General features: G+C 39.5%; 4 protein-coding genes across 6 annotated transcripts; all 4 read right to left on the bottom strand.

Annotated features, from left to right (window-relative positions):
* Positions 1-23,968: 23,968 nt before the first annotated feature.
* On the bottom strand, positions 23,969-25,721 carry LOC121747084. The gene is made up of 3 exons (XM_042141069.1): positions 25,487-25,721; positions 24,363-24,539; positions 23,969-24,256 (listed from the first exon to the last, which is right to left on the bottom strand). Exons 2-3 carry the CDS (start codon positions 24,531-24,533, stop codon positions 24,185-24,187), a joined length of 243 nt encoding a protein of 80 aa, XP_041997003.1. The 5' UTR covers positions 24,534-24,539; positions 25,487-25,721; the 3' UTR covers positions 23,969-24,184.
* Positions 25,722-32,386: 6,665 nt separating this feature from the next.
* Positions 32,387-38,292, bottom strand: LOC121747067 (RNA polymerase II C-terminal domain phosphatase-like 2). 2 transcript variants are annotated; one of them, XM_042141050.1, is made up of 16 exons: positions 37,844-38,292; positions 37,105-37,575; positions 36,593-36,803; positions 36,118-36,275; positions 35,960-36,030; positions 35,753-35,858; positions 35,593-35,682; positions 35,297-35,432; positions 34,877-35,151; positions 34,731-34,788; positions 34,529-34,659; positions 34,390-34,443; positions 33,887-33,983; positions 33,401-33,774; positions 33,053-33,105; positions 32,387-32,814 (listed from the first exon to the last, which is right to left on the bottom strand). In XM_042141050.1, exons 1-14 carry the CDS (start codon positions 38,126-38,128, stop codon positions 33,584-33,586), a joined length of 2,334 nt encoding a protein of 777 aa, XP_041996984.1. In that variant the 5' UTR covers positions 38,129-38,292; the 3' UTR covers positions 32,387-32,814; positions 33,053-33,105; positions 33,401-33,583. The 2 variants fall into 2 exon arrangements, with proteins under 2 accessions (XP_041996984.1, XP_041996992.1); XM_042141058.1 differs by having other exon boundaries at positions 37,105-37,655; positions 37,844-37,963.
* Positions 38,293-50,860: 12,568 nt separating this feature from the next.
* On the bottom strand, positions 50,861-53,082 carry LOC121798157 (putative serine/threonine-protein kinase). The gene is made up of 5 exons (XM_042197022.1): positions 52,859-53,082; positions 52,677-52,789; positions 52,126-52,574; positions 51,826-51,976; positions 50,861-51,729 (listed from the first exon to the last, which is right to left on the bottom strand). Exons 1-5 carry the CDS (start codon positions 52,923-52,925, stop codon positions 51,379-51,381), a joined length of 1,131 nt encoding a protein of 376 aa, XP_042052956.1. The 5' UTR covers positions 52,926-53,082; the 3' UTR covers positions 50,861-51,378.
* An 11,088-nt stretch (positions 53,083-64,170) lies between these two features.
* On the bottom strand, positions 64,171-66,935 carry LOC121798142 (cell wall protein DAN4-like). Of its 2 annotated transcripts, none has more exons than XM_042197003.1 (6): positions 66,681-66,935; positions 66,249-66,342; positions 65,935-66,052; positions 65,778-65,853; positions 64,742-65,659; positions 64,171-64,643 (listed from the first exon to the last, which is right to left on the bottom strand). In XM_042197003.1, exons 1-6 carry the CDS (start codon positions 66,684-66,686, stop codon positions 64,452-64,454), a joined length of 1,404 nt encoding a protein of 467 aa, XP_042052937.1. In that variant the 5' UTR covers positions 66,687-66,935; the 3' UTR covers positions 64,171-64,451. The 2 variants fall into 2 exon arrangements, with proteins under 2 accessions (XP_042052937.1, XP_042052946.1); XM_042197012.1 differs by having other exon boundaries at positions 64,742-65,656; positions 66,681-66,934.
* Positions 66,936-71,875: the final 4,940 nt, after the last annotated feature.

The raw sequence follows: 71,875 nt of genomic DNA, 5'->3' as shown, positions 1-71,875 counted from the left end.
GAAAATGTAATAAAAGCCGTTAATTAGAGTGCATGCATCCTAAATATCTTCGTTACCAAGATTGATGGGTACTTTATGTATTTTCCGAAAAGGTGGTTCGCATAGCCGCTAAGGTCGAAACGAGAAGCTACTAAGGAAAACTCTAAGCTTTTGAGGTGGGCTATATTACTTAAACTCTTTTAATTGCAATGATATGTATATGGTGATATAAGGGTGGTTTGAATGTTATGTCATTCCGTATTTTTCTGTTTTGAATTGCCTATCTGATTATCTACTAGAATAATATTCTACTAGTCTTTGATGGTTAACGAATTCGAGTCTAACTAGGTCTAAGCCCTACTTAGGCTAGTGCACTGATGGGGATCGTGAGCCGTCCTCTAGGTCGGCCGGTCCAGTGATCGAGTTTGTGGCCACATTCTCGTGTCACATGATGGTTCAGATATGGTATATGATGGAGGATGATGATTGTCTACGCAGACACTATTTTAAGGAATGATTTTAGTGGTTCTCGGCTCTTTTAAAGTAAAACCCGAGTTTCACTCAATGATGGCTTGACATAATTCTGTCGATAAATGTATTTCGGGCATGAGTTCACTGAGTGCATCAAGTACTCAGCCCCTGCATATGTTTTCCCTATGTGCAGGTTGAGCGTGGACGGGAGGCGGAGGATGTTGAGCATTGGACCGAGACCATATTCAATAAATGTTCTGGTTGCTATTGTGTCTTCATACAAAGTAGTAGCTAACTCTCAATTGCTTCCGCTATGCCAAGTTTAAAGAACTCTTATGTTTTTTTTAATCTGTTGGACTATCTTCTTTGTATTCAAACTATGTAGCTTCGTGATCTTAGACTATAATTTGGAAATGAAGTTTTGTCTTCTGATCTATATGTCGTACTCCCTTTGATTGTTTTTCCCCCTTCTTCCCCGCTTCTTAATTCCCCCATTAGTCGCGACCCACCGTGCTTTTTATCCCTAGGAAGTGCGGTCGTGACAGGTGGTCTATCTCGGACCTCAAGGGAATCAGCCCTACTGTCTGCATGCGCAGGATTCTATTAGACGAAGGATCCAAACCCAAAGCTCAGAATCAAAGAAGGCTCAACCCGATAATGCAAAATGTGGTGAAAATGAGGTATTGAAGTGGTAGAAAGCCGGGATTATATATGTCATTTCTGACAGTGATTGGGTGAGCCCCACCCAAGTCGTAGCCAAGAAGGGTGGAATGATTGTGATTCAAGGTGGCAATGATGAGATGATAGCCACAAGGTTGGTGACAGGATGGCGAGTTTACATTGACTACCGAATTCTCAATGCAGCCACGAGGAAGGACCATTTCCCTCTCCCGTTTATTGATCAGATGCTTGACAGATTAGGTGGATATGAGTACTACTGCTTCCTCGAAGGCTATTCTGGATACAATCAAATCTTGATCGCCCCAAAGGACCAATATAAATCGGCCTTTATTTGCCCCTATGGTGTATATGCCTTTCGGAGGATGTCTTTTGGACTGTGCAACGCACCTGCCACGTTCCAGAGATGTATGATGTCCATCTTCCACGACATGGTGGAAGATATCATAGAAGTCTTCATGGATGACTTCTCGGTTTTTGGGTCTTCCTATGATCATTGCTTGGATAACCTGACGAGAGTATTGCAGAGGTGCGAGGAGACCAACTTAGTGCTGAACTGGGAGAAGTGCCACTTCATGGTGTGGGATGGTATTGTGCTTGGGCACAAAATATCTGCTGCAGGACTCGAAGTTGATAGAGCCAAGATCGTGGCGATTGAGCAGATGCCACCACCGTCTAGTGAGAAAGTCGTGAGGAGTTTCTTGGGGCACGCGGGGTTTTATCGGCGATTCATTAAGGATTTCTCTCAGATAGACCGCCCCCTTTCCAATCTGCTAGCCAAGGATGTCAAGTTCAACTTCTTTGCAGAATGTCTGCAAGCCTTTGAAATTCTGAAGAAGACATTCCCTGAAGTAGCCGATCACTTATCTAGATTGGAGCACTGTTTTGAAGGGGAGAACTTGAAGAAGCCTATCAATGAGGAGTTCCCTGATGAGCATCTCTTCTATGCTCAGAGCTTCTTGCCATGGTTTGCAGATATTGTGAACTTCCTAGTAGCCAAGGTGGTTCCAGAGGGCCTCAACAAGCATCAAAAGAGGAAGTTATTTCATGATGTCAAGTTCTATTTTTGGGATGAGTCGTTCCTATTTAGAAGATGCGCGGATATGGCGATTAGGAGATGCACTCCTAATGAGCAATGGGAAGTGGTGATCAGAAATTGCCACTCAAGTCCTAGTGGAGGACATTTTGGAGCTAATCGGACGGCGATGAAAGTACTTCAATGCGGATTTTATTGGCCTAGCATCTATGGAGACTGTCAACAGTTCGTTCTTCATTGCAATAAATGCCAAAGAACTGGGGGTGTCTCCAAGAGGAAGGAAATGCCGATGACAACTATTGTGGAGATAGAGCTTTTCGATGTGTGGGGGATCGACTTCATGGGTCCCTTCCCACCATCCTCTGGCCATCAATACATCCTTTTGGCAATCGATTACGTTTCCCGTTGGGTGGAAGCAATCCCCACTCCGGTCAACTCTTCCAAGGTGGTTATCAACTTTGTCAAAAAGAACATTTTTAAGAGGTTTGGGGCTTGGGGCGCCGAGAGCCTTACTTAGTGATGGGGGTTCTCATTTCAAGAACAAGTGGTTGGAAGTCGTGTTGAGCAAATATGGTATCAAGTACCGAATCACTTCCCCATATCACCCTCAAGCCAATGGTCAAACTGAATTGGCCAATCGAGAGATCAAAGGCATCTTGGAGAAGACGGTGAATGCCAACAGAAAGGATTGGGCTTTGAAGCTCGATGATGCACTTTGGGCATATAGAACGGCTTATAAAACGCCAATCGGCATGTCACCTTACCAGTTGGTGTTTGGGAAATCTTGTCATCTTCCTGTGGAGCTTGAGCACAAGTCATATTGGGCAGTGAAGCAGTTAAATGCCAATTACTACAAGGCGGGAAAGGAGAGACAATCTAATCTGAACTTGCTCGATGAATTCTGGAACGAGGCGTTCGAAAATTCTGCCATCTACAAGGAGCGTCTCAAAACCTATCATGATAAGATGATTGAGAAGCGGGAGTTCTTCCAAGGAGATTTGGTGTTGTTATTCAATGCTCGGATGAAACTCTTCCCCAGAAAGCTTAAGTCAAGGTGGTCCGGCCCTTTCAAAGTTAGAACTGTGATGAAGAATGGAGCTTTAGAACTTGAAGCTGATGATGGGAGAGTGTTCACGGCCAATGGTCAGAATGTGAAGACGCTTCATACTATGGAGTAGAAGGAAGAAGTGTTCCGACTCTCCTTGGAGCCCCAGTAATCTGCTGTGGAGATGTCGAGCTAACGACTTTAACCAAAATCGCTTCAGGGGAGGCAACCCCTAGTAGGTAACTTTATCGCTTTTTGTTTGATTTTTCTTTTGATTCTCTTTGTTTTAATTTTCTTTGTTTAGTGTCTTAGTTTTTTTTCTTAAGTGTTCTATCAGAAGTGGAGTTGGTTGTGCTTGGGAGTTGTCATTGTACAGGATTATCTGTGGAAAACTGACATAAGGGGTGCAGTATTCGGATTCAGCAGGAAAAAATGCCCAGAGACTTTCACCCTGCCGGGTGGATTTACATGCCAAATATTACACCCGGTCAGGTCATCCAATTGACGAAGGGAGAGTCCAGAAACTTTCACCCGGTCGGGTGGTTTTTTGCACTGAAAAATTTCACTCGGCCGGGTCGCCAGTTTTGTTCGTGGACAGTCCAGAGAGTTTCACCCGGCCGGGTGAATATTCAGTTCATTAATTCCACCCGATCGGGTCGTCGTATTTGTTAAGGATGGGTCCGGTAAGTTTCACCCGGCCTGGCGGTTTTCAAGTACATTAATTTCACCCGGCCGGGTCCGAATCGGCGAACCCCTAGGTATAAATCAGGTACACTCGGGCCCTCTCCCTCTCTTCTCACCCCCCTCCTCATCTCTTCCTCTTCAATTTTTCTTCACAAAACACACACAAATTCACACTAATCTCACACACCCATCTCAAATTCACCACACCCATCTCAAATTATCTCTTGTTTGAGTGTTTTGGTCCGATTAATTTGTGCATCTGGTGGATTTCACTCAAGAGCTCAAAGAGAAAGCCCTAATTTTTTAATTCTCTCACTCTAAACAACAAAGGTATGTTCTTCACCTCTAATCTTCTCTATCCATGGATATGGAGTTGTATTTTGTGATGGGTAGGAAGGTTATAGCTTATGCAAGTTGAATTGATGATAGTTACGTGCTTGACTTGTAAGATTGTATGAGCTATAGTAGGAATTGTTGCTTGTGTGGTGAAGTGAAATCCTTGACTATGAAATGGTGAGTTGAGTGAATCCATTGTTCATTGCTTGAAATTGATGCTTGATGTTTGAGTTATGAAATTGCTATTGCTTGCGTGATTTATGTTGATGGAATTGTTGTTTGAGCAGTTATTCTGTAATGGGGGTTGATATTGGTGATTTTGTGAGTTTTAGGGATTGAGTCTATCTCCCTCATTGTGTGATTTGTTTTAGGGATTGAGCCTATCTCCTCGGTATTGTGTGTGATGAAAGTAATTGTAGGAATCGAGTCTATCTTCCTAATTGCTTTTGTCTTACTTGCTTGTTTATATGGTATGCATAGGGAGTCTATCTCCCTTTTTGATAGTGATTAGCCAATACAAGTACGTGAAGCATCTTAAGTTTGGGGGAATTTGAATGCTTTATTGTTCACTATGTTATGGAGTACAATCTTATTCTAACGGTCCTCATTCTAGGTACTCATCAAATGGCTCCAAACGCTCTAAAACCTCACAGAGTGGGTGTCACACTCCGGAAAGGTGAATCAAAGAAATGGGATGCATTGGCGGCATTGGATAGCGTGCCATCAGGATATCCAAGCTGGGGCACGCTCAATGGCCTCGGTATCAAGCAATCGTGGGACATCCTCGTCGAGGCCGGCCATCTCACACACTTGTTCGCGAGGAAGTTCGGGTCGTACAAGGCCCTGACGGTAGAATTCTTCACCACACTTAAGGTGGAGTCCTTCGGAAAGAGGATTGAGTCGATGTCTTTCCGACTTATGAATGAAGCACATGACCTTACCGTCGATGAGTTTAATGAGCTCTTCCAGTTGACGGAAGAAGGTGAAGAAGGCCTTCTTGAGGACCCTCGGCCTGCGGACTACAGGAGAGACGAGTTTTGGGGAATGATCAGCAATGAAGCGGCTTTCAATCCATCTAGAGCCAAAATCAACGCCATCAGAAACCCAGTGCTGAGATATATGGCAAAAGCCCTGGCCTACCTACCCTTTGGCCACAGAGATGTTATTCTTGCTGTGGGGAATGCTCAGCTAGAGAAAGATCAACATGGGTCACTACATGATTAAGCACTTGGAGAGGCAATCGAAGAAGACGACGGGAAAGCTTTGTTGTCGGGGAATCGTAGCGGCTTTGGCGTATAAATTCGGAGTCAGTTTTGACAATCGGATACAAGATCAAGAACCCTCGCTACTGGACTGGGAAACACTCAAGAAGGCGGGCATTATAATGGTTGATAGATGGGGTGTGGGGTATTTCAAGATAGAACCAGGGATGTGCATCAGATTCCCTGACCCGTAGCTCTTCGCAATCGGAGGATGGGGTTACAAAGAAAACTGGAAAATGAACTCCCCAGCTCATTTGGAGAAGATCGAAAATGACCCCCCTCAAGGAGAAGGTGCCCCAGACGCTAGGCCGGTCTTCATAGACCCAGACTATTTGCCGCAGCCTCATATCCTCGTGGAGCCTCTGCAAATCCAGGATGCGCCGGCGGCCATGGATGAGGAATGTGATGAGATCGGCTCTGAGTTTGAAGTGGGTCAAAGCAGTCGGCCCAAGAGGAGTAGACCGCGGGGGAGACCGTCCAGAGATAGCTATCTGGCGGAAATTGCTGCAGGGGTACAATCGCTTCAGGTGAGCCATGATCAGCAGCCGGCCCGTTGGAATCAGGCGAACGCGGAGGCAATGGCATGGAGAGCCCAGTGCAACACTCGGTTGGATGGTTTTGAGAACCGGCTTGACCACTATGGGGAACAACTGCAGCACCTGCACACTCAGCTCGACGCTAGTGATGCAGCACAATAGGCTTTCTACCAGGCATACTACGCGAGGTTCCCGCCGCCTTCGGAATAGAGGTACCTCAACCATCCAATGCTCTTCAAACTTATTATATCCTCTGTCTTGAATAAGTTTGGGTGGTTCTGACGTGGATCGGTTGCTCATTTTCCCCACTTGTTTAAAGAATATATTCTTGAGACTATTGTTTTTTTTTCTCTCTTCTTTTATTTAATTTTGCTTATTTGGTGTCATTTGGTATAAGTCCCGCCTGTGGGACTCGAATTCGAATATGGATGAATGTAAGATAATTTGTGCTAAGCAATGGGTTGATAGCTGATGATGATAATTGCTTTGTCTTGAAAATTTTGGTCAGAATGGTTAGGGACTTGCTTGATCAATTCATGATTTAATTGCGAGTGAAGTGCTTATTTGCTTGGTCAATGCTAAACCCGGTGAGATTTGAGCCATATGTTGTTCATGTGTGATTTGATTGGGTACGTACTTTTATTTCTAGAACTTGGTCCTCGTCATGTCAAGTCTATACAGTGGATGTGAACTTAAGAGATGAAGTTAGGCATTCTTTGATTATCCCCATAGACTCGTAAATCCTTAGTTAGCCCTTATAACCAAAAAAAATGGGTTTTATTTTTGAAAAGTAGTATCTTAAATCACTCTCTAAAGTGAATGCCCTTGAGAAAGAGAAGCACATGGGTAGGAAGAGTTAAGGAAGGGGTTCGTTTTGTTAAAAAAATAAATAAATAAATCGGAGGTATAAGCTAGACGAAGTCTAGAAAAATAAAAAATAAAAAATAAAAAAAAATGTGTTGACGGAGATAGTAATAAGTGGGTCTTGGAAACTAGGAGGAAGCATGATGAAATCGAGCTTATCTGAGTTTTGTTTTGGTAAATGGTTATTGTTGGATTGTGTGCTTCAGTTATATTCTTCAGTCACTATAGCCTAAATGTTCCCTACCGTCCAAAGAGCCTACATTACAACCCGAATAAAGACCTTTCTGATCTTAGGTTCACTTTCACATCCGAGTAGAGGAGACATTTGACGTTGAGCAAGCCTATGGTAAGCACTATATGTTACTTGATTTGAGTGTTTATATTATCTCTTATACACTTGAGTGAGAGGGAAATGAAAAAAAAATAAAAAAATCACACTCCCTAAACCTTGTGAGAGCATTGACACCAAGCGATATACGAGACAGTAGCTTCAATTAATATTTGGCTGATTTTTGTATGTTTACTACGTTCGACCTTGCTTTAAAAAATTGTCTGAAGTAATATATCAATCCCACCTCTATGCATGAGTTTGTTCTTCATGATTTCTTATGCTTATTTGAGGACAAACAAAAGTCTAAGTTTGGGGAGTTGACAAACTCGTATTTATAGTGTTGTGATTGGTATTTTGATGTGCATAATTGTTGAGTTTTTGTGCTCAAAATGGTTATTTCCAGCCAATTACTCTGTGTTTTGGAGTTCACATGTTTGTTGAGTGTTTTAGGTAAAAGTAGGCGAAAGTGGAGCAAAAATAGAGTCACCCGGTCGGGTGAATATCATGTTAAATGCCACCCGTCTGTGTGTCAACGCGATGCCTATCGGAGTCCAAAAGCTGCCAAGTGAGTGCGACCCGGCCGGGTGAATTTCCTTTGCAACAATTCCACCCAGTCGGGTGACTCTTTTATAACATGAGGACTCCAGAGACTTCTACCCGACCGGGTGGATTTTATGTTGAATAATTTCATCCGGCCGGGTCCGTCGAACTGACGATTTTTTAATCCCGACGCGATTTTAGAAGGGGAAAATAAGAGAGAAGAGCTAGGGCAACTCGAATTCATTCTCTCCCAGCCGCAAAAACACACACACTCTCTCTCTCTCTCTAGGAAGCACTCTTGGAAGAAGATTGGAGATTCAAGCTTCAATTCCTCTGCCAATTGTAATCTGTATCATGAATTCCGTTGTTTCCCTTAGTTTTTGTTTGTTTTCTACTTTGAACATGAGTAACTAAACCTTTCATGTGGAATTCTTGGTGAAGATGCATTGATTCATAGTTTTAATCCAATTGATTTCGTTTTATCTTGCTCTTGCAATTGTTTGAATTATTTTTGTGCTTTTTCCTATCAATTGCTTGATCACCAATTGGGAGTGTAGGGTTTCTTAGAGTAATCGGGAGATGAAATAATTAATCTTGAAAGAGGTATAATTCACATATTTATTCAATAAAACTCGGGAGAGTTGAGATTCTGAGTGAGATTCTGAGTTGGACTTGGACTTGGACTTGGACTTGGACTTGGACTTGGATCTTGGCAATTGGTCTTTGGGCTTGGTTCTTGGGCTTGTCCCTGGATCCAGACTTAATGTTTTGGACCAACTCAGTTTTGGGCAGCAACCTGATCAACTCGACATGTTGCGCCTTGATCAGCAGCCTGATCAACTCGGCCTGTTGCGCCTTGAGCGATGGCTTGACCAGTCACGAAGTCCCCATGTAACGGTTGAACTAGGGCGTGTACAGCGTCTAGATTCAACGTCGACCACTCCAGCTTTCAAACTCGTAACGGCCGCCAGTTACAGGCCCACCATGATGAGCCATGATGACAGCCATCAAGGCTGAGTTGACCCCCGCAGTGGACCAAGCCTATAAATAGGCTAGTCATTCATTGCATTAGTATATAGAACAACATACGAAAATACTCACAAGCATCATACTCTCTCTGCATTGTCTTTCTTCCCGAAGCTCTGCCATCTCCTCTTCCAGTTCGACGGAGCTCTGTTGATTGCGGTGCTTCTTCACCAGAGACGTAGCCGTTTTATCTTTGGGGACGACAGGCCAAACCGAGAGCACTACCGGAGCGTATCTCGTCTTGCGGAAAGAGGCCTCCTCGACTCAACTAAGTTTAATTTCCTTTGACAGTTTCGATTTTCGTGTAATTTTCAGTTTTCAGTTCTTCCTTCTTGGATTGTATTACGCCCGGTATTGTTTATCTCTTGTAATTCCAGTAAGAAGGATCCTAATATCATTTTGATATTCCACCTCAATTGTCCAGTGTTCAATTTCTTTAATTTTGGCATGTCAAAATCTTGAAACAAAAAAGCTGCCTTTTATCTTTAATCTCAAAACTTGAGCTAATCGTTTCTAACCGTGCATGTTTAGTTTTATACACTCTGAGTTCTAGCTCATTTTTGTGTGCCCTTCAAGGATTGAGCTAAAAATTGGGGCCGATTTGCTAATTTTGAATAAAAAATCTTTTTTTGTCTATGTTCTGCTTTTGCCACTATGCATTAATGAAGCTTTGCTGAATAAGTGTTCTAACTGAATCTGGTCTTGTTAATATGCTAATAATTGTGATATATGTATAATGGACTGTGATCAATGTAAAACCAGTATTAAACTTTAAATGCCGAACAACATCATTTTAAGACAACTTGAAGTTCATTATAATGAACTAATAACAAAGTTATAATTAACTTCATATTTTTAAATTATGCTAGATGATGTCATTGTTTTTAAATCTTTGAATTCCCTATAATGAACTATAAATAAAGTTATAATCAACTCCCTATTGTTTTATAATAATGTGTTTGGTGTTTAGCATTTAAAACTAGTTTGATATATAAAACAATCCTATGTATGATAATGGAAAATAATATGCCTACATTCCATTAAGTATATTTCAATTTATCCAAGAAAATTATTTTTTGACTGACAATTTTCAATAGAAGTACATTCCAATATTTGCTAAACTATCATTAGTAAGGAATTTAGATAAAGTTTTTTTAGTCAAAAAGGTGAACACGTTTAAACGTACATTAAGTAAGTTTTTAAGTCAAAAAGGTAAATGCGTTTATACATATAAGTTGGTTAATCTACGCATAAACAACTTATGCTTATTTAATTATAGAAGGAACATATTTTTTAGTTAAAACTTTTTGCTTAGTAACGTTGAAAAATATTATCTTAGGTCATTTAACTTCGATTTAATATATTTTCTTCGTCCTAAGATAAACGAAACATTTCTTTGAGCACGGAATTTAAGGAATTGATATTTAAAGAGTTAAAGTAGGGAGAATAAAGTATGAGAGAGGGAAAAGTAGAGAAATAAAGATAGAATAAAGTAAGAGAAAAGATTTTTTGCTAAAAAGGAAAATTGCTCACTTAGTCACTTATAGTGGGACATCCCAAAAAGGAATATGACTCGCTTATCTTAGGACGGAGGGAGTGGTTCGAACTACTTTTTTACTGTTTGAAACTTTTTTGGGTGAAAATACTCTCAGGTCCATCAAGTGCATTCAGCCTGTTTTACTCTCTATTTTTCATTAAAATGAGAATGAAGAAAGTGGGGGGGAAAGGAAATGAGAAGGAAGAAAGGGGAAGAAGAAATAGAGATAATTTGGTTAGATTATTGGATTGGATAAGCAAACTTAAAACCTCCATCCCTAATGTTTTACTCTTGACTCAAAAACACAACTTTTTTTTATGTTTAAATGAATCAATTAAAATAACGAAAACTACAAGCATTACTCGGGGATGCCCGAGGGATACAGCCAACTAGCCTAAGCTAGCGAGCCGGGGAAGGAAGAAAATACAACTGAATTTGGGCATACCCAAGGGCTTATATCAAGCCGGTGTACATCACAAACCAAACAAAGAAAATATCCTTAGAAAGCCTAGGGCTTAGACAAACAGCCTTGCCAAGTAGAGGTTTACAAGGAACATAGGCATACCTATGTGGGGGTAGTCCGGGTCTACCCCCGAAACCACAAACAGGAACCCTTCAGCGGTGGAGGGCGGGCCTCGTTAAAACCTCTTGGGGCAAAACCCATTAGGATAAAATCCCCAAGAGGAAAAAGAGTACCCTAAAGAGTGGGGGAGGGGACGACGTTGATAAATATTATGCACTTGAATCCTTATCCCCTGTCTTCAGTTTATCGTACAAAACAAGGTTATACTGATGGTTTCGGAAAACTAGAGCCATTTTTGTTTAGGGATCCACCGAAATGGTTCAATAAGTGTAATGGAAAAATTAAAGGCATGATTGGAGGCTACACCACGTATGCTCCTTTGGGCCGAGAGGGGGCAATTGAATCGGCCCTAGACCCTCGGAAGGCCGCATCTTTGTTCCAAAAAGCGCCAAAATAAAGACAACCAATAAAACGACCATCCTACCATGGGTATGAACCCCACGGCAGTGGTGATTGCACCCTGCCAAGGCAATTGCCTAGGCCCCATTTATTACACAAGAATTTTTGCTACCAAGAGCTGATACAACCAACTCCTCTGGGTACATGGAATAAAGGATAGTACAAGTTACCCTTTTAGTCTCGAACAAAATATGGTTCGGATCAAAGACAATACCATGGAAGATTAACATGTTCCTCTCCTTCCAGGTGAGACTTACCATAGCCGCAAGTGCGATCCACTTGGCCAGCTTGGTGATGGCAGACCCATAGTTTTCCCGAGCCATCCATTTGATTGCACTTGGGATCGTTGTGAGTGGTCTTGTTACTCCAAGCCATGCATTTATCTTCTCCCATATAACTATACTCTTTCTGCACTTGAAGAAGATATTGCCGGCCGATTCAGGTTCCATTTTACAGAGAGGGCATTCACGGTCAATGTTGAGGTAGGTGAGTCGGTCTCGTGTGGGTAGTCTCCCTTGTATAGCTTGCCACGTAGTGAAGGAGTATTTTGGTGGGATGTACCCCTTCCACACAAACTTTGGCCATTACCTTTGCTCGCCTTTCGGCCGGGACCACTCATATGCCTCTGACGCTCCTTTGGTTTGGAACCAAGGTCCCCATAGTCTCTCCACTTCGGGTCTTGAATGGTGTTGCAACATTTCATCACGGGTGCCAAGTAAGCTCTTAATGAGTTGCAGGTCTCTAGCTATTACGTTCCAATCCCAAAATGAACGTTGCCCAATATAAATGTTATGGACCCATTTGATCCACAAGGAGTCCTTCTTTGAGAAGATGTTCCATAAGACCCTTGATAGCAAAGCTTTGTTCCATGATTTAAGGCTCCGCAGACCTAGACCAACTTCTGTTTTTGGGAGGCAAAGCGTCTTCCATGCCACTGGATTCTTCTTGGAGCCCCACAAGAACTGACTAGCCACTTTGACAATACGGTCAATGACTATTCCCGGGAGGGGAAACACTTGGATCCAGTAGCATTCGACTCGAAGGATGGATTTAATCAGCTCAGTACGCCCCGCATAAGAAAGGTTCTTGCCGGTCCATTTCTTCGTGAAGGTCGTAATCTTGTCAAGTAGGGGTGAGTAGTAAGCAGCCTTTAGTCGCGTTGAGTTGAGAGGCACCCCTAGATATTTTGTTGGCAGTTCCCCCAAAGGAAACCCAAAAATACTTCAAATCTTGTTCAGCTCACGGCCGTGTACACCTCCGGCAAAGAGTTAAGATTTCTCACCATTTATTTAGAGGCCCGAGCATTCAGAGAATTCATCCATCGTGTCGGCTAGAATTCTCATAAATCCCTCATCGCCCTTGCAAAAGAGCATCAAATCGTCTTGGAATGCAAGGTGCGTTATGCGTAACTCAGCACACTTGGCTTGGAAGTTAAATTATGCGGCAGTGCGAATGGGTAGTAGCCTTGAGAGGTACTCCATGCACAAGTTAAAAATGTATGGCGACATGGGGTCTCCTTGGAGAAGTCCTCGTTTGCCTTGGAAGAAACCATGTGGACTTCCATTAATAGCAATAGTAAATTCTACGGCAGTGTGAATGGATAGTAGCCTTGAGAGGTACTCCATGTACAAGTTAAAAATGTATGGCGACATGGGGTCTCCTTGGCGAAGTCCTCGTTTGCCTTGGAAGAAACCATGTGGGCTTCCCTTAATAGCAATAGTAAAGGATGGTGTCGAGACACATTCATTATCCAGTCCACAAAGATAGGATGGAAATTGAGCCCAATCATGATCGAGCGTAAGACACCCTAATTGATTGTGTCGTAAGCTTTCCTAAGGTCGATCTTCACCGCACACCGTGGAGTGGATCTTTTAACCATGTATCCCTTCAAAAGTTTTTGTGCGAGGTAGACATTATCCATAATGTTGCGCCTCGAGATGAATGCCGATTGAGCTTGGTTCACCATCTTCGGAAGCAAGGGCCCAATCCTCTTAGATATGATCTTAGTGATCACTTTATATATCACACTCCAGCAAGAAATTAGCCTGTAGTCTCCCACTTTGGATTGGACGAAGTTTTAGGGATGAGGGACACTACTGTAGTGTTGATACGCCTCAAAAGTTTCTGAGTCGTGAAGAATTCTTTAATTGCCTTGGTAACGTCGTCGCCCACTGTGTCCCAGGATTTCTTGTAGAAGGTTGACGTGTATCCATCGGGACATGGTGCCTTGTCACCGCCAATGCTAAACATGGCCTCTTTAATCTCTTCATCCGTAACAATCTTGATCATGTCCCAACTCTCCTCGGTATTCAGCGTGTACCCATTTTGCACGATGTCCTCATCAATTGGTTGAGCATCTATTCTAGTACCGAAAAGGTTGAAGTAGTAGTCCACAAACCTGCGGTTGATCTCCATCTGGTCTCTAATAACTGATCCGTCCTCACTACATAGGAAGACAATGTAATTCATTGTGTTGTTCCTCTTGACCAGCCTAAGGAAGAAGGAGGTGTTATGGTCACTCAAGAGGAGATGCTTGTTCTTTGCTTTCTGAGTGTAGAACTGGGTTTCCCAGCGGCAAAAAGTTTCTGCCTCCACCCGAAGAGCTTTGACTTGTGCTTGAAGTTGTTCGTTGCTCGTGTCAACATCCAGTTGAAGTTGAAGCCTTTCCAGCATGGTTGTTGCCTCGGTGGCCCTTTGGAAGATAAGGCTTATTTCTTTGAAGTTGAACTCCTTGAGATGCTTCTTCAACTCCTTTCCCCTTTCGGCTAAGACATATTGTATCGTACCTCTGACATTTAATGGCCATTTTTCCTTCACAAAGGGATCATAGCCTTTATGATTTGTCCAAAAGTTGAAGAACTTAAATGGCTTCGGAAATGATACTCGTTCACCAAAGAGAGTGGTGACTGCTGGGGAGTGATCTGAGTGGTAGCATGCTGGCTTGAACACTGTGGCAGCGACGTAGTTGCTATTATGCCATGCTTCATTGACAAGGACTCGATCAATTTTGCTGAGCCTTGTCCCGTTGGTCCATGTTAGCTTGCAGCCTGTGTATGGCACATCCTCGAGACCTAACAAGGCACAAGTGTCGATTGAGTCTATCATCTAATACTCTATCGCAATACGGTCCCTGACCCTTTCATTTGGAGCCATTACTCAATTTAGATCACCACTGACTAGGCCAGGTCGCTCCTCTGCAATGAACTCGATCAACAAGTCCCACATTGGCAAACGCTGAGTTGGACTATATCAGTCATAAACAAGCGAAAAGTTAAAGAAATTATTGGAAATTAAACACATGATTTTGGCGTTGATGGTTTGTTCTCCAATACTGATCGGCTCCACGTCCGTCGTATCCGGGTTCCAAAGCAACAACATTCGCCCACCAGTTATAGCATGGAAGTTGTTGATTGACTTCCAATTAGGAAAGTAATTTTCAATATTGGGTGAATGGGAAATGGGAAGGTGGAAATGGTTGTTCCTTTGGATGAGGAAGTTGTTTATTTGGGAAAGGAGTTATTCGGGAAAACCCTGTCGTGAATCGCATATCATTTAGAGTAAACACGAGGGATGTGAGAATTGGTCTTGGCTTCATTCAAAGTGTTTCTTGGTTTCAAACTTGGTTTTGCAAGTCACGAAACTTATGGAAGAGGACAAACCAGCTACATGTCATGGACGATTGGCATGGAGGAATCTTGCCATGTCTAAAGCTCAAGTTCAAGTATGGTTTATTCTACAAGGAAGATTAAACATCAAAGCTCGATTATTAGAATTAGGCGTTAGTCAAATTGAAGATAATTTATGTACTTTCTACAAAGAGTACCCAGAGAGACCGTTGAACATTTCTTCTTCAGCTACAAAATCTCGAGCAGCTTTTGGTACCATGTTATGATCGATGGAATATATTATGTATCTTCTGAAACAATCAAGAGTTTGCCTCCTATCCTGGCAAAGTACTCTATTTAGCAAGATTGACAAGCAAATCTGAATTTTCTTATTATATGACATATCCTGGTCAATCTGAAAAATTCGTAATAAGATCATTTTTCAAGACTCCCAAGTGAGGCTTTGAGAAGAAAATTATTTTTTTGATGCCTTAGAACTTGGATAAGAGGATTGTGCCCGAAGTTTCCATTCTCGCTTAGACAGGTTATAAAAATTTTGATAACATCAGAACATGGGCGAGAGCAACTAGCCCACATAGAAGATGATCACCTAGTTGGGGAGTGATTACCTCTTGTCTTGCTCTTTGCTTGTTGCTTGTCTTAGTCTCTACGGCTCTTGGTTGATGTTCATTATGGCTAATTGAGTGGTTTATTCTAGATAGGTTTTGGTCTCTTTCTCTTTGGCCTTTTTTTGTCTTCTTTTTTGAGTTAGCTCTGCAGTTATTGGGCTATCGTTTTTTGCTTTCTTCTGTTATTGTGGTTGGTATTTTGTTATTTTGTGCTCTACCTTACCGCTTTTTGGCTAATTGAGTGGTTTATTCTAGATAGGTTTTGGTCTCTTTCTCTTTGGCCTTTTTTTGTCTTCTTTTTTGAGTTAGCTCTGCAGTTATTGGGCTATCGTTTTTTGCTTTCTTCTGTTATTGTGGTTGGTATTTTGTTATTTTGTGCTCTACCTTACCGCTTTTTGGTAGTTTGAGATTTTTTATAAAAATAAGAGAGATAAATTTTAATGAAGAAGATAGAGTAAAATAGATTGAAATGTCCTATATGGACTTGGAGGCTATTTTCATAAAAAAATTCAAAATGGTGAAAAAGTAGTTCGAACGATAATTAATCGAAGTTAAAATACCTTAGATGAGATTTTTAAATTTTACGAGGACTAAAATTGATACACTGGCAAGCTTAGGGACTAAAATAAGTATTCGCTCTATATATTATTACTCTTCATTTTTATAGTGAAATTCATATACTATTATCAATGAACTACACTGTTTGCATACGTGTAATCCTTTTAAACATATATCAACCACATTTTGTTGAGAGAATTCAGAAAAAGTGATTAAATTCACAAGCCTTTCGAAATTAAGGATTAAATTCACTGACCTTTCAGAATATGGGATCGAGGAATGCGAATTTTTCGGAATAAGGGATTTTGGTTTTTTTTCTAAATTTTCTCTTCTTTTTTAAAATTATTTCCTTCATATCATTTGTGAATTGACCAAACTATCCACCATCTTCCTCCTCTTTTCACTGCATACCTTTCACGAGAACAAAAAATCCAAGACCTAATTTGCTAAAACCCATAATAACATGGATAATTAAATTGAAGCAATGCTAAGAAGAAGATAATCATAAACTAAAAATTGATGAAATGCACTGCTTTGCGAGGCTTATTGAAGAGTAGAATATTGTTGTGGATGAATTTATTTGCCTGTTCGGATTCTGCCCCTAATTTTATAAAAGTAAGACAACAATCTTACTTCAGTCTTGGAAACCGTAGCAATTGGAGTTTGGGAGCTCAATAAATTGGCAAGAAGCCACCGAGGTGGAGGCAGTTAAGAGAGAAGGAGGGTGGAGGTAAGTGGTGAAGAGAGGAGGGTTGTCACGACCGCACTCCCTAAGGATAAGAAGCACGGTGGGTCGCGACTAATGGGGGAATTAAGAAGCGGGGAAGAAAGGGGAAAACAATCAAGGGGTACCATATGTAGATCAAAAGATGAACTTTATTACCAAATTATAGTCTGAAATAACGAAGCAACAAAGTTCGTAGGAAAAATAGTCCAATTAACATCAGAGTTCTAAAACTTGACGTAGCGGAAGCATTTGAGAGTTAGCTACTACTATGTATGAAGACACAATAGCAACCGGAACGTTTATTGAATATGGTCTCTGTCCAATGCTCAACATCCTCCGTCACCCGTCCACGCTCAACCTGCACATAGGGAAAACATATGCAGGGGCTGAGTACTTGATGCACTCAGTGAACTCATGCCCAAAATACATTTCATCAATAAAGTTATGTCAAGCCATCATTGAGTGAAACTCAGGTTTTACTTTAAAAATGCCGAGAAACACTAAAATCATTTCCATAAAAAAAAAGGTGTCTGCGCAGACAAATATCATCATCATCCTCCATCATGTACCATATCTGAACCATCATGTGAAACGAGAATGTGGCCACAAACTCGATCACTGGACCGGCCGACCCAAAGGACGGCTCATGATCCCCATCAGTGCACTAGTCTGAGTAGGGACTCACTCTCTAGTCAAACCCGAATTCGTTAACCATCAAAGTCTAGAAGGACATTATCCTAGTAGACAATCAGATAGGCAATTCCAAACATAAAATACGGCATGACATAACATTTAAACCACCCTATCTCACCGTATACATATCATTTCAAATAAAAGAGTTTAAGTAATAAAGCCCACCTCAAAAGCTTAGTAATTTCCTTAACAACTTCTCGATCCGACTTTAACGAGCGTGCGAACGACCTTTTGAGAAAATTAAAGTACACATCAATCTCAAGAAAGAAAACATTTAGAATGCATGCACTCTAATTAACGTCTTTTATCTCATTTCTCGGTTTTCGCGCATTTTCGATTATTCGGCGGCCGCCCAAGGCGTCGCGTGCGACGCCGGTCGGCCGCTTACACCGATACCTCCTCCGTTGGCTCCTCGTATTTTTCTCCACGGTATCGAATTACGAAACCTCAAATTATTCAAGCGCGTAAGTTAATTATCGCAATTATTTCCCTTTGCAATTATACGGACTTAGGATAAAATTATTCATCCTTCGAAATATTCCGGGATTTAATTAATTTGGCCCAAGATTATTATTTACTTAGTCCACCTTATTCCTCCAACTTATTTGATGAGGCCCCACAAGAAGGCCCAAAAAGAAGCCCCAACAAAAACAAGGAGAGCCCAAAACATCTAAATAATAATTATTGAGGCCCCATTCCTTTGAAAAACAAGGCCAAGGTCCACTCTCATTACCCCACGTCTCTCTCTCTCCCTCTATCTTCTTCTATCTCTCTTTTCTTCTTCAAAATCCGGTCGGCTCCTTGATTTCATCGGAGTCGCCGGCGCAGTGAGGGGGGTTCTGCCGCCGATCCACGCTGCTGTCGTCCGGCCGCTGCCGTCGAGCTCCTCCGCCGCTCCAGCATCCCCCGCTAGCCACCGCCGCTGTCTCCTTGGCTGAACTCGCCGCTGCAGCGAGAAGGGAGGACGGTTGCCGCTCCGCCGCTGCTCGCTGCCTCCATCTAAAGCTAAGTTCTCTCTTCAAAAGAGTTCTCCTTCTTATTTTCAGTTCTTAATTACATTTTCTTGAACTGTGGATTTGCAAATTAGATTTGGCAGATTGATGATTTACCAATAATTATAGCTTATGCTACAAATTATTTTCAAAACTTAATCTTGAGGTTATGTTTTCTTCAATGGACAACTCCTATCATGCTTGAGTTCTGTTGTTGATTTTCTCATGAAGAATGATGCGTGAAAGATTAAAAAAAAAGATTGGTGATTACCTGAACGTTCTGTGTGGCTTTCGGCTTTCTTTTTTTTATTCAAGTTGGGATTTCAATGCTGCTCTCTTTTTTTCTTCCTCGGTTTCTAGCTCCCTTGCTGTGTTTGGAATTTGTTTGAAATTGTTGATGTGAATAGGGAAGGAGAGGGTATAAATTAACGTGGAAATCTTATTGTGTGACCTTTGATTTGCAGAATTGGTTATGGAAGATGGAAGGTGGAAGGTTACTTGAAAAATTGAGTCTTCGGAGTGGAAGAGTTGGAGTAGGGGAAGAGAGGAAGGGATTTTGGGCTTGCACAAAATTTTCTATGAAGAAATTGGGCTCAACATCTATCTCCCACATTTTATTTATTTGTTGAAGTTCATATGCCCAAAATGATTTATTTTGTTGTAAATAAATCAAGCCCAAATTTATTTATTTGCCATAGAACTCTTCTATTTTCCATGGCCCAAGGCCATCGTGAACCAACGTTTGAACTCTAATTCATCATTTGAGAATTCCAAGTGTATTATTATTATATTGCATTCGTGTTTACTAATTAAAGTTCGTAAACCTTAATTATTTTTTTCCGTTTCCTTTCGTTTAGACAAATTATTATTTGTCTCGTAGTAACTTGGTGTTATTCCAAGTACTATAAAAAGTATGGGCGTTACATTCTATCCACCTTAACAGAAATTTCATCCCGAAATTTGCTCATCTCTAACGAACAACTCCGGGTACTTCTCTTTCATTTTATCCTTGAGTTCTCATGTAGCCTCCTCATAACATGATGTTTCCAAAGCACTTTCACAGATGCAATTGATTTATTTCTCAATTCTTGCACTTTCCTGCCCAGAATAGCTTCTAGCTTCTCCTCATAACTCAAGTCGGGATTCAAAATCATTTCCTCTTGGAATTCGCTCTTTTCTAAGCCTCATTCGTTCCGTCGATAAATATATTGCCTTAATAGAAAGCATAGTCTGCGCGTATATGACTAGCCTACATCTAAGGCCTTTGAAGTCTACATCTCAATCATACTCCATTCATCATCACGTCCAACATCAATTGCATAAACATTCCTCATTTCAAAACATTTTACCTTCTCTTTTGTTGAGCGCGGCGAGACGGAATGTTGAGCCTTCAATGAATACTCTTTTTAGTCTAGCGAAACGAGTCTAGAGTAGATTGAATAAAAGACTCTTGGTCCAGAGCGGAAGGAAAAATTGCTCTGATACCGTTCTTTCACGACCACACTCCCTAAGTATAGGAAGCACGGTGGGTCCCGACTAATGGGGGAATTAAGAAGCGGGGAAGAAAGGGGAAAACAATCAAGGGGTACCATATGTAGATCAAAAGATGAACTTTATTACCAAATTATAGTCTGAAATAACGAAGCAACAAAGTTCGTAGGAAAAATAGTCCAACAGATAAAGATAACATCAGAGTTCTAAAACTTGACGTAGCGGAAGCATTTGAGAGTTAGCTACTACTATGTATGAAGACACAATAGCAACCGGAACGTTTATTGAATATGGTCTCGGTCCAATGCTCAACATCCTCCGTCACACGTCCACGCTCAACCTGCACATAGGGAAAACATATGCAGGGGCTGAGTACTTGATGCACTCAGTGAACTCATGCCCATAATACATTTCATCAATAAAGTTATGTCAAGCCATCATTGAGTGAAACTCGGGTTTTACTTTAAAAATGCCGAGAAACACTAAAATCATTTCCATAAAAAAAAAGGTGTCTGCGCAGACAAATATCATCATCATCCTCCATCATGTACCATATCTGAACCATCATGTGAAACGAGAATGTGGCCACAAACTCGATCACTGGACCGGCCGACCCAAAGGACGGCTCACGATCCCCATCAGTGCACTAGTCTGAGTAGGGACTCACTCCCTAGTCAAACCCGAATTCGTTAACCATCAAAGTCTAGTAGGACATTATCCTAGTAGACAATCAGATCAATTCCAAACATAAAATACGGCATGACATAACATTTAAACCACCCTTATCTCACCATATACATATCATTTCAAATAAAAAAGTTTAAGTAATAAAGCCCACCTCAAAAGCTTAGTGATTTCCTTAACAACTTCTCGATCCGACTTTAACGAGCGTGCGAACGACCTTTTGAGAAAATTAAAGTACACATCAATCTCAAGAAAGAAAACATTTAGAATGCATACACTCTAATTAACGTCTTTTATCTCATTTCTCAGTTTTCGCGCATTTTCGATTATTCGGCGGCCGCCCAAGGCGTCGCGTGCGACGCCGGTCGGCCGCATACACCGATACCTCCTCCGTTGGCTCCTCGTATTTTTCTCCACGGTATCGAATTACGAAACCTCAAATTATTCAAGCGCGTAAGTTAATTATCGCAATTATTTCCCTTTGCAATTATACGGACTTAGGATAAAATTATTCATCCTTCGAAATATTCCGGGATTTAATTAATTTGGCCCAAGATTATTATTTACTTAGTCCACCTTATTCCTCCAACTTATTTGATGAGGCCCCACAAGAAGCCCCAACAAAAACAAGGAGAGCCCAAAACATCTAAATAATAATTATTGAGGCCCAATTCCTTTGAAAAACAAGGCCAAGGTCCACTCTCATTACCCCACATCTCTCTCTCTCCCTCTATCTTCTTCTCTCTCTCTTTTCTTCTCCAAAATCCCGTCGGCTCCTTGATTTCGTCGGAGTCGCCGGCGCAGTGAGGGGGGTTCTGCCGCCGATCCACGCTGCTGTCGTCCGGCCGCTGCCTCCGTCGCCCGACGCCGCCTCTGCCGTCGAGCTCCTCCTCCGCTCCAGCATCCCCCGCTAGCCACCGCCGTTGTCTCCTTGGCTGAACTCGCCGCTGCAGCGAGAAGGGAGGACGGTTGCCGCTCCGCCGCTGCTCGCTGCCTCCATCTAAAGCTAAGTTCTCTCTTCAAAAGAGTTCTCCTTCTTATTTTCAGTTCTTAATTACATTTTCTTGAACTGTGGATTTGCAAATTAGATTTGGCAGATTGATGATTTACCAAGAATTATAGCTTATGCTACAAATTATTTTCAAAACTTAATCTTGAGGTTATGTTTTCTTCAATGGACAACTCCTATCATGCTTGAGTTCTGTTGTTGATTTTCTCATGAAGAATGATGCGTGAAAGATTAAAAAATAAGGATTGGTGATTACCTGAACGTTCTGTGTGGCTTTCGGCTTTCTTTTTTTATTATTCAAGTTGGGATTTCAATGCTGCTCTCTTTTTTTCTTCCTCGGTTTCTAGCTCCCTTGCTGTGTTTGGAATTTGTTTGAACTTGTTGATGTGAATAGGGAAGGAGAGGGGCTAAATTAACGAGGAAATCTTATTGTGTGACCTTTGATTTGCAGAATTGGTTATGGAAGATGGAAGGTGGAAGGTTACTTAAAAAATTGAGAGTCTTCGGAGTGGAAGAGTTGGAGTAGGGGAAGAGAGTTAAGGATTTTGGGCTTGCACAAAATTTTCTATGAAGAAATTGGGCTCAACATCTATCTCCCACATTTTATTTATTTGTTGAAGTTCATATGCCCAAAATGATTTATTTTGTTGTAAATAAATCAAGCCCAAATTTATTTATTTGCCATAGAACTCTTCTATTTTCCATGGCCCAAGGCCATCGTGAACCAACGTTTGAACTATAATTCATCATTTGAGAATTCCAAGTGTATTATTATATTGCATTCTTGTTTACTAATTAAAGTTCGTAAACCTTAATTATTTTTGTTCGTTTCCTTTCGTTTAGACAAATTATTATTTGTCTCGTAGTAACTTGGTGTTATTCCAAGTACTATAAAAAGTATGGGCGTTACAAAGGTGGGGGCAGGCGGTGAAGGAGAAGGGTGGAAGGTGGATAGTTTGATCTATCTGTAATAGTTGGAAACCAAAAATAAGAAGAAAAGAAAAGAAAAAAAAAAGTCAAAATCTCCTATTCTAAAAAATTCGCATGCCTCGATCTCATATTCTAAAAGGTTAGTTAATTTAATCCCTGATTTCGAAAGGCTTACGAATTTAATCCTTTTTTCCGAAATCTACATTTATTTCTTTTTTATTTTTATCAAACAATATAAGCATATTTTTTTGGTACTAAATCTAAATCTTTTAGAAAAAAAATTTAATCGATGAGATCGGAGATTAATTTTACAGTGATTTTGCAACACATTTTCAGGTATTTAACGTTACCACGATTTATCTACATATACTTTAAAGTTTAGTGCTAATAATTTTCAATGATGGCTCGGACCAGATACAAAATACAAATCTTTATTAATTATATATTCTTTCTAAATTTCAGTTTACACGTATCAACAACACAGTATAGAAAGTGAAAGCTGTTTTACCTCAAAAAAATTATATTTGATACTCGTACATAAAAACGCCAACATTTATAATAAGATTCTAATAATAATGATGTGTAAACTACACAATGAATAAAAGAGTAAACTAATTGTGTTTACATATAGTATTATTATTAAAAAGTTAATCACACATGAAAATTACTACATAATAAATTAAATGTTTTAAAATATTTAGATTTTGTAGAGATGAATTATGCTTATATTGTAGAGTAAACTATATTGTTTGATGTACTTTGAAAACAAATCATATAAACAAAGAAAATTCAAAATATGCTAAAAAAACCTAACTATAGCAGCACGTTATTAATACAAATATAAATCACAAGACATGTATCCAGACTACCCCATAAAGTCTAGAAATATTAGTAGAAGGTTTAGGAGCATTTTCATCATATAAAAGTAAAAGTAAAAGTAAAAGTAAAAGTAAAAGTAAAAAAGAAAAGTGAAAAGGGGGTCAAACTTAATTATACCCTAAATTCAGAGATTATTAATATTTTTTTTTCTCACAAACCACACATATAAAATAACATAATCCAGAAACTATTGATGATATTCACTCTTATTTTTAAACAGAACATATAAATAATCGCTCTCCTTCAATAGTCCAAGGATAAGTTAGCTTATGCATTCCTATCAAGTCAGCATAATTCATTCATAATTTCTACTGATCATGTTTCACGTCACCGCCCACTTAACCACTTTGACAAAATTAACAAATTGATTAATAGTAAACTATTAATCAGGGTTAATTTTGTCAAATTTATTGCGAGTTAAATTTTGATGATTTATGTATTTTGTAAACAAAAACAAACCCCTATTGAATAATCCAGGCGATCCAAATTTCTGGAACATTTGATGGATGCTTGAAATTGTTTCTTCAAAGTGAAACCGACAAGTGGTGCACATGCTCAAGGAAAAAACAAAATTTAAGAGATCTCAAACTCCATTTAACAAAAATTACCAGGGACTCTCCATGAGGACACCATTTGTAGATCTACTATTTTAGCACGAACAGAGTAAGAAGCCAACATCGTTACTTTTTCCCCCTGCTAAGCCTTTGAAGGTGATAATTAATGCTGCCCCAAGGCTTTCGCTTATTGGTAGTCTGCAGAAAAGAAAAACAAGCACGTTAGCAGCAGAGATGGACAACGTTGGGAAAAATCTATAGGGATAAAAAATAATTTTAGCATTTCTGCCAGAACTAGAGTTACCTGAGCATCCATGCACGTGCTCAACAAAGACTTCTGCCGGCTGCATCTCTTATCATCGCCTTGAGTTAAAGCCAAACAACTAAGAAATGACATCATTTCTCTCATGCAAGGTTTCTGAAGGTTCCCGAATTTCTTCGGATTGATTTTTAGCTGAGAACCTTGTCTGCCCATTATTCCCTGTTTAAATCCACAGATAAGACAATGTAATGTAGTATTCATCTATTAAGAGATACGAGCAGCACTGTACAGATAAATATTACAAGTGTCAGAGATCATTCACTGTATAAGTTAACCAGGAAACTAGATAGCTATTCAGGTGCGTGGATGAGATTATGAAGGGGTGCAATAGTCCAAACATATCATCAGATTTTGAGCTTCTTTAGATCAGATTCTGTTTAGAGAATTTCAAACAAAATTAGGCACCAGAAAATTCTATTTTGAAACTGAAACAAAATGGTAAAGAGAAGAAATTTCAGTCTCGGATCAATTTTCTTAATACGTAGGTGTAATTTTCATTGAAATCTAGATACTCCTATGTTTTACTATTCTTATGAAGAATATCAAGCATCTAAACTTAATTATTGTGGAGAATATGTTAAATGTGAAAATTTAACATGTAGTTCCATAAAAAGCAACTGATTTTGCTTAGACTGGAGAAGGGGTAAAATGCTTTCCAAATTACCAATATCAGCGATATTGCAATGAAATAAATTTTCATACTAAAATCACTTTGAAGAAAGCAAAACAATCATACTTAGTCAGTATACACATTAATTGACCGACAGATTAATCAATATTTGTAGATGCCCTGAATTTCTATTTTCCAATCTTCATTTAAATCCAATAGAGATAGGCCTTGAACTCAGTAGCTAGTCCAAACTTAACACTAATCCAAAATAAAGCCACAAGTATGATATACCTATCCTCGATGGAGAGCATAGGAAGCATGTTAATCAATGAATAGAGCGAGCAACTGAGATTTGAAAGCGGTACACAAAGATGCAATCACATCAGATCTGAAAACCCTAAACCCCCAATTCAAAAATCAATTCCCAAACATGACCGAAGAATAGAAAAGCGTCTCATTTGAACCACATTGAACAGATAGAAAGTAGAAATTACACGATGTGGAAACGGATTGATTTTACGGACAAACGGTGGTAATCAGCTGGTCGCGTCGCCTCGTCGGGGGTTCGGGATTAATCTGATAGGCAGTAAGTATTGGAGATAAGGCGGCGTCCGGTTGCTAGAGGCGGAATACGACGGTGGTTGGCGGCGGCTGTTTTGGGGTGTGGTTTTCTGATTTTCAGAGGTGAAGAAATGAGCTCAAAAAACAAAAATGAAAATTCATAGAAAAAACTTCTTTCGTAGTGACATTACGTCATTTTTTCTACCGTGCAAAATAAAATAAAATAAAATAAAAAGAAAAGAGCGACGAAAATGGGCTATTCTAATAATGGGCTGTATTTATTATTCATAACTATGTTTTCTAAGAGCATCGACAATAGCGGACGTCCGCTATTGCGACGAACGCGACGGATGCGGACGAGAACGGAGGACGAGAGGTCATCTGCGGGTGAGAGCGGACGTCCGTCGTGACGTCCGCTATTGTGGTGACACGACGAACGTCCCAGCGGAGTCCCAATTTCCAATTTTTTAATTAAAAAAAAAACTCTATATATACGGCTCGTTGCACTTCATTTCATTCGCACCACTTGTATTAACGACTTTCTCTTCTTTATCTCTACGTTTCTATCGGTAGATCTAAAATGGCTAGTGGTGGTGGCAGTGGTGCGGGTGATAGTGGTGGGGATGCTGCTAACACAAGGCGGCGAATTAATGAAGAGTTGTGGGCTTATACGTCCTCCGAAATAAATCGTTTGCTACAAGAGCACTTGCAGCAGAAACTGCAGCCGGTGGTACCTCGCCACATCCATCGTCGAGCTGTAGTACCCCGGGACCACATCGCTGCACACTATTGGTTATTTGAGGACTACTTCGCTGAGGAGCCGCGGATTGGGGAGAACTTTTTCCGGCGGCGTTTTAGGATGCACCGGCCGCTATTTATGAATATTGTAAACGCTTTAGAGCGTCGATACATGTATTTCAGGTTCAGGGAGGATGCGAGTGGTAGACCCGGTCACACGCCTATACAGAAGTGCACTGCCGCAATCAGGCAGTTGGCCTACGGAGGCGCGGCAGACATGTTCAACGAGTACCTCCACATCGGCGAGATGACTGCCCGCGATTGTTTGAAGTATTTCTGTCAAGGCGTAATTTCCATATTCGGGGATATGTATCTTCGGAAGCCTACCCCCGAAGACTGTCAGGCTCTGATGGATATGCACGGGAATCAGCACGGATTTCCGGGGATGTTGGGTAGCATAGATTGTATGCATTGGGAGTGGAAGAACTGCCCCGCCGCCTAGAAAGGGGTGTACACGACCGGCTTCAAAGGCAAGAATCTCACGATGATCCTCGAAGCCGTAGCTGACTACCGGTTGTGGATTTGGCATGTGTATTTTGGAGTAGTCGGGTCGAACAACGACATCAACGTCCTCCAGTCGTCTCCCCTTTTCAACGAGCAGTGCATGGGCGTTGGTCTGGCCGTCAGTTTCGTCGCCAATGGCAACCAGCACGATATGGGCTACTATTTGGCGGATGGGATATACCCTAGGTGGCCCGTCTTTGTGAAGACGATCAGATGCCCAATAGACGAAAAGAAGATCTACTTTACGCAACGTCAGGAGGCGACGCGCAAAGATGTGGAGCAGGCATTTGATGTGCTACAGGCTCGATGGGCGGCAGTGAAAGGTCCAACACGGTTGTGGTATCCTGACTGCATCGCTGATGTCATGCACGCATGTATTATCTTGCACAACATGATTGTCGAAAATGAAGGTCCAGCACTGACTGATTTGGCCAATGATGATTTGATGTTGCCGGTCCAAGCCACGGCGTGGCCACCGCCAATGTACGAATGGGGATACCTTATGGAGACGTCGATCGGGTCCGTGCATTTGCCGATCTTCGGCAACAAGAAGCTCATACTCGACTCTAGAAAGATATAATTGAAGAGCTATGGACACGGAGGAGTGCACGTTGATATTTATAATGCAATTTGTTTAAATCATTGTTTTTTTGTTGAATTGTACTATTTTAATATTTTTTTATTTAATGAAATTATTATTGCACTTTCTCCGTCTGTATTCGTGTCGAAATTTTAATTCCGTAAATTGTTAATTTGGTGAATTTGTGAATTTTTATTATTGTGCTTGTCCGCCGGGATATCCTTGGGGATGTCCGCTATTGAGCCGTGGGATGTCCTTATGACATGGCAGTGCTGTGGGATGTCCTTTTGACGTGGCAGGAGGTGTTTTTGGGATGTCATTGGGATTATCCGTCGGGATGTCCGCCCCTATCATGGATGCTCTTATTTCACATCGTATATTTTGCGCTTAAATTTGACGCTAATAATAATTTAGCCTGTTTACTATTTTTCTTTTTCTTTGTTAACTTTAGAGGCCATTTTTTAGATTAAATCATATAATTAAATTCTTAATATTTGTTATTCTTAGTATCCAGGTTTCTATTTAATTAAATTTATCATCTATATAATTTTATTTTAATTTATGTGGTTTTGAATTAAATTAACTATGTTGATCATCCCAATGTATTCACAATCGTGTTTCCGTTGTCATTTTAATTTTCCTTCTTATTTTGCCTATCGTTTTTTATGCAATTTTTGCAATTCAATTTTTTTGTCCTTATTTACGTGATACTACTATTTGTTTTACTGCAGAAATTATTTTTGATTTCTTTTCTCTATTTTATTCTATGTTAAAAACTATTATTGTTTCTATCTTTTATTTATGCCTCTCCCATTCTAACTTTGTATCTGTCAAATACAATTATTTCACTTAAATCAGTCGTTAAACGTTTTTTACAATTATTTTTGTTTTCACTCAAAAATAATAGTACAAAATTTTTCTTATATTTTAATATAAATGTACTACTATAATACTAACAAAGTTACATTTCATGAATTATTCCAAAAAAAATCTTATACTAGTAATATAGGGTAGTGATAGAATGCAAACTTTATATATTGTACAAATTCTAAAATTTTCAGCACAATGTCAACACAATTTCAACACAGTGTAAAATTTCAAGATTTTGATATCAACACAATGCCAATACAATGTCAACACAGTGTCAACCGTTGGCTTTGTGTTGACATTTTCTGTTGTTGTTATTTTGTCATCTGTTGACATTTTCTAACGGTCCAGATTATAGTTTGAAGTTTATTCAATATTTAGAGTTTGTATTTGATCACAATCCCTAGTAATATAAATGTATATAAATAACAAAGTTACATTTCCAGGTATGATCAAATAGAGAATTGGTAAATGGATGCATAAGTAGTTCTTTTATGATTAAAAAACCAAATAAATAGAAATGTAAAACTTATTAAATGGGAAAGTTAATAGCGTGCGTGTTAAAAGTTACAAACTTTGAAAAGTTAACTGTAAATATACGGTCATACTGGTATGATCAAATGAAATGAGCATGTAATAATGGAATAAAGATATAAATAAAATAATAATTTATTTGCTTCATAGATACAAGAAATACAAAAGAAATAAAATTATTATTCCTTGCATCTGGTAACTACAAATAAAGTATATATATGGATGAAATTAATTTATATTGTAATCAATTGAAGTCCCGATTAAGACATACACACACAAATCATATTATTGATATCGTGACGAATACATTTGGTTTATTTGAAAGTTGAAACCCTCTTACAGTGAATATAGACCAAATGATTATGCACAATCATCAACAACAAATACTTCATTTTAACATGTCAATAATTAGGTTTTAACTATGTAAGCAAAAATTAAATAAGACGAAGAAACACATCTTAGTTGGTAATACGCTTCACCTTTATCTAATAGGTCAGGAGTTTGAATCACCATATGAGTAAACATGAATCATTATTGACAAAGAAAACAAAGAATTAAATAAGAACCAACGAACTCTAGGGTTTCAAGTTCATTAACTTCCTTCACTTATATAACTATTTCATTCAATGTTTAATGTCACCTCAAGTTTTTTAAAACGGTCACGATTTTAGTTTAAATTAGGTGTGCACAAACCGAACCCGCCGGGGGGTTAACCGCCGGTTCATAAACCGGAACCGGGACCGGAACCGGCAGTTTGAATCGTCCGGCGGGTTGCCGGTTCCAACAGGCCGGTTCAGGGTCGAAGGATGCGTGAACCGTGAACCGGCGGTTTACCGGTTTGAACCGGCGGTTCAACGGTTCAAACCGCCGGTTCAGGGTTGAACCGCCGGTTCAACCGAATTTTTTTAAAAAAAATTATTTATAAAAATTGATTTTAATATTTAAAATAAATTTTTACAAACAAATGAATACAAGAAATTCGTAATAGCCCATATATATTTGATGGGCTTGCGAATTTATGAAACCATTCTTGGTTGTTTCTCTTTTGTAGAGACATCCTTGAATGTTTTATGTTCCACTTTCGATGTGGGACAAACTCATTCTTGGTTGTTTCTCTTTTATAGAGACATCCTTGAATGTTTTATGTTCCACCTTCGACGTGGGACAAAATCGTTCTTGGTTGTTTCTCTTTTATAGAGACATCCTTGAATGTTTTATGTTCCACCTTCGATGTGGGACAAAATCATTCTTGTTTGTTTCTCTTTTATTGGACATCCTTGAATGTTTTATGTTCCACTTTCGATGTGGGACAAACTCATTCTTTGTTGTTTCTCTTTTATATAGACATCCTTGAATGTTTAATGTTCCACTTTCGATGTGAGACAAAATATGTTGAAGTACTTTCTTTTATAACTATATGTTTAGAACATTCATTCATCTTTTTCCAATGTGGGATACAAAATTTTCTTTTGTCTTATACTTTTATTCATGTTTTATATGATATATATAAACAAAATTATTATTCAAATATATTCTTGATTGATAAAAATAAAGAATTATTGAAAAATATGATTTGTATATAGAAAATATTTATTTGTATAATAATTATTGTTAGGTTTATACAATTTGTATAAGAATTATTCTTTCAATGTGTATAATATTATTTATTAGTTAACATATACATAAATTTATAAACATAAGCAAATCATTAATGATAAATAAAATATTAAGTAGTGTTTATTAATTTTTGTAAATAAAATATATTCATTATAAGTTGAAATACACTCTCTATAATTCAATACACTCTCTATAATTCAAGTAGTGTTTTCCCTATAATTCAATACATTCTCTTCCAATTTAAATGCTCAAGTCCAATATTAAGTATTGATATTTTAAAAATCAAAAGGTTTAACTTTAAGTAGTGTTTATTAATTTTGTAAATAAAATATATTCATTATAAGTTGTAATTTTTAGTCTTATTCAAATTTATTATCAATAAAATTGTAATTTTCACCTTATTGTTTGAAATTTGTTTAAGCACATTTTATACATAATAAAGACTAAAAAGTCAAAAAAAAAATTACTCCATACTTAAAGTTGAATTTGATTTTTAAAATGCCAATACTTGGATGATAGTATATTGGATTTTAATTAATTTAGAAGATAGTATATTGAATTATTCTTTTTTATAGTTACACATTTTGGATGTGTTACTCTTTATTTCAATGTGGGATAAAAGTCTTTATTTATAAGTATATTATAGATCGTCCATCATTCTTCGTCTATATTAATACTCTATCTTCTATTATTATAATTTAACAACAAATATTATTACATAAATTATTATTCATTAGTTCTTTATCATTAATGATTTGCTTAGGTTTATAAATTTATGTATATGTTAACTAATAAATAATATTATGCACATTTGAAAGAATAATTCTTATACAAATTGTATAAACCTAACAATAATTATTATACAAATAAATATTTTCTATATACAAATCATATTTCTCAATAATTCTTTATTTTTATCAATCAAGAATATATTTAAATAATAATTTTGTTTATATATATTATATAAAACATGAAGAAAAGTAGAAGATAAAAGAAAGTTTCGTATCCCACATTGGAAAAAGATAAATGAATGCTCTAAACATGTAATTATAAAATAAAATACTTCAACATATTTTGTCTCATATCGAAAGTAAAACATAAAACATTCAAGGATGTCTCTATAAAAGAGAAACAACCAAGAATGATTTTGTCTCACATCGAAAGTGAAACATAAAACATTCAAGGATGTCTCTATAAAGAGAAACAACCAAGAATGATTTTGTCCCACATCGAAGGTGGAACAACATAAAACATTCAAGGATGTCTCTATAAAAGAGAAACAATCAAGAATGGTTTCATAAATTCACAAGCCAATCAAATATCTATGGGCTATTATGAATTTCTTGTATTCATTTATTTGTAAAAATTGTTTTTAAGTATAAAAATCAATTTTTATAAATAAAAAGTATTTTTTTTTAAATTTTCGGTTGAACCGTCGGTTCAAACCAGCGAACCGCCGGTTCATGCCAAAAACCGGCGGTTTTGAACCGTATCGTGAACCGATGGTTTTTTGAACCATAACCGAAACCGCCGGGACCCTTGGCGGGCCGATTCAAGTTCATGCATACGATGAACCGTGAACCGGCGGTTCAGAACCGTTGTGCATGCCTAGTTTAAATCTTCCCTCGAAGTATCTAAACGGTTGATTACACATTATAATCAAAGTCTCCGTCTAATTACCCGCATGCAACTCCCCATTAGCTTCGAATATCCTAAATCCATGATGCTAATCTCAAATCTCTCAATTTATTGAATTAATTAATATATATCAATTGATCTTAAATTAACACCCATCTATCAGATCAGGCATCATTTGGGTGATCAATGTTTTCCCAATAATTGGGAACAAGCTGGCATCATTGACACACATGTTCCCGAGAATTGGGGACAAGTATTTATATGTTATATATCAAATCAACAACTAATACACTTAAATTGAGCAAAAATAAAGGATACAGTTGCAATATCATATTAATAAGCAAGTACTACATATGCATAAAATTTTCGTACCTAAATTAATAGTAGTATCACTTTTTACTAAGATTTAATCTCCTATGCGCCGCATTCAATCAGATTCAACACACTCACCCCAATAATTCATCACTCGATCTCTCTCAAAAATGTTGTGCACTTAAAAGTCGCTTCTACATTCGGACTCTAAGTATAAACGTGTTTTACAGCAAGTTTGCTTTCTGGTGGTGAAAATCCTTGTACTTAAGGCATACCTTCAAACAATTCGGTGTTTCTCCGCTCTTGTTTGCCTGCCTCAAACAAATCTTCTCCTTGTTTGGGGTAGGGAAACAGCACACAGAACTCGACCTCACCATGGCTACTTCTCTGCATTTTGTATGTGAAATTCCGCACTGCACCGAATCGTTTTTGCTAAGTGGACAAATTGGAGGAAATAAACAATTCATACATCCCGAATATTGGTTTTATATTACATGTAGTATTTCTTGTTTTTTTTTCACATTTTGATTAAAAAATAAATTAAACCCCAATTTTTGAGTTGTAAAAAACTGCTAGAAAGTAAATTTACAACTTTATACTATTAATAAATAAAGTAAAGAGTCAGAAAGAAAGAAAAATAAAGATTTTTACCTAATAAAAAGCTAGAATGTTGTCGCTACGAGGATTTGCTCCAGTCAAGTAACCTGTGAGCAAACATCAAAGAAAGACACCACGAAACAATCTCAACTCCACTTGAAAGGAACACAATGAATCCACCTTGTAAGATAACAGCTAGGAATTGTAAATGGGTTTATTTTAACACGAAAATGTTGCCAGTAAATAACAGATAATCTAGCATGACCATAAGACATCTTCTCAAAAACAAGCTGGTTGCATAGAATTCGGTAAGAAACTAAAACATATATTCTCTAGATTTCTAGCAAACATGTAACATGAACAGCATTTAGCAAAGTAGTGCTTAACAACCAAAATTCTTACCTCCAATATGAACATTGTGAAGCATTGTGGTGGACCAGCTGAGAAATGAGACAACAAATTTAAGCAATCCTTGTTTTCTGCTCCCAAACCGTGTGGTATAAAATTCAAAGGACTGGTTCATCACAAGACAAACACAACTCCTACTATCATAACATCCACAGAGCTCTTAAGCAAAATATTAGATCAGCCTTGTGATCCATTGTCACATTTCTCCATGTCTTTATTTTGTTTCAAATATCCATTACTAACTGGCAGTTCTTCAGGTCCAGGCTTGGCAGTGTCCCAAAGAAAACCATTTTCCTTCTCTAAAATGGGTCTATCGAAATCACTCTCCACAGTGGTACAGTGAGGTGCAATATAAGATACATAATTATCTGCAAAAGCAAAAGATGTTATGAAATGCAGAAAATAAGATGACAGTTTATACAGGAGCAAGCTGCTTGTCCACACATCATACAGACGTGAGTGGCATATGACTGGTCTTACCAGCTAAGCTCCGAAGAGCATTGTCTGCCGCCTGTTGCTGTGCATCTTTTCTCGTCTTCCCCATTCCAACACCAATTTTCTCACCAGTAAAGAATACCTACACATTGATTCAGCCCATGAGCCTCTGAAATTCAAGTACTAAGAAAACATTAAAAATATCTGATATTCTGCACAAGAGTTCGAGAATTTTAAAAGGCGGAAGCTGCAAAACATCGGATATGGGGATCAAATGGCAAAACATGCAGAATCACAGAAGAAGTGCTAACAAGCGCATGTCCTTGTAAATGAAGTGCAGAATTCATTCTTACCAAAGCAGTTAAGCTGGAAAAGCAATACAGAACTTCAAAGGACCACATGGAAATTGTGTGAATTACAAAAGCATGTATAAAACTATAAATGCATAACCCAAAAACAGAGGAATGGTGATTAAGAAAACTTCAGAAACAAGTTCAACACACATTCACACAAGACCAATATATGAGAAGATTGTTCTTAGTACTCACCTCAACTGAGAACTGCAAATCATTTCCAGTACCTACAACGGGTCTGAATTCAACCTGAGCAGAAGTAATGTATGTGGGAAGATATCCAGGCAAAGGGGAGGATAGAAAAAAAAATACAATTTTAAACAATTAAGTCTACCTTTGATCTACATCTTCTTCCAATCTCTTGGAGCACGCTAATAGAAAAGGATGGCAACAGGTTCATTTTATCACCTTCACTTTTAAGCTCTTTACCAGTGGTTGAAGGTTGATTATTTGATTTAGCATAATCTACCAAGAGAGAATAACAAAATTAAGCAAGAATGTTCTGGACTCCAAATCCACACACATAGTAGAATTACCTGCAAACTGATTTGGTAATAAGGGGCCCTGTTTCTGGCTGTCAGAGACTGAGTTAGCCTGAACAATAATTAAAATTACTCATAAGAGAAATGTTATAAAAAGGAAATTACAATGATATAGAATAAGCAAATGGGCTTGTAGCAACCTCTTCGGCTTTCATTGGATTTACATGCGAAAGTTCCATAGGAACTGATGATGAAGTACCATGACTAAGTGAGTTCTGAAGACCTCGTTCATATTCTGAAAATATTCCTGGAGTCTGGTTACTAAAATTCCCTCCACTAGTATCATCTTCAACTATTCGAACACCTTGTGGCTGCAGGAGTGGTGCCTGCCAAGGAAACCTAGACAATAGAGGTGGTTCAGTTGAAATTGAAAACCTGCTATCTCTTCTAAATGGATCTCCAAGCAAACTGGGTTCTGCAATGAAACATCCATTAAAATGTTAATTTGAGAAAACCAAACCCACATTAAAAGATTGAGAAGAAATTTCACACTAAATGGACATATGTTAAATGAGAACTTGGCCAAAATTACAAAAACGGAACTTCTAACAAATCCGTACTTTCAGAAGGTAAAGGCCTGGTAACTGGACCAGCAGCATTGGCAATAGATACTACAGGAATCTTAGAGCTTTCAGACTTTAACTCAACGTTATTAGCAAAGGAAAGGGAAACAGCATGGGTCCCATTCTTCTCATCCTGGACATGAAAGGAAACAGCATAGTGTGCAAAAGAGATCATTAGCAAGTCCAGGAGAATGGGAGAAGACAAAACATGGACATAATAAGAATACTCCTGAATCAAGTGAATAAGTTAAACATATTACATGGAAAACAAAGAATGGAGAAAAAGAAACTACCAGAGGATGCAATCTTTGTGCAACTTCAGGTCCATTCATTCCATCAGCGACTGGACCATTCAAATTCCCATTTGGTATAAGATTAGCATCCTGACAAAGTTACTTTGACATTAATAATTGTCTGGGATAGCAAATTGAGGTACAAAATTTATTCTCGTACCTCTGAAATCAAATAGTTGCTCACATCTGGTGCACAGGGTAAGTTGACAAGCTCAATTTCGTAGAAAATTTCAGATATTCTTGTTAAGACATTTTCATCAAACTCCCTGTTTGTTGAAAATAATTACCAGAGATGTCATTGAACATCAGTCCAGAAAATCTACAGCTAAATTATATAGTGCCCTATAACTTTTAACAGAGCACTCACTTGAAAAAACCACCTCTAACATTGCATGCTACATTCCTTGCTACACAAAGGACAGGAACAGCATTTGCAGTCTATACGGGAAAAGATTTTTACATAAATACTGTCTCTGTCAAGTAGCAAGTGATCAACAAGAATGTAGAAAAGCAAAAATCAAGTACCTCCGCTTGTGGAGCATAATATGGAGTGAATGCAGGAACTACATGGACACGAGGCTGATCCTTGTCTTCCCACACTTTCAACCGGTCATCTATAACCATCGCCATCTTTGGATGGCAGGTACCATTCTGGAAGACATTGAGCAAAGATTTCCTAGCACCTAAAATATAGATCGAAATAGTTTAAGAAGGGTGTAGATGGAACTCAACTCATCAAATTCAGTCATCACAATGAATTGTAGATAGTTACAAACAGGTGAACTAATCATATAGAGCACTTGATCCCAAAGGTATATTTACAGAATCCCACTACATCACTAACAAAAGTTTTCAAGTGAAGGAGCAGAGGAACAACTACAGGTGGATAATTTTGTTTTGCAACTTCAAATGCATCAATCGGCTGGAAGTATTAAAGACCTCAAAATGGATGCTAGCAGAAAAACATTAGAGCTCATACCCATGATAATATGGAGTATACCTGATTTGACACATACAACACGGTCCAGTAGCTGCTTTGAGCTAATTAAGTGTGCTTCTGGATCAAGCAAGCGCCACATTTCAAGGGCATAATCTCTCTCAGCCATTGTGCAAACATAAACTTCAAATCTTTTACGGCCTTTTGCAGTTAGGTAAGTTTTTAAATCTTCCCAAGCAGGTCGTAACCTGACCAGCACACTGGTATCCCTGTTCTGAAGAAAATAACATCCACAATCAGAAAACTATAATCAAGTTGTCTATCACACGAGAAATGCAGTCATAGAAGAAGAAGAATTATTACATAGGCAAAACCTGTAGGACATTCCAAAATGGACTGTGAGTACAATAGGAATGCAATTTAAATGACATAGATTCGAGTTTAAAAAATGAAGGCTAGCAATAAAACTTTACAAGTTAGAAGTCCTCTGTAGCATCGACAAATTGGGAGTGAGTACATTTCAAAAGAAATTAGTTACAACCCAAGAATACATAGCATTGAAGATGACTTCTAACCTCAGGATTAATACGTGTAAGAACAATGTTTTTCTCAGGCAACCTTACTACAGGCCGAACAACACGACGAATCCCATCAGATAGAATAGGGACTTCCTCATGTTGCACCTTATATACTTTCCCACCATCCACAACGCTGTCAATCTCTGCATACTGTTTGAGCAATGCACGATCCTCAACGTATCTCTTCATCTCCGCTGTCATCCCAGATTCCCGAATAGGGTCCGTCTCACGTGCAATCCAACCCATCAAAGCATCGATTCTATCCTCAAATGACTTCATAGTGTTGGCAACAATAAGAGTTTCATCTAGATCGAACACAATAGCTAAACATCGGGTATTCAACATCCATAAGCAAGCATCATACAAACCACATGGCACTGAGTAGCACCAAAAACATGGAAACTTCTTCTGCATGCTAGGCATTGCCACTAAATGAATTTCCTCAGTGCCAACCAATACAACTGCCGTCTACACAATAAGTAATTAAATGTTACAACACTTTGAGTAAGAGCAATAAATGTCTTCATAGCCAGAGGCATTCCAACTTCCTACAGTATAATCAAGATATGCTAAAATTATGAGTCTGACTACTATAGAAATGTAATTGCAGAGTTTAATCATTTTGCATCATAAGTAATAGTAGTTGACAAACACATATCTACACAGCCATAAACTATTACTCTAGAGTAAAAGCAACATTAACCATTACAATAAACGGAAGGATGACATATGAAACCTTGAGTTGGTAGAAGCACGAAGCGTGGAGATTGATGAGAGGAGATGGCTCATCGGGATTAGGATTGGCATCAGCGCAGGGCTCAAGTTTGCAGACAACAGAGGCATAGGAAATCGTGTGTAGAACAGAGAGGGGATGGCATCTGTCGCTGTTAGGCGTGATGTGATGAATTCGAATCTCATTATTGGGGAATTGGAAATTCCCGGCCTTCACAATAACTGCTTCCAGTTCCCCTAGATACACATCTCCATGATAAACCACTGATTTAAACCCTAATCGACTCATAATTATCTCCCAAAAAAACAGAGCGAATTGTGAAAACCAGAACAGCGCTTTTAAAAATGATAATTGTGGGTGAAATTCCTCCCCTGCATGACCCTTGCGCTCCTCCCTCTTTCTCTACACTGAAACAAAACCTTTTTCTCTCTCTAGAGACTCTCTCTCACACTCCCTCCTCATACAGCGGTTTCAAACAAAGAGGTGCGGAGGCTTTATATAGAAGAAATGGGAGGGGCCGGTTAACGAAATAGCCCTGCTGCTAACTGAATTTACGCATGTGCCACGACTTGTCCGTACGGGGTGGGGTGTTTGGAAAGTCATCCTTTCGTCGACGGATAAGACCATCCGCAACGCTGTCTCTCATCCGTCTCTTAACCGTATCATCTCTTAACTATTTATAGACCCCATTATACTTTTCACCTTATCTCTTAATTAAGAGACGGCACATGCAACCCTTCATCTCTTAACCATCTCATCCCTTAACTATTCATTCAATTTCATTTTTTATTTTTATTTCCATCAAATTCAATTAATAAAAACACACTTCATTAAATAAAATAAAATAAAATAAAATTAAAATTTAAAATCCTAAAAAATAAAAAAAATGCAAAAAAATATAAAAAACATAATAAAAAAGTGAAAAAATTAAAATACATAATTTAAAAAATAATTTTATATAAATTATAAAAACTACTCCGCCGGCGAATCATCCCTCGAAGGCGGTGGCGGTGCACTCAAGCCACCTGTAGGCGGAATACCAATTCGTCTTGCCATATACTCAATTCTGGCAAGATTGGCTTGATATTGGGGAGGCGTCATGCGGAAAGTGTCAGTCATCGTGGCGGTCAAGTACATGGACAATAGGGTGTTCGAGCCCAAGACCGAGCCCGCCTGGCTTGATTCGCCTTGGCCCCCCTCCCTCTAGCCGCCTTCGCCGCCTTGGCCCCTTGCGGCCGACGGCGCCCACTGGAGGAGCCTCCTGCATCGGTGGCCTTGCCCTCAACCTCTTGTGAGGCGTTGCCTGACCCACCCTCACTAGACGAGTATTGGCCACCTGTCGTATCCTTCGTGCGTTTCGAGCTCGAGCCCGTGTTGGACTGGACACCGCCAGCCCACCTTTCAACGTCTTTGACCGCCTCCCAAACATCGACATGTTTGAATTCTTTGTTGTTGTCATCAAAAAAGACTCGCAAAGCCGCTCTCAGAATGTCGGCTCCACTGGCTCCACTTTGGTAATTCGCTGCTTCATTCTTGTAGATCCCTCAAAAATTTTTGACATCTATGTCGACTCGGTCAAAATGACTGCGGAGCATTTTCATGGTGCGGCGGAGTGAGCCCTTTGGCTTGTTCTCGTCGGTAACCTTTTCCCAAAAACACTTGCGGGTTTGTTGATTCCCGACAATGGGATCGTACGAGACGCTGACCCAAGCGTCACTAAAAAAACAATAAAACTTTACATGCATAGTCCAGGAGAAAAGAGAAAGGAATAAAATAGCTAGAAGAAATCTATTTTTTCTAATGTAGATCAACACATCCTAAAATTTTATCATTTTAGCTAGTATTGGGTATTACTAGTATTTTTTTTCTTCATTAACACATTATAATAATGTAGAGTGGGTCTGATCCATAGTAAAGAAAATACTATGAATAAATACATATTCCCTTCGTTCCAAGAGAGATGACTCCTTCCTTGAGCAGCACGAGATTTTATGCAACTTTATTTTGTGTGTTCAATGAAGAGAATAAAATAGAGATAAAGATATTTCTATTTTTAGTAATCGATTATCTTAGTTGGGACAAATTAAAAAGTAACGTGGATAATTTTCGATGTGACAGAAAGAGTAGTAACTGTTGGAAGGATAATAGAAAAATAATTTTAACTATGCAAACACATCTATGTTGATTTTGTTGAAAAAAGAATAAAATATTTATAGAAATATTGCATTATGTAGTCGAGGCTGCGTGTATCTAGAGGTCTCCAAACCGAACCGAACCGGACGAACCGGCCCGGAACCGTCACCGGCGGTTCCGAACCGGAACCGGAACCGTCGGCGGCGGTTCAAACCGTGATCGGAACCGGTGGTTCCACCGGGCCGGTTCAGGTTTCAATTCTTGGCAAACCGTAACCGGCGGTTCCGAACAGTCGGTTTGGCCGGAACCGCTGGTTCGACGATTCCCGACAAGTTTTCGGGCCTACTCCTTGCCTTTTCAAAAACCATTGCCGCGGCCGCCTGTTTTCGTCAGAAACCGTTGACGAAGCCGGCGGTTTTCCGCCTAAAACCGGCGGTTCCGGCGGTTCCGGCGGATTTTCAAAATTTCGAAATTTGATTTTTTTTTTAATTTAATCACAATTTTCCCCTATAAATACTCCCCTTCTCTTCATTTCTACTCACTCCATTCTTATGTTAATAAGAATTTCTCTTCTCAATCTCAATTTCTCTATTCTCCATCCTCATTCTCTCAAGTTGTTTACGTTATTTGCGCTCATAATTTACTCACGTTGTTCACGTTATCATCTTCACACAATCACACTACTCTCTATTCTCCACTTTCAATTTCCATAAATATCATGTCTTCATCTCATCGTGGTGGTGATAGGGGCAAGGGAATTGCCCAAGATCAAAGTGATACTCGTTGTCGACGTGCCCCTACTAGAGCACAAGTTGCGGAGGAGGTGGGAAGGCGAGCCGCTCTTCGAGCTCAAATAAGTTCTAATATGTTTTAGTTTTTTGTTAATTCATTTTTATTAAATTCATAATTTCATTTTTCAACATCTATGTGTCTATGTGTTTTATTTTTGTGTTAGTATTTTTACTTAGTTGTATAATTTTCGTAGGAGGAAGAAGATCGAAATGTGGCCTTGTTACTTGCCCTCGCCGACGACGACCAACAAGGGGGCATTCACATTCGGCTTCGCGTTTCGAGTACGATGTGAATCTATCGTCGGACGAAGGCGATGATGGATCACATCAATTCCCCCCTTCTAGCACCGGCCAAGTTGGCGAAAATGATAAGGAGGCCGATGCTCCTCCTTCCGCAGGACGACAAAAGAAGAAGATGCCTCCCAAGTTGAAATCCGATATTTTCACCAAACATTACAAGAAGGTCCCGGTGGTAATTTCAAATCCTAATGATCCGACCACTACCGTGGAAACAAGTGAGTTCAAAGCATACTGCAACTATTGTGATAAAGTCTATCCATTTGGAACCGGTGGGGGATATGGTACTCTCAATCGCCATTTGAAGACAAAACACCCCGTGGAATATGGGCATACTAAGTCCCAAAGCCAAATAAACTTCTCCGCCGGCTCATCATCTCAAACAGGTACGCCTCTAATTAAATATGATCCCAAAAATGTTACCGATGCTATGGTAAGATGGGCGGCAATGACACATTTGCCGTTTAATTTTTTTAATGACAAAAAATATGAAGTTACTATGCAAACCGCTTTTAATGTTGCTACAAAAAGAATTCCCCCCTCTACTGCTCAAAGATCTAACAACCGTCAGTTTTTTGACAAAAAAAGAGAAGTTGGAAAATTTCTATCCAACTTGGGGCACAAAGTTAATATTTGCTCCGATGTGTGGACGGATTCTTTCCAACGAAATTCTTACATGGGAATTTCATGTCATTTTATAGACAATAGTTGGTCTTTAAATAAACGTTTAATTGGTTTTAGACAATTTCCTTACCCACACACCGCACAAGCAATTGCATCTTTAATTATTCAAGTTTTGATTGATTATGAGTTATGCAACAAGATATTTTCGGTTGGTTTTGATAACGCAATCGCTAACACCGCAAGTATACCCAATTTAATTGCGGCTTGCTCCCCGGTGATAAGTGGTAAGTATTTTCACCAACGGTGTATTTGTCATATTTTAAACTTATGTGTACAAGATGCTTTGTCTTTATGGCAAAGACATATTCAACCTATTACTACAGCTGTATCTTTGATCCACTGGAAGCCTCAAATTGGCAAGGCGTGGAAGAAGTATTGTCACTCGAAAAAAATAAGGTACACAACTTTTACTTTAGACGTGTCTACTAGATGGAACTCTACATATGATATGTTGCATTCTACATTAGAGCATATAGAATATTTGGTTGATTTTTATAGAACTTTCCCTGTTGATGATTTATATCTAACCTCTTCTTGTTGGGATCAAAGCATGAGCTTATTTAAATTATTCAAAGGTTTTCGAAATGCCACCATTGAGTTATCGGGTGTGTATTATTGCACATCCGTTCGTGTTTTAGAACATTGCATGTACAATCTGGTTGAAAAATGGCTCAAGTATTTCAATGAGATCCCAACTGTTTTTTTGCTTGCCAAAGTTTTGGATCCAAAGTAGAAAACTAGTTGGTACTTTAAAAATTTTAGAATTTTATTACAACAATTTGGCTTCTATTGATCATGAACCACTCCGAGCTTTGCAAAATGACGAGGACAACGACAACTACATAAACCTAGCCCAAACATTCCAAATAAACCTCCCCCACCTCCCAACCCTCCAAAGAAGTTTTGAGTTCGACTTGCGGGCTCTCTTTCACGATTACGAAGCCAAGTACAACAGTACCCACCAAGTGAGACCTAGACCCCCCGTCAAACACATAACTTTGGCTTCTTCCAAGTTGATGACCCTGACGCCCGATCCCAATTGGCGGACCTATACGGCTTCAGCAGCGGAGGAAGGACGGCAAATTCGGCAAGTGAGTTAGATTTATATTTTGACTCACACTTTCCATTCAATGAGGAAGAAGGAGGTCACATTCCCCAACAAATCAACGTCCTAGATTGGTGGGGATCACACGAGAAAGATTTTCCCATCCTTGCATCAATGGCCAAGGAGATCTTTTCGGTTCTGGCTTCCACTGTCGCCGTCGAGTCCGCCTTTAATGTTGGAGGCAACGTCTTGGACGACAAAAGAAGTAGACTCACCGAGCAAAACATGGAAGCCGCCATGTTACTTGATGATTGGTGCTCCGCCGAAATTAGAGACCAAGAACCGGATTGGGACAATCAAGTAGTACAACCCGACCAAGACTACTTCCCCAACGAAGAAGAGTATGCGCAATTCCTCCGATCAAGCCAAATAGGTAAGCAAGGTAAGAGAACTACGTGGACTTTGATTCCAAAATGCAATTGAGCATTGAGGATACGTAGGCATCTCAACTTAAATTTTAAATTTAAGTTGAGCTCAAGTCCTTTTCCTTTATTTCTTTTTTCTCCCATTTGTTTAGAATATGTAATTTGTAAATTGTAATCAAGACTTTAAGTCTTTTGTAATTTATAATTTTTAAGTTGTAATTTGTAAATAATAAGTTGTAATTTGTAATTTTAAAGTTGTAATTTGCAATTTTAAAGTTGTAATTTGTAATTTTGAAGTTGTAATTTGTATTAATAAAATTGCATTTGTACATCGCTTTATTCTAATTTTATTTATGCAAATATATTTACATTTTTTACTTGAATTACAAATTTACAATGTAAAAAAAATAAATTAAAATGAACCGCCGAACCGGACGAACCTGCCCGGAACCGGATATGCACCGGCGGTTCACGGTTCAGGAACCGGAACCGCCGAACCTTGGCCAGGCCGGTTCAGGTTCACGCCTTTCTTGAACCGGAACTGGCTGTTCCGAACCGTGAACCGCAGGTTCCCGAACCGTGGTGACGTCTACGTGTATCTATTTATAGTATAAAAAACTAAAAAATTAAATCAAACTTTAACTAGAAAAGAAATTGTAATAATAATACTGCCTCTTGCCCCTTTACCTTCTTCGGTGGGTAGTTGTTTCCATCTCATTGATTTGTAATCATTAGTGTTCACCCTCGCGACTTTAAAGGATTGTTGTTCGATCTCTTGAACAGATTTAAAAAAATACTCCCTCCGTTTCATAATAGATAGCATACTTGAGAATGACAAGAGATTTTAGAATACGCTATTTTGTATGTTAGGAGGAAAGAGAAAATAGTACTATTTATATTAATGTGAGTGAAAACTTTTTTCTAGAAAATGAAATATAATATTTTTTGTGGGACAAACTAAAAAGGAAAGTGTGACATCTATTATAGGACGGAGAGAGTAACATTTGGGTCAACTTCCCAGTTCGTCGATGGCCTATGCTGTGGCCTATGCTGCCAACATTTCTGTTGGGAAAATTCATTCTATCTCCTCGTATCGTAGATTGTAGTGGTTGAAAATCTCCTTGGGATCCATTGTTTGTCGCTTGCGAAATGAATTTGAAAAATGTAGATAGTAAATGACTGATGAAATAAAAAAGTGAATTATGATATGTATTTATAGAATATTGATTTTCTTAAGGACCTCCACACCCCATCGCATTGCAGAGGTTGCAACAAGCATCTTCACACGCACGCAACCCTCTAAGCAGCCGGCCTCCTGCCCCTTCCTGGCGCGTCTGCCCACGACGGAGTGTGCCACTTGTCGCGAGGGGCATAGCAGCGTGGCACTCCTTCCGAGCCTTAGTTGTAGATGCTCTTAATATGTTTAGGAAATGTTCAATATAATTGACTGATCAATTTTAGTTTTACCAAAAAAGTTCATCTCCTTATCCATTAAATTTGAACTCTAATAATAGATTATGAAGTTAATCTAAAATAAAGTCAGACAACACTCTAAATAAAATCTTAGAGCCTATCTGTTTGTCGAGAAAGTAATTTGTTGGGATATGATTGAAGTGGTGTTCGTCTCGACTCTAATGTCGAATGACTAGACTCAGGAGTAAGCGAGTGTGCACATATGAGAATTAATGCAAAGCTCGGTCCAGACACGACGCTCCTTAAATCCACTGGATCACTGGGTCCAGGAACTCTAGAGAACTATAGTGTTTTTGTCGTTGGACACACTCGACTCCCCTTCAAAAATAAATCCCTCAACCCGAATACTATGAATTAGTATAGGGAAGTGGGGTCGATCCCACAGAGATGGATTCGCAAAGTAGTGCTAAGAGACTATGGAAACAAACGGCTGCTGCCACGCAAAGGGGTTGAGATTTAAACTACCACTAAATCTAGGCAAGAAATGTAAACGCTAGACCTAGGACACAGAAAACTTACTGGATTCAGACATCAATACCGAAAGACACAATTACTCCCTAGACTAAGCAAACGACTACCTAATCTAGCTAAACAGTAAGCAAATAACAGTGGGGACCATATTTCCAGAAATAGCAAGTACGGTAAAAAGCTGCAGATAACCAACCCATGCTCCAACTAACTACGACATGCACCTTCGCAACTAAACTAAACTCGCAGATGAAGAAAACAGAGCACACACCTAGATTCAAACAGAATATAAAGATTTGGACGCCGGAAACTTGCTATGAATCGGAAATACATCAAATCTACATAAACTAGGCGAAATGAAATGAAAACACGTAAGCTAGGCATATAATCAAAACACTCATGCTCAGAATCACTTCAGACGCTTAATCCACTCCGGATCCAAGCCATCCGAACTCAACAACCAACAAAATCAACTCCATAATTCCGATTCTCACAGATCTGTTCCGATCAACTCCAAATTCCAACAATCACAAACAACTCCACAACATCAGCAAAACAAAAACCCCGATTCATCCACAAACAAACTCCATTCTTCCAGATCTCACCATTAACCTGCAATAATCCAGAAAATAACCACGAAAACAACCAACTCCAACAATCCAACTCCAGAATTCAAGTAAACACAATCAATCGACAGAAATCATCACGATCGACGTAAGCGAAAACGAAACTTGCATAAAAGTAGAGAAATATCCAGAAACAAAAGAGGACCGAGCTTCGAACAGCGAAGCTCGGCGAATTCAGCAGAAACAAAAAATAGAAATAAATTGTTTCTTCGCCCCAAAGAAGGACGGTGTTACAACCCTCAAACACTATTGGAAAGCTAAATGTGAACCCCAGCGCGAACCCGAGATCCTCCGCGAATTAGAACCAAGTATGTGAAAAGTGAACTGAGCAACATGTTGTTCGTGAGGCCTCCACCGAGAAGGTCCCTCCAGCTTGCATGCTTCTTCCTTTTATAGATGCGGACATAGCCTTCTAGAGTCTTCGTAGAAATCCATATTCTACCCTTCAACTCCGAGGCTTCCTCCGTCAAGCAATTTCTTTCATAATGTCCACTCTTTCGCCAGTTTCCTAGGACTATGCAAGCGTCCTCTTCTTTTCCTGGATCTAGCGAAAACCTTCACACACCTGGCTTAAAACATGCGTTAGACCCAGTAATTTCACGAAATAAAACCCCTAGACCGATGCATGAAATTAGCCTTATCAATGATTTATCAGAATATAATTTTTTTTGTTGGGATATGATTTACGAGAATATAATTTTGTACTCATTACTTATCATATGTTTGGAAATCTCAAAAAAGTATGCCCTCCATTGTTTTATAGCTGTGGCATTTTTTTGCTCAGGTTTAATAAATTGATGTTTAGTTTCTTAAGTGTGTAAGTAATAAAGTAGATAAAGTAATAGAGAGAAATAAAATAAAGAGAATAAAGTAGAAAATGAATAAAGTAAAGAGATAACATGACGTAAGGAAGAAAAATTGAGTAAATTATTACTTCCCATATATGGAAATAACTTAAGTATAAAAGAAATTTCAAAATAGAAAAACGACTCAACTACGAAGAAACGGAAGGAGTAGTACTTGGGATTCAAACTTATATAATTCAATTTAATTTAATTAATTAATTGATGTAATAACTGCATTAACTAATCGATTTAATAATTTTTAAATAAATTCGTAATTAATATAATAATAAACTATTAGTCTTATATAATAATAAGATCCATAATATAAGTTTACTTTAAGGTTTGGTTGATAAGTTAATATTTTAAAACATAACAATAATCTTTATTATTGTTATTACTATTATTATTTTTATTACTAATTCATAATTTTAAAGTATTACAGTAAAGCTATCTTTATAAGTTGTTAGTTGATAACATAATAATAACATTAATAAATTATATGATAACAAGATTATTATTATGATTAAGTGATTCATAAATTAAATTACATTAATATTTTCTAAAGTAGTTATTAATTTATAACATAATAATAACAATATTAACATTAATTCTAGTTATATTAATTAAATATGTAAAAAATCTAAATAAAATAAAATATTTTTAAGAAAACTAGGAAATATATCTTCTAGAAAATTACACTACAGTTCTTGATTCTAGAATTTTGATTATTTTTTTATATGGTTAAAAGTTAAACAACCACCAAAATTTAAATACTCCTATCAACGCATTATGTTCTCCTATAAAATTAGCAAACAAATAGGCCAAAGATAGATATTTTTGGTCCACATTGTACCCATTTCCCATTTTGTGAACCTCTAATCCAGTTGTGAAGAGAGGCATCAAAAGAGAGAGATGTCATCACCCTTTACCGTCTCGTTGGGTGAAGACTCAGCACGGCTCGGCTTCAACTCGCTGCGGCTAACATCGCAGCGCTTTTCGACTTGTTTATTAACTATGAAGACCAGTATTCGGTGATGGACGGAGGATACTTGGACTTGCCGCCACCTCCAGCTGAAGGACCAATCCTGCCGGAGGAGGGTTTCGCTCTCGGTGAGTGGAGAAGAGCATCCACTACGCGTCCCGTCACCGTCCCGCGTTCCGTCACGGAGGGACGGAACCGCGGCGGGATGCGTTGCAGCAGGTCGTTCCATCCCCAGCCCGTCCCCGTAACGTCCCGAGACCCGTCACGCCGCGACGCGGGACGCGACGTCTCGCCACGCGCCGAGGCGACGTGGCGAGCTCTCAGGCCATGCGTGACGCCCACTCGCTGGCCAGCGAGTGGGTTTCGTCACGCTGAAGCAATAATTCATTTTTTTAAAAAAAAATTCGAATTTAAATATAAAATTTTTTTAAAACAGTAATGTTACCGATTTTTTAGCCGTTTTTCAATTTGTTTTTAATTTTTTTTAATTTCTTTACTCTATAAATACTCCTATTTCATACTCATTTCACACACAAACATACATATATTCCTCTCAAATCCTCTCTATATCCACTCCAATTTCCATCTCAAATTAACCCAAACTAATGAATCCTTTTGAGCAAATGCGTCAAATAATGGAACAATCACTTGAAGAAGATCGACGTCGGGAGGCGAAGGAAGCCGCGCCGCCCCAACGACGCTCCCGGACGTACATCCATCGTAACCGGGAGGAAGCCGCCGCAAGGTTAGTACGCGACTACTTTTGCGATAACCCGGTTTGGGGAGATACCTACTTCCGTTGTCGTTTCCGCATGGGGAAACTGTTATTTCTCCAAATCGCGAATACATTGGCGGCCCGGGAAGAGTTCTTCCGAATAGGGTTCGACGCGGTCGGCCGTTCCAGCCACACGACGCTGCAGAAATGTACTGCAGCAATCCGTCAGCTTGCGACTGGACAAACGGCCGACATGTTCGACGAATACCTCCACATCGGAGACACCACTGGGCGCACGTGCTTGCTCAAATTCTGCAAAGGCGTCCGGGCAGCCTTCACCGACGAATTTCTCCGGAGGCCAAGCACGACCGATTGTCAGTTCCTCCTCGACCTTCATGAACAAGTGCACGGATTCCCCGGGATGCTTGGCAGTGTCGATTGCATGCACTGGCAATGGAAGAATTGCCCGATGGCGTGGAGGAGGTCCTACACGAGCTGCCACAAAGGCACTCACCCAACTGTTGTACTCGAGGCCGTTACCGACTACCGGATTTGGATCTGGCACGCGTACTTTGGGTTACCCGGGTCGAACAACGACGTAAACGTGCTCCACCAGTCCGACCTCTTTACCGAAGTTTTGGACGGTAAAGCGCTTGCCATCAACTTCGTCGCCAACAACCGGCTGTATAAAATGGGGTACTATCTCGCCGACGGCATCTACCCGAAGTGGCCGACCATCGTGAAGACGTGCAGCAGGCCTGCGAACCCAAAGCAGACTCTTTTTGCGCAGAAGCAGGACGCTGCGCGCAAGGATGTGGAGAGGGCGTTCGGGGTTCTCCAAGCGCGCTTCAACATCATCAAAGCTCCGGCTCGTTCGTGGTTCATGGAGAGCATGGTCGACATCATGTATACGTGCATAATCTTGCACAACATGATTGTCCAAGACGAAGGACCCGAAGCGGGAAATTGGTTCGACCCCGAATCCCCCGGAAGCTCAACCGCAAGTAGTCCGCCTCGAAGTGGAGCGCATCCGTCTATACAAGACCGGTTATCTATTCGTGCAAGGACACGCGACTCTAGCGCCCACACCCAATTCCAAAAGGATCTAATTGAGCACATTTGAGCAACTTTAGGAAATTATGTATTTTTATTTTTTAGGAATTTATTAAATTATTTTTTTTACTAATTTTATGTTGTAAGTTTATTTTATTTAATGAAGTGTGTTTTTATTAATTGAATTTGGTTGGAAATAAAAAAATGAAATTGAATGAATAGTAATTTAAGGGACGGTTAAGGGACGGAGGGTTGCAGGTTCCGTCCCTTAGTTAAGGGATGGAGTAAAAAAGGACAGTGAGACCCTGAAATAGTAGTTTAAGAGAGAGTTAAGGGACGGTATAGTGACTGCGTAGTGGATGATGGCCTAAACATCCTCATTCCTAATTAAACCTCTATAAACGATAGGCCTGTCAAATCGCACCAGCGGATACTCGATCCGAAATTTTCGAGTACCTGATTCCGAAATTCTCAAAATCCAATACCCGACCCGAATTTAATTTCGGGTATCCAGTCTCGATTGTGATTTTGATTTTTTTAAAATTAACTACAACTCCCTTCGTCCTTCTGTGCTAGATGCGTTTCATTTTTAGCACTCATCTTGAAAAATGATAGTAATAAATAGTTAAAGTGGAGAGCTATTAAAGTAAGAGAAAGAATAATAAAAAGAAAAAATTCTCTATATTATTCTCTCTCTCTTTTTACTTTTTCTCACCTTTAATTATTTATTATTATTTTTTCAAAATTAGTGTTGAAAATGAAATGCCTCTACTGCAAAGGGACAGAGGGAGTACAAACTTTTAAAAATGCAAAATTCTTGTAGTAGTTCAAAATTAAGAGAAAGTAAATACAAACTTTTAGATATATAAAATTCTTGTAATAGTTCGAATTTAAGAAAAAATAACTAATTTTGAGAATTACAAAATTAATAAGTGATAACATTTAAGTATTAACTAAAGCCTATATGCTAACTAGTAGTATTAAGTATTAACTAAAATGTAATTAAGAAATTAAAATTATATTTAATTATAATAAAAATATAATTTATTAATTTTAAAAATAAATCGGATTGTTTGGGTATATCCGATCAGGTATCGGGTAATCCAAAAATTTTAATCTTTTGTGTAACCCGATACTCGATAATCCAAAATTCTCACTAACCGATTCCGATCCGAAATCCGATTTATCCGTTTTTTTCGGGTTTGGATATTAGGTATCGAATACCTGATATCCATTTTTACGGGCCTAAATTATAGGACTGTAATTCTCTACTAAATAATTTTATTTTTGCAACTGAAAACTGATTCATCTCATGTTGCATAACTTTGATCACTGCGCAAACTCATAAAATCCAGAAACACAATAACCACGTAAATTAGTCAATTCATGTGTTCGTGCATACTTTTCAATTTTCACCAAAAAATAGTATCCAATCTCAAAACATCAACAAATATATAGTGTGTGAAAAACAGACAAAATGCGATTCGGCTAGAGGAGAAGGAGATGTTGAAGGTAATAATTGAGGAAGCCGATAAATACAAAGCAGGGTTATACAAGAAATGGAGGATCGAGTGTGAGATTAGCAAAGCTCTCAGCATGGACAAGGAAAAGGTTTAACACCTCCAAAAAATTGCATTTCTATGTTTCAAAATTTAACTAAATCGCGTTGAATTGATTGCAGAAGTTTCTACAAGACAGAGACAAGTTTCACGCAGAGGCATCCAAGAGTTTCTGGAAGGCGACTGCACAACTCATACCGAGACAAGTCGAAAAGAAACCTACCATTGTTGCCAGGAAAGCCAACTGATCTCTCTCGTATGCGCCAACTCCTCGACACCCTCAAACAAGCCGGTGACTCCTCATTCATCCTCCAACCACATCCATAACTTAAATCAATTGCAAACTCACCTCTGTGTATGTTTTTTACTGATATGATTGCAAGAAATAATGAATAACTATCATTAGAATTAGATAAAGATAATATACGAATACTAGAATGAGTCATCTAGGGATCATGTCTGTAGTGCTATGTTCTAAATTGGTTGGGGTTGTGGGTTGAGTAACGCACTCCTTGCCTTTGTCCGAGTGAGACGAGAAACGGAAGCTATCGCCTTCCGACTTACTTGAGCTTTTTGGCCTAAAAAGCCCGGGTTCTGTTAGTAGCTTCTCATTAAGGGTAACATCTGTTGACAGCATCTTCACCACTTGTTTCATATCTGGTCTCTGCTGAGAAGCTGCCTGGGTGCAGAACAGCGCGACCTTCATGAAACGCGTTATCTGATCCTCTGTGTAGTCGACTAGATCTGGATCAACGACGTCTAGGAGCCTACCTTCTTTGAACAACTTCCAAGTCTGTATTAGTATTTATAATAAGTGGAAAGATTGTTAAGATAGAGTGTGATAAAAACATGTTAGTACAATTTACACATTTAGGGATCATTTTCCTACCCATTCGAGTAGAACGTAGAGTTCCTCTCCGAAAACGGCCTTACTACTGCTTCTTCCACTCGTGATCTCGAGTATAAGCACCCCAAAACTATACACGTCTGCCTTCTTTGTTAGCTGCCCTAGCAACGCGTATTCTGGTGCAAGATATCCCCTGCATTAGACGGTGTTAAACAAATAAGATCCAAATTGTGTTGGGTTACAAACCCATTCCACATCAGATGAGGCAGGGAAGTTGGATTAGTATATAAATGCTATCCACCCACCAAAGCGAAAAATATCAAACTAATGTGCAGTACTTACACTGTTCCCGCTACACGGGTGCTAACATGGGTGACATTATCAGGAAACAGCTTGGCCAACCCAAAATCTCCGATTTTAGGGAGGAAATCCTCATCAAGAAGCACATTGCTGGCCTTTATATCGCGATGAACGATGCCTGGCTCAGCGTCCTCGTGGAGGAACGCGAGGCCCTTAGCCGTGCCTAGACATATTGCAGCCCTCTTCGACCAATCCAACTCCGCTCGTTTGCTGTAAGAGCCTAGCAAGGCGGTGTGGAGGCTGTTGTTCTCCATGTACTCGTAGACCAATATCCGGTGATCCCCCTCGACACAGCAGCCGAGCAGCTGCACGAGGTTGGGATGCCGGATCTTGGATATGGTCGCGAGTTCTGTCAAGAACTCCTTGATCCCCTGCTTGGATCCAGCAGAGAGAGCCTTGATTGCAACTTGGGTCTCATCTCTCAAAACACCCTGAGCATACATATTACATAGTAAATAAATATTGAAGACCAGCTAATTAAGTGCAAATGTGAATAGTAGTGTTTTGTATTGTATGAAACAAAAAAGACTCACTTTATAAACTACTCCGAAACCACCTCTGCCAATTCTGTTGGAAGGGTGAAACAATCTCGTTGCTGAACGCAGAGAATAGTAAGAGAATAGCCTCACGTTTTTTGTAGGGATTTCTGACAAAATAAACAAACTCATTTCTGCAGTTATTTTTCGAAATCAAAGGCCAAAATAAGTATGCATACCATGTGTTTGAGCTGAAGTTTCGTGTGTGCAGTAATCAAACGCACCAAAACAATCAAAAAGTCCCATTTTTTTTACTGATTTTGCGTAAAGATTCAATCTTTAATCGCTTCTGTCATGTAACCCGAGAGAGAGGGTTTTTTTTTAAAGTAAGGCATCCGTGAAGATGAAAAGGGAGATGATTAAAGAGAAGTGGTGGAATTTGAATGGGACAGGATGAATAAAATGGTAACCACGGCATGAATTAATAAAGGATTGCGCGTGGTTGAGTAAAATCATTAATACTCCATTCGTCCCACAATAAGAGTCACTTTTAGTGTAGGCACGTGTTTTAAGAAATATCAAGAATAGTAAATCGAAAAAGTTAGTGGAATATGAGATCTATTTTTTATATTAATTTTATAATAAAATGTGATTGAAGTAAGTTAGTGGAATATGACACCTACCTATTATCTATGATAGAAATAAAGTGCGACTCTTAAAATAGCAAACTGTGACTCTTATTATAGGACATGGGAGGACGGAGGGAGTATTATTTCCCACTCGGCCGGAAGTTGACAATGGTGAGAGAAATATTTGATTCAATGGATGCAATTGATAGCGTGTGAGTTGACAAACTATATTATTTATTTGTTTTTTATTAAGAAGTACTACGAGCATTAGCAGCCACATTTTTGTCATTACTTCCTATAGTCAAGTCCTAATGAGATCAACCTAACCTAAGTAATTTCAATTAACGTATCTGCCACCATATGAAAACCTTAAAAGATGAATTTCAAACAATCAATATTGTATTCATTCCACACTTCAATTTTGGAAAAATATATATTAACATTTCTTAATTATGCATCGTTACTAATTACTCCATCAGTCGGCGAATAAAAGTCTCGTTTCTTTCTACACGGATTTTAAGAAATGTTAAAAAAAGTTGGTAGAAAAAAGTTAGTGGTAAATGAGTCACACTTGTACTGTATATATTAATTTTACATGAAATGTGTATAGAATGAGTTAGTGGTATTAATGTGGGGTATCATATATAATAAAAATGAAAGGAGATTTCTATTCGCGTGCATACTGAAATGAAAAACGAAAATCATATTCGTGGGCGGATAGAGTACTATGTTAAATAGTATGAATAGTAGTAGAAACACAAAATGGTAAACAAAAAATAATGCGACCCAGACGTGAAGAAAATGACAGCGGTTGACTATTTCTAGAATCAACATTGCAAGATCAAAATCTATACAGAGTAATAAATCTAATTAATAGTATTATAATCATGGGAAAAAGACAGATAAAACAATAACTGAGGGTTTAGGGTTCCTCTTTTTAAATCATTATTGATTTTATACTATATCAAATATTCAAATATACTAATAATATCAAATCAATTAAACTATTACTATATCACATATGCATCATCAAAATGTGAGAAATAATACATATCACACGCACATGTAACTTGAATTGAAAGCGGTTGTTACAATGGATCAGTTGAGATATCCTAATTTACGCTTTTGACATAGAGATGTGGATAGAGATGTGGAGTGATATTGTTGGTCTGTTAGTTTTTTATTTGTTGTTCTTAGTGTTTCCATTTGTTCATAATAGTTTTTGTTTAGGTTTGATATCATGATTATTCATGACTTGTAGGGCTTCCGGTTTATTTGATCTTGTTATGTTATTGGGTCCAAATCATTTTTTAGCTTAGACCGTGTTTTAGGAGGATATATTTTTATTTTATTCACGTCACAGGGCTGGTGGTCTACCTAAACCCATCACCCATACTAAATATTTTAGATTTGAAAAAAAAACTTGAACAGAATAACTATTGTTAAAGAGAATTTTTGTTACACCGACTTTACCACTTGAATTCGACCTTATTTTAGTATTTTAATATTATGCTTTCCTATGTTGCTACTTGCTATATTTAGCATCAATTTTTGTCATTGTATATACCTGGTGGTCGGTACATGTAGAATTGGTTCTAAATACATTCTACTATTATTATTTTAATAACTAACCTGAAAATTCCGTCAGGAAAAATAGTGAATACAAATAAATAGGACCTTCTATGCTATGCTATGCTATGCTATGCTATGCTATGTTGGATAATTAATGACCAAGACGGTTTGTAGTTTCAACTTTCAATTTTCAACCTTCGTTCATTCAACCTAGAATGTTTACTAGTTCAAGTTTCAAATAACTATATACATAATGTAGATGAAGCTCTATTATTAAGGAATTGATATTTGAATGAATAAATAGTAGTACTACTATTGTAGGTTTATTTGAAGGTAAATAACTAAGATGCAAGTTCAATATATGACATTCGAACAGCAAAATCTAATATTTAAATATAACCGTTTCTTAAAGAATGCACAATTTCATCTAATAGATTCATAAAAAATTTTAAAGATGAAATTAGAGAGATGTTTTGGCAAAGAAATTCGACGAAGCGAATTAAAAATCAAACTTTGTTGAGCGCTAAGCTAATTTAAAAAAAATACTACTCCCTTTTAAAAAATATGTAGCATTATTGACTAAATAATGGCTAACTATAAGACAAGCACAAAGGAACAAAATCAACGAAACTATTAGTATGATTTAAGAAAATGCCAAGTTCAAATATAACCTAACACAAAAATAAATAAGTAGAATAAATCCAGAGAACATTTCAAACATTTCAGCTTTCGAATTTATACTGTGAAATAAATGATCCCTCCTTTTTGATATAAAGAAATTTTTTGAATTTTCAAACAGAAGCCGTCAATTTATTGAATAGAACTTTCTTTCCCAATTTACTTAGACACGTAAATAAAGAGTAGAACCTTCTCACCCACCTTACCATTTAACCTTTTGATACGGGTATCCCTCTCAACCAGACCGAACCGTCCAGCGTCGCCGGAGGGGAAGAGGAGCCGGAGGAGCGACAGGTCCCGGATTTGAACTATGAGACGGTGGAGCGTGGAAGGCCGTCGCCGAGGGAAAGGAGGGAACAGAGGAAGTCAGCCAGGAGAGCCAAGGCGTCGGTGAGAGCATCCACAACCGTGCTCTTACCAGCGGCACGGTTGTGGGCCCGGGCGGTACTATTCATGCCTGCTCTCTGGCAAGAGCACAACACCCACAACTGTGCTCTTCCGCAAGGACTAGCACAATTAATATAAAATTCAATTACACAAAAACATTTTCATAATACTAAAATTCATTAAAAAAACCACAATAAAAATAACAAATTACAAATAAAATAAAATTACATAATTAAAATCCTAAAAATTAAAAATTACATAATTAAAATACTAAAAATTAAAAATTACATAATTAAACTCCTAAAAATTAAAAATTACATAATTATTGGCTAATATAACCCGAGGAAGACTACGCATCCGGCGGCACCAACCCCAATTATTTTTGGAGACCCAATATCATGGACTCGTGCGTTTGAAGTTGCGTGGGGGTCATAGTTGACCTATCGGCCATATTGAGTTGGGCCAAAAGGGCCCACAACGAGTTGTTCGGGGGTGGAGGTGGAACATAGGGTGCGGGTTCGGGAGCAGGGGCAGATGGAGTCGCGGCGCGACGTCGTTCGGCCGCCGCCTTCTTCCTACCTTGCGGTCGGCGTCGGGAACCGCTTGGTTGGGCATCGGGGCTACCCAAGTTAGCTTCGGCGAGTTGGCTAGCCACTTCTTCGCCGGCGTCGGATAGGGATGCCGACCGTGAGCGTTTGGAGGAGCCGCTAGAGGAGGATGTTATGCCTCCCTTATACTTCGGGTGCGTCCGCGTCTCCTGCCAAACGTTAAGATATTTGAACGACTTACCGTTCATGGATTGGTAGGTGCTCAGCGAGGCGGTGATGATGTCGACCTCGCTTCGGCCGCTCCCGGCATTCCGGGACTCCTGGATGAAATAGCCGTTGAACTTGCCAATTTCTTCGTTGGCTCGGCCGATGCAGTTGCGCACCATACTCTCGTTGCGCTCGATCGTTCCCGGCGGCCGGTGTGCATTGTACCGGCTAGAGACGCGCCACCAAAAGTGATCGCCGGATTGGTTCGTTCCAACCACCGCATCTTCGGAGATTTCCAAGTACGCCTTGAACAATCTTTCCATCTCCGCCGGTGAGTACGGTGTGCGGACACCGGCGCGAGATGGAGGATTCGGCATTTGGGAAGGGGCGCGAGGCCTAGGCTCCGGTGTCCACCCGTAGCGCCCATCGGAGGCACCTTGATCGTCGATTGGGTATGGCCGGTAGCCACTCGGAACGCCCGAATATTGGGTGAGAGGAGGGGCCGAATATTCCGTTTCCGGACTATGAAACGGTTGCGAACCGAACCATTCGGGGTTCCAACCGTGAGAGCCGCTTGGGTTGTCGTCGTTACCGGACATAGTGGTGTTGTAGGGTGTGAGAGGAAGATGAAAATGGATATGAGAGATTGATGATGAGAATTGTGTAGTGAAAGTGTGAATTTTTTGGAGTGAAATTGGGGGTATTTATAGATGAAAGTGTGTATTTTTGGGGTAAAAAAAAAAAAAAATTAAAAAGTGGGGAAAAACGGTTATAAACGGATATAATTTTTTGGGGAAGTGAAATTTTTTTTTTTTTATTTTTTATCAATTTTTTTAATAAAAATCCGATTTTTAAAAAAAAAAAAAAAATGTTTGAAACCAACGGCTATGCCGTTGGCGAATCAGAGACCGCCACGTGTGCGTCCGCTGGCACGGACGTGCTCGATACATCGAGCAGCGCCGTGCCAGCGGCGCGGTTGCAGCGGTGGCGGTCCTTCGCCTTGCCGCTGGCACGGACGGCGGTGGCGCCAACCGCCACCGCTGCGGATGCTCTGAGGTTCAGGGACTACGTTCCCAAGTATGGCGCATGAAAGGCCTCGTAGATTAGGATCTTTTATTTTATTTTCTAGACTTGTTTTTATTATTATTTTTGAACAATTGGGTGGAGCAATTTATAAGCTCCATTCCGGGTTTTCTTTGTTGGTTCTTTCCCGGGCCGTAAGTCGAACCAACCCTAGGGTCCTTAGATTATAAATAGGCGTTGAAATTAATACCAAAGGAATCAGAAATTTCGCCTACTTCTTCTTGTTTATTTTTCGTTCTTTGCAAACCCAGGTTGTCGACGGGATTTCGCCTCCCGGGACTTCTAATCTTGATCGCGACATCACGTTAGGGAGATTATCCTTAACAAATTGGTGCTTTCACTGAACTCATGGAACTTGTCTCGTCTGATGGCGTCCGTACTGAGGGGTTATCGGTGAGCCGGTTCTCTGCTCCACCGATTAGCGTGGGGTTTCCGTCAGGGACGACCGTTCAGAGAACGGATCCGGTGGCCACGATGTTTGAACATATACTGGCCTCTTTGGCGCGTTTCGAGACGCGGATGGATGATTTTGATCGCCGTTTGGTGCCACCCCGATCGGACCAGGCGCAGACCTTCGGTCTTCCCTCACATTGGTTTACTGACGCCATGCCTCATTCGGTTCCGCCGTCCATTCCTACTCAGGCGGTTGTGACTACTATCCCAAATACGCTGGCTTTTCGTTTGGGGGCTCAGCCATGGTTGCCAACGGAGACATGCGCTAGTTTTTCCCCTATCAGTTCGTTACCGACTGATGTTTTGGGGTCCGGTTCAGGGGAAGGAGCGGGTTTGTTGTCTTCATGGGAGCCACCAGGGACCCGCCAGGGGTTCACTCTACCGCGAGCCGAGAAGATGAAACCCCCGCGTTTCAATGGGTCGGATGCGGTGAATTGGATTGCAAGAATTCAATATTATTTTGATCATCTGATGATGCCTGAAGCGTATCGTCTACACTATGTGGTCATGCTTTTTGACAATCAAGCAGCGGAATGGGTGTTCAACTATCGTGCCAGCAATCCGGTTGTTCTCTGGGGTGATTTTTTGGAAGATGTGCGGCGACGTTTTGATCCGCAGTGTTTTGAGGATTACCTTGGCTTGATTGCAAAACTGGTTCAGACGGGTTCGCTGGCTGAGTACAATGTGACTTTCGAATCAATGAGGAATCGGATCCCTAATGTCCCTGAATCCACGTTTTTACCTATCTATATAGCAGGTCTTCAACAACCGGTGCGGGGCCAGGTAAAACACTAACATCCGAGATCGGTGGCGGCCGCGATGGCTCTCGCGATTGAGTTTGACGGAAGCAACGAGAAACCCATACCCCCATCCGGTCCCCAACGTCGCAAGTGGCCGCCCAGGGATCAGAAAGGAGCGCCGGCGGCTGTCCCACAGCAGCAGCTTCAGTCCCAGCCGACCACGAAGCCTGTTTACGCTAGGGGTCTTGAATATTCGAAGCTTCCAGTTATCCACCTGACACCAGCTCAGCGAGCAGATCGCACACGCCGTGGGGTATGTATTTATTGCGAGGTGAAGTGGATACCATCTCATGCTTGTAAGCGACCCTTCTTGGCTTATATGGGTGGCGATGCTGAGGACGAGACGGAGGAAACGGTTGTATCTGAGGATCCGCCGGAACAACCTGAGGTGATAACGACAGATCTTTCGCACATCTATGCGCTAGACGGCCGGCAGCGGCCTGAGGCAATGGAGCTGCGAGGCACAATCGGACCAGAGCCGATGGTCGTTCTCGTCGATACATGCAGCTCTCATGATTTCTTGCATCCCAGAATCGCGCAGAGGCTCGCGCTCCTGCTTACGGCGGTTAAGCCATTTCGCGTGTATGTTGGAAATGGGGCGTCGTTGGTATGTTCGCATGTTAGCTTGCAAACCCGTGTGGTGATCCAATCGCACGTGTTTTAGATCGATTTGCACATCCTTCCGATTCATGGTCCACACGTCATTCTAGGCTTGGCGTGGCTAAAATCTATGCGGCGCGTCACTAGTGATTTTGTGGATGGGACTTTGGAGTTTGCGCGCAATGGGGTGCCCATTTGTTTGAAGGTATCTCCACCAATTGCACAACAGGTTTCGCTTAAGACTGTCGCCAGCTTGTTGTCGTTGAGAGGGGAGGCCGAGATGTTGAGTTGGTAGCGGTTCCCAGAACGGAGGACCATGAGACGGATAACGCCCAGTCATTATTTCCGCCTCACCTAGATCCCATGATTTTGTCGGTTTTGCGTTCGCATGAGGATGTATTTCACGCCCCGACGGGCATTCCACCGGCCCGCCCGTTCGACCACCGCATTCACCTACTTCCGAACTCAAAACCGGTTAATGTGCGTCCATACCGCTACCCATATTTCCAGAAGAATGAAATCGAACGCCAAGTGAAGGAGATGTTAGCTTCGGGCGTCATCCGGCCTAGCCGGAGCCCGTTTTCGTCTCTTGTTTTGCTTGTTCGGAAAAAGGATGGTACGTTTAGATTCTGTATTGACTACAGGGCTCTGAACACGACGACGGTGTCTGATCACTTCCTTATACCTACCTCGGATGAGTTGTTTGACGAGCTGGGGTCGGCGCGATTTTTCTCGAGGTTGGACCTACACTCTGGGTACCATCAGATAAGGATGCACACGGATGACGTTTTCAAAACGGCCTTTCGAACTCACGACGACCATTTTGAGTTCCTTGTCATGCCGTTCGGATTGACTAATGCTCCGTCCACATTCCAGTCGGCCATGAATGCCATTTTTAGACCACTGCTGTGCACCTTTGTTATCGTTTTCTTCGACGACATCTTGATATATAGCCCGACGCTGGAATCTCATGTGCGCCACCTGCACGAGGTACTCACCATTCTGAAGTCTAATCAGTTTTTTGTTAAACTATCCAAATGTGTTTTCTGCAGTACCACAGTGGATTATTTGGGGCATTTAATTGCGGAGGGACTCTTGAGGGCTGACCCGGAGAAAATTGCTGCCATGGTCGCGTGGCCTGTGCCGTCCTCGATTAAACAGTTGAGAGGTTTTTTGGGCCTTACAGGTTATTATCGGAGGTTTATCGAGCATTATGCGACTCTTGCAGACCACCCTTTGACGGAACTATTGAAGAAGGACGTTTTGGCCTGGTCCCCCGCGGCGGAGGAGAGTTTTCTGGCCCTCAAAGCAGCTATGACATCGGCGCCGGTGTTTCGGCTACCAGATTTCTCCAAACAATTTTATATTGAGACAAATGCTTCGGATTTCGAGGTGGGCACGGTCCTCCTTCAAGAGGGACGGCCTTTGGCCTACTTTAGCAAGAAATTGGGGCCGCGATGTCGGGTGTCATCCACATATCATAAGGAGTTATACGCCATTGTCGAGGCGGTTCAGAAGTGGCGTCAGTACTTATTGGGGCGCGAATTTGTGATCCGCAGTGATCAAAAGAGTTTACGGGAATTATTGCAGCGGTTATTCAGACTCCGGATCAGCAATTCTATGCCCGGAAGTTAATGGGCTATAAATTTCAAATTGAATACAAGTCGGGGGCCTCGAACAAGGTCGCGGACGCCCTCTCACGTCGCGATATGGAACCTGACGAGGCTGAGACAGAGCGGGTGCAGGCTGAGACCCCGCTGTTGGCACTGGCGGCTCACCCGGTCCCGGATATTTTCGAGCTACTGCTGGCGGAGGTCGATTCCTTAGCGGAATTGATGGAGCTGAGGGCGTTAATTAAAAAGGGCGAGGCGGCCAGTCACTTGTCGTTTGTCGGGGGCCTGATCTATCACGGTCGTCGCATTTATGTGGGGGTCGAGTCAGCGGCGAAGTTACCTTTGATCGCCGAGCATCATTCTACTCCGCAAGCTGGTCATCCAGGAGTTGACAGGACGTTTCGACGATTGGCTGCCCAATTTTATTGGAAGGGCATGCGGAAAGAGGTGAAGGGGTTCGTGGAGGCCTGTGTGGAGTGTCAAACGACTAAGTATTAGACACAAAAACCTGCAAGGTTGTTGCAGCCGTTACCTATTCCTTCGCAGGTATGGGAGGACGTATCGATGGACTTTATGACATGCCTTCCTCAGTCTCGTGGTTTTACTACAATCACGGTGGTGGTTGATAGGTTGACCAAGTATGCGCATTTCGCGCCTCTATCGCCACATTTCAATGCTCTGCGTGTGGCGAACCTTTTCATCGAAACGGTGGTGAAGCATCATGGTTTCCCAAAAACCTTGGTGTCGGACAGGGATTCCGTGTTCCTAAATGATGTGTGGGAGGATATGCTGCTTCTGAGCGGTACCAAGCTGCATTTCACGACTGCGTATCACCCTCAATCTGACGGTCAAACGGAGGTTCGGAATCGTGGTCTGGAGCAGTATTTACGGGCGTTCGTGGCAGATAAACCGAACAAATGGGTGATATTTTTGCCTTGGGCGGAGTTATCCTTGAATTGTTTTTTTCACGAGGGGCTAGGTACGTCTCCGTTCAAGGCCTTGTATGGGCGGGATCCTCCTCCGTTGGTGGCGGCTGAACCGTCGCAGTCCACTCCGTCCGATGTGGCGTCGCTGATCAGACAGCGGGGCGAATTGATTGTATCCTTGCGTTCTAATCTGGAAAGGGCGCAGCAGCGTATGCGCGAGGCAGCAAATAAGCATCGGCGACATGTCGAGTTTGATGTGGGGGACGTGGTCCTGTTGAAGCTGCAGCAGTATCGCCAATACTTGGTAGCAAAGCCTCTGTCTTTGAAGCTGGCGCGCAGGTTCTTTGGGCCTTATGAGGTTTTGGAACGAATTGGTCAGGTTGCGTACCGCCTTAAGTTGCCTGAGGGCAGTCGCGTGCATAACGTGTTTCATGTTAGTCTGCTTCGACCATTTGTGCAAGCCGGGTCTTCGGGGACCATGGCTTTACCACCTGTATTCGCACGGGGTCGTCCAGTTTCGCGACCTCTGAAGTGGGTAGGGATCTGCACGGCATGGCGGGATGGAGCTGCGGTGGAGGAGGCCTTGATCCAATGGGATGATGACAAGGGCGAAAATCCGACGTGGGAGCCGCTGGTGGTTGTTCGCAGACGCTTTCCTGACCTCATCCTTGAGGACAAGGATGCTCTTATCGGGGGAGAGTTGATACGGGTATCCCTCTCAACCAGACAGAACCGTCCAGCGTCGCCGGAGGGGAAGAGGAGCCGGAGGAGCGACAGGTCCCGGATTTGAACTATGAGACGGTGGAGCGTGGAAGGCCGTCGCCGAGGGAAATGAGGGAACAAAGGAAGTCAGCCAGGAGAGCCAAGGCGCCGGTGAGGTTCGGGGACTACGTTCCCAAGTAGGGCGCATGAAAGGCCTCGTAGATTAGGATCTTTTATTTTATTTTCTAGATGTTATTATTATTATTTTTGAACAATTGGGTCGAGCAATTTATAAGCTCCGTTCCGGATTTTCTTTGTTGGTTCTTTCTCGGGCCGTAAGTCGAACCAACCCTAGGGTCCTTAGATTATAAATAGGAGCTGAAATTAATACCAAAGGTATCAGAAATTTGGCCTACTTCTTCTTGTTTATTTTTCGTTCTTTGCAAACCCTAGTTGTCGACGGGATTTCGCCTCCCGGGACTTCTAATCTTGATTGCGGCATCACGTTAGGGAGATTATCCTTAACACTTTTACACGTGATTAACTTTCTTGAATTAATATTTTCTCGTCACTAAGAGCATCTCCAACAAGGAAAGGTAAATGAAAGAGGTATATCATCTATTTACCTTCTCAAAAAGTAAATTATACCCTTCCAAAAAATAATACATTCCAAAGGAAAAAAGGTATAAAAAAGGTATATCATTTAAAAAAATAAAATAATAGTACAAAATGCATTAAAACCATAAAGTGTAATACCATCTCAAATACATTATCTCTTGGAAAATGATTTTTCATAAATAAAAGGCAAATATAGTGGTTATATGATTTTACCTCTACATCAATGGAGAGGTAAAGATACCTCTTCAAAATGGAAACAGGTATAATACTTCTCAAATACCTCTTCGTTTGGAGCATGATTTTTCATTGAGAAAAGGTAAATATGGTAGTTATATGACTTTACCCCTCCATTTACCCCTTGGAGATACTCTAACTAAAGAGTTATTTGCTTTTAAATACATGAATTTCTGATTTTTATCTTAAACTTTGTTTTTTAGCATAAATACACGAATTTTGGCTTTTTTTTTTAAATTTTTGCCCCTAAATAAAAAATCATATGAGATGTGGCAATTTATAATATACGTGACAATTTTTTTAATTGTATGTAGTTTTAACCGTCACATCTGTTTTGATATTTGATTTATGGATAAATAAAAAAATCCAATATTCATGTATGTATATTCAAAAAAAAGTTTAAGGAAAAAATAAAAAAAAATATTGAAAATTCATGTATTTAAAGTCTTACAACCAAATAACCTTTAAATAAATCCCACATAATTTGACTCAAGAGTGCACTCAACCACAAAAATCAAGATTCATATCTCAAATCTTAGACTATTATATATGCATTTGGATGCAACAGAATCAGGTGACATTAATTCTTTTCATTCTACATTAATTACAGACAGTTTTTAATCATAAACAAAGTAGTTCTCAACACTAGTATTGCTAAGGATCATCACAAAAAATAACATGTCCAAATGCAATAATATTATCACACCATAATCACCTTCTTCTTCACACCCCCACTCTAAAAATCACTCTTTTGGTTGATGATGAAAATGCAGCCTCTCCCATCAAGAAAAATACGAGTTAATGCAGTTGCTCGACTTGGAACTATCACTGCTTGACGTGACTGGAGATTCCGAGACGCCAAACGAGCTGCTTTGAGAAGAACTCGATTGATTGCCATTGGAAAAATAGGACAGAACTGTAGTTGTTGCTACTGGTTTTAAGCTTCCAGCAGCGTTAACACTTCGTCTGATGTCCTGCAAGGCGACAAGAATCGAATTCATAAACCTAGTATGCATCGAACGAACAAGAAATGACAACAAAACAGTTGCATTTTGGTGAAAGAATGCTTTACCATGTGCCTTATAGCCATATCTAGTGATTTCTTAGAGAGTGATCTTCCAAAACCCGAGTTCTCATGGGAGGATCTCTTGGGGTTTTCGAGAGAGATGTGTTCGTCTTGCTTAGGTGGAGCTAGTTTCCTTGAGTTCACGACTCGTTCCACCATTTTCGTCCCCATCAGAACAGGATTCACATCATCATCATCGCCATGTCTACCATATCCCCAGCTTCTTGATAGTGTCGCGCTTCCATTTCTATGAGCATTGCCATTTGTCGCCCGTGCTTTGGTAGGAGAGCATGATTTCTGCTTCGGTTTCCCTTTGGAAGGATACGAGAGAGAACTAGGCCTCCCTCTTGATGCAGATGCAGGCCTATTAGGCACAGATGTTTTTAAACTTTTTGAGGCATCATGAGACATGGAGAGCATCTCTGATGGATTTGAAGCCCTAGAGGAAGAGCCTCCACGTGTTGCAACTGGGTTTTTTGTGACTATGGAGCTTGTTTTTCCCCTTGAAGAAGTTCCCTCTGAAGGAGACTTGCTAGAAGTGGTTGATGTCATTGCTGGCTTGCGCATAGGTGCAGCAGAGACAGATCTAGCAGCTGGAGTGGAAGCACGATACGTGGATGCAGGCTTTGAGCTAGCTGTAGGGACAGTAGTTCTTGAGGTAGGAGTAGAAGATCGCGGTGAAACTCTTGAAGGAGTCGAGGTTCTCACTGGAGCAGCCACAGGCTTAGAAGATTTTGCTGCTGCAGCAGGTACACGAGACGTGGGTGTGGAGGCACGAGAAGGCTTCGACTTTGCAGCAGCCAATGTTGGTCGTCTAGTAGGCGTTGCTGCTCTAGAGGATGATGGTTTTCTGCCACCAGACGATAAAGGACTTCTATTTGCAGCAGGAGCCGAAGGGCCTAGATTGTTTGGTTTTGACATCTGCTGCAGAAAACAGTGCAAAAGCTTGAGCCTAAATTGAAAAAAGACCTCCATTCTCTCCACTATGTCACACTTCCAATTTTTACAAGTTGTTTCGACAATTGAATGTATATATACTTGCCTCCGAGCTCAGAGAAACGCATTCACCACTAGATGCATCAGCCTGATTTGCTGCTGCATCTTGCTGCGCGAGGAGCCTGAAACACGATCTTACATCAGACGATAACAACTCGAAATGAGATTGAGATAACCATGACACTATTCATGAGAGACTATACCAATCATGGTCATTATTGCTAGTCTCTAAATTGAGCAAGCTATCATCAGCCAAACTCAGAAAGGCCTCTTCTCCCAATCCATTCGATATCAACAAGCTATCCGGTTTTGGCTCCGCGCCTAAAATGAGATGAATCCATGGACCATGAGTACCAACAAACTCAAGCACCATAAGAGACACTAATCTAGTGACAGTTTAGAGTGAAATGACAAGAAAACTATTGCAATCAAACTCAATTATGAGAAATAAATATACAAATAAAAAACAAAAAAAAACAAAGGAAATTATGAGCAAAAGCAATTCTCTCCTTCTCACCATTCTTCATTCCCAAAAAAATAGCTAGATCTTCATCAACTTCCCTCATCACCATCCCTAGATCTCTGTTGTGTGGCCTAAACTGTACGGATGTCTGATTTCACCAAACAAATCAGTCAAAAATTTCAGGAAAAACATCCCAAAATTCTAAAATTTAGTGACTTCATACATACAGATACAACATTAGACAACAAAGAAAAATTTCAATAGATAAAAAAAGTTGAAATTTTGAGAAAAATGGAGATTTCCAGTTGCGTATTTCGTGAAATAGAATCAACATCTGAACCAATCAAAGATCCAAACACAGCCCATATAAAGTTTTGGTATCAAACTGAAAAAAGATTGAATCTTTATGATTGGAAGCCACTTTAAATGCTCCAAATCACACAACACAGAGATAAAGACAAGAGTAATAAATGGTGAAGAGCTTACTGCCATTGTTGCTGATGTAAATCAGACTGAAGGAGAAGATTGTTATTTAAGTTGAGGATTCTTGGTCTGTTTTTTGAGTTGCTGTGTGAGGGGAAACAGAAATGGAAGTAGTTCATAAATCGGAGGGTCGTTAGCTTGATTCCTTTGACAACTTAATATTTTAAGAAACACACTCATATGAGGATTTGAAATCGCATGATCTGTACACTGTTCATTTTTTTGTTTTTAAATATAGTAATAGTAGTGATTACTGATTGGTTTCCAAGAAGCAATTTATATTTTGAAAAATCAAGTGGAGGTCTTTTTGCTTTTGCAGATTTACAGCATTCAAAATCATTGCTATTTTGATTAGGGAGGTGGTGAGACATTGGTTCCATTATTCAACTTCAGCATCAAGATTCAACTTTTACTTTTATCTTCGTGTGCTTATCCTATAAAGTAAAATTAAGTGTTTTCTTAATTGTGAGATAAATAATTAGAGACATCAACGCTAGCGGGTTATTTAATGCTTTTAAAATGATTATATTTTGTATTAATTCCTTGTAAATGGCACATGTTTAATATGCAATTCATAAAGTAAGAAAAAAGATGATCAAAAATAAGAGAGAGCGAGAGTGAAAGATAATAGAAGTAGTGTCAGTGGTTTGTGGGATCCACGTTATTAGCGGTGTGTAATTATTTAAAAACTTTCCAAACTAATTTTGGGAGACAGCTTAAATAATAAAACTAGTCTATTTTTCGAGGACGAATGGGGTACTCCTTCCGTTCCATGTTAATAGAATCATTTTTCTATTTAAGGAAGTTCCGAGTTAATTGAGTCATTTTTATTTTTGGCAAAAAGTAACTCTCCCTCTTAATTTACTCTCTCTTACTTTTTTCACCATTCATTTAACTATTCTTAAACTCCGTGTCGAAAAGAAATGTCTCTATTAATAAGGAACGGATGGAGTATAACTTATTTGAATTGTTTATAATAGTATTATTTTACGAGAGAACTTTCAATTCACTTTTGTGATTCATCATAAAAAATTACATTAGTCTTTGGAAAATGACTTAATATTGTTAAAGCAATTTATACTGTTTAAAACTTTTTTTCACTTTTTAATTTATATTGCCGACACTTTTTTGCTAACTCATAAGTATTACCTTCATTCCTAAATATCCTCTCAGAATACATAGTGTGGGTAGTAGTTTTAATTTATAATCAATGTGTGAGGGAGAAAAAGATTATTGAAAATTAAAACCGACCATATAAAAGAGGGAAACTTATTATAAATAGATAGAAACATTTCGATAAACGATAAAAAACAAGGCTATTATAGCTATTTTTTATAATGAAGATGCTATATAAATGCAAAGAACTATCCATTCTCCCTCCTTCAAAATTAATCCTTATTCTTTTTATTTATATAAAAATAATGTGTTTTTATAATTTTAATTTTTTTAAAAAAAATTTATTGTTCGTTAATATAATACTATGTGAAATACTAAATATGAGCAAACAAACAAATTATATTGAAAAAATATTAAATTTATATTTTTTAAAAATATGCGAATAAAAGAACTATCTTGAGGTACATGAAATATTATTTATATGATTAATAATATAAAAAACGATCATACCATACAGTTAGGCTGATAATTCTGAATTATGAAAAACTATCAATTTGTTGTTGGTGGAATTGACTTTGCTACAGAGATAAACACTAGCAGGACGTAATACAACCCAATGAAGAATAAGATGTTACACAAAAATAAACTTAATTGAAAATACAACAACCGAAACTGTAAACTGTAAAGATGTGAGCCGAGTCGAGGAGTCCTCTTTCCGCAAGACGAGATACGCCCCGATAGTGCTCTCGGATTGGTGTGTCGTCCTCAAAGATAAAACGGCTTCGTCTTGTTCGTTGCAGCACCGCAAACAGAACAAGCTCCGGCGAACTGGATGAGGGCGAGGGCAGAGCTCTGCCGGAAGACTATGCAGAGAGAGGGAGAGAGCTTGCAATGCTATGCTTGGTGTAGTGTGAGATATGCAATGCATGAAGTGTCAAGTCCACTCATTGGGTATTGATGGAGTCAACAACTATATTTTTTGTGTCAAGATGGTTTGACTGTAACCGCCGGAGGTTACAAGCCGTTATGGGAGTTGGAGATACATGATGCATCTGGACACGCTACACGACGGGGTCCATCGGGGGGACCTTTTGTCACCCGCTATGCGTCGGGGTCCATCGGGGGACCTTTTGTCACCCGCTATGCGTCGGGGTCCGTCATAGACCTTTTAGCACCCGTTGTGCGCAGTGGCGGATCCAGGATTTGTCACCTGGGGGTACGAGTCGTATGATAAATAATTACATAACACAAAAAAAATAGAAAATAGCGCTAAAATAATATTTGAAATATTATTCAATTTTGAACTCAATGTATTTTAAAATAAAATAAATCAAAAACTATACATAACATCTAATTTATTTTTCTACGAGCCTTCATTTCCTCAAAGCAATGGACTATATCATCATCAGAGACTTGTAGAAACATTTCTTTCTCAATGAAAGTCACCAAACAATCATTCAAAGGTTGATCACCAATTCTATTTCGTAACTTATTATTCACAAACATTAAATTAAAGAGAGGAATTTATCATTGTCAATTAAACCAACATTAAATTAAAGTTTTAACAACACAGCATCACTGTAGTAAAGCTCTTTAATACTCATAGAAATTGGATAAAGGTATTAAATATTTATATTAGGATGTGGAATTGGGAAACAAAATTTATCATGGCAAATCTTTAATATAATAGTCTTTCATAAAATCATGAAATAAACCTGGAGGCTCTGAGGCTGGATGGCTGGATCGAATGTTCTGCAGTTGACGGAACGTCGAGCGCGACACTGCTCCTGCAGCTGCTGATCACCGGATGGGAAGGTGGAGGATTGCTGGACTAGAGGCTTGGTCTGGCAATTGACGGATGGAGGTTTTTTATAGATTTTAATTAGGTTTAATTTTTTAATTTAAGTTTTGTCTCAAAGCTTATATTCTGATATTTTCTTAGATGAATCTTCCTTTAATATTCATAGCTATCTTTTGGAATTTTTTGTATAATACTCCATCCGTCTGTCCCATAGTAGATGTCACACTTTTCTTTTTAGTTTGTCCCACAAAAGATATCACATTTCCTCTTTTGGAAAAAGTTTCCTCTCACATCAATTATATTTTCTCTCACCACTTAACACACAAAATAACATCACCTAAAATCTCATGTCATCTCCCAAGTGTGACATCTACTATGGCTGGAGGGAGTACATTACTAATAAAATTCTATACATATAATAATAGTAGTAAAAAAAATTTGGGGGTACCACCGTCCCCCCTTGTTTTGAATTCCCTCCGCCACTGGTTGTGCATCTGGGTCCATCATGGACCTTTTGACACTCGCTATGCGTTAGGGTCCATCGTGGACCATTTGGGACCCGTTGTGCGTCGGGTCCATCGTGGACTCTACTGCCCATCTTAGTCCACTATAATTATTACACGTAATAATTCATCTTATTGCATACATGTTTAATAAGGTTCTCTCCACCAATGTAGGATAATTAACACTTTTAATTAATCCATTGGTTTTATCTCATAGCTCATTTATATCTCACAACTGTGACAAACGTTAATTCATAATTTCTCATTCACGGGAATCGATTAAAAAAATGAATATATTACAGCCATCTACTTCGAAATTAGATCGTCGCTATTACATTTAATTTTATAAAATTAAATATCTGTCATATTTATCATTGGTGAAAGTTCATCGACCAAACACAATTCCAACATTTGTTATGCTTTGCACGTCCTATTCATATGATACATTCATCGTACCTTTGATAGTATAGGTTGGGTACCTAACATGTAGTCATTTTTATTGATACTATCACATAATACCCGAAATAATAGTACTCCGTATTAAATTGCAATATTTTTATTGTGGTTTTGGTTTTCGTCAATTTTTTTTCTTACATCACTAAAATGTAGTTACATGATGACAACTCTTTGGTTGATGCACGCTATTTTTCTTTCTTAATCTATATTTTTTCTTCTTTCTTATTTGTTCACACTCACATTTGTTGTAAATGAGTACAAATTTCTTTCAATGATTATGTTTTTGAACTCTGTCTAAGAGCTAATAACACTAAGATTTTTTATCCGAATATTCAAAGACTAAATTTATAACTCTCTCCAATTTTAATTTGAACAATTTAATTTGGAAGTTCCGTTAAATACATAAAAAAAACTAACGGAAATTAAAAATATTTTACTCATACCTACCATCTCTTATCGAATATTTTCAATAGGCTTTTTATGAACTGAGCCACTAATTCTTCAATGATATAAATGTCGAATCAGTCATACCTAAATTATTCGAATTCCATGTGCAGTGGTAGGAACTCATTGATAACTAGGGATGTCAATTTAGCCCGCAACCCGTGAGCTGACCCGAATAGCCCGCCAAATTTATAGGGTTAGGGCTGAAAATTTCCAGCCCGATAAAATTACAGCCCGATTAGCCCGCACCCGATTAACCCGCAACCCGTTAGGGCCAGACCCGAAAACCCGATGGGCTGGCCCGGAAACCCGATAAAATTTATATTGTTCTATTTGTTTGACTCTAATTCGACACTTCATTGATTATTTTATAATACAGATTACTGAAAAAATAGCTTTCCATTTTATATATTAAATATATAAATTATATATTAAGTTTTTATTAATATAATAATAGATAAATGAATTAGAAACTTCAAATTCACTAAAAAATATATTTAAATTTCTAAACCTGCTTTAAAATTTCTTGATGTTTATGTTTTATGTTGCATAAATCTCAAATATTAGTATTTGATCATGTTAATATTTGAGTTTACGCATATATCTCAAATTTATCATAATTAAATATTTTACATTTTATAAATATAACTAATTTTCACCATTATTTATTGGATTGATCGCATGTTAATTTTATCGGTAGCAACCCGATTAACCCGATGGGCTAGCCCGAAACCCGAGCTTTTAGGGTTAGGGCTGAACTTTTATAACCCGAAAAAATAACAACCCGATTAGCCCGCACCCGATTGACCCGCAACCCGAATAGGGTTGGCCCGAAACCCGGTGGGCTGGCCCGATTGACATCCCTATTGATAACTTCT

Source organism: Salvia splendens, chromosome 1, assembly GCF_004379255.2.
Source record: "Salvia splendens isolate huo1 chromosome 1, SspV2, whole genome shotgun sequence".
In the NCBI taxonomy this organism is placed as follows: domain Eukaryota; kingdom Viridiplantae; phylum Streptophyta; class Magnoliopsida; order Lamiales; family Lamiaceae; genus Salvia; species Salvia splendens.
Note: the sequence above shows the minus strand (reverse complement) of the source record. Positions and strands in the feature narration are given on the sequence as shown.

Coding starts and splice junctions, on each gene's coding strand:
- LOC121747084 (XM_042141069.1), bottom strand. CDS start 24,533: ATGGGCAGACAAGGTTCTCAGCTAAAAATCAATCCGAAGAAATTCGGG. Junction 24,257..24,362: donor GCACGTGCATGGATGCTCAG/GTAACTCTAGTT, acceptor TCTTTTCTGCAG/ACTACCAATAAGCGAAAGCC.
- LOC121747067 (XM_042141050.1), bottom strand. CDS start 38,128: ATGAGTCGATTAGGGTTTAAATCAGTGGTTTATCATGGAGATGTGTAT. Junction 36,031..36,117: donor ATTATGCTCCACAAGCGGAG/GTACTTGATTTT, acceptor TTTCCCGTATAG/ACTGCAAATGCTGTTCCTGT. Junction 33,984..34,389: donor ATTTGCAGTTCTCAGTTGAG/GTGAGTACTAAG, acceptor ATCAATGTGTAG/GTATTCTTTACTGGTGAGAA.
- LOC121798157 (XM_042197022.1), bottom strand. CDS start 52,925: ATGGGACTTTTTGATTGTTTTGGTGCGTTTGATTACTGCACACACGAA. Junction 52,790..52,858: donor AACTTCAGCTCAAACACATG/GTATGCATACTT, acceptor TTATTTTGTCAG/AAATCCCTACAAAAAACGTG. Junction 52,575..52,676: donor GTTTCGGAGTAGTTTATAAA/GTGAGTCTTTTT, acceptor ATGTATGCTCAG/GGTGTTTTGAGAGATGAGAC.
- LOC121798142 (XM_042197003.1), bottom strand. Junction 65,854..65,934: donor AGCAATAATGACCATGATTG/GTATAGTCTCTC, acceptor ATCGTGTTTCAG/GCTCCTCGCGCAGCAAGATG. Junction 64,644..64,741: donor ATATGGCTATAAGGCACATG/GTAAAGCATTCT, acceptor GTCGCCTTGCAG/GACATCAGACGAAGTGTTAA.